General features: G+C 40.7%; 1 long non-coding RNA gene across 1 annotated transcript; it reads right to left on the reverse strand.

Annotated features, from left to right (window-relative positions):
* Window positions 1–4,232: 4,232 nt before the first annotated feature.
* Window positions 4,233–36,441, reverse strand: LOC104662361. Its single transcript, XR_747975.1, has 3 exons — window positions 36,123–36,441; window positions 35,558–35,694; window positions 4,233–8,143 (listed from the first exon to the last, which is right to left on the reverse strand). It is a non-coding gene; the product is annotated as an uncharacterized LOC104662361 (long non-coding RNA).
* Window positions 36,442–72,089: the final 35,648 nt, after the last annotated feature.

Here is a 72,089-nt window from a genome sequence, read left to right on the forward strand (position 1 = left end):
GACAAAGGGCTAATCTACAAAGAATCTACAAAGAACTCAAACAAATTTACAAGAATAAAACAAACAACCCCATCAAAAAGTGGGCAAAGGATATGAACAGACACTTCTCAAAAGAAGACATTTATGCAGCCAACAGACACATGAAAAAATGCTCATCAACACCGGCCATCAGAGAAATGCAAATCAAAACCACAATGAGATACCATCTCATACCAGTTAGAATGGCAATCATTAAAAAGTCAGGAAACAACAGGTGCTGGAGAGGATGTGGAGAAATAGGAACACTTTTACACCGTTGGTGGGACTGTAAACTAGTTCAACCATTGTGGAAGACAGTGTGGCGATTCCTCAAGGATCTAGAACGAGAAATACCATTTGACCCAGCCATCCCACTACTGGGTATATACCCAAAGGATTATAAATCATGCTGCTATAAAGACACATGCACATGTATGTTTATTGTGGCACTATTCACAATAGCAAAGACTTGTAACCAACACAAACGTCCATCAATGATAGACTGGATTAAGAAAATGTGGCACATATACACCATGGAATACTATGTAGCCATAAAAAAGGATGCGTTTATGTCCTTTGTAGGGACATAGATGAAGCTGGAAACCATAATTCTCAGCAAACTATTGCAAGGACAGAAAACCAAACACCGCATGTTCTCACTCATAGGTGGGAATTGAACAATGAGAACACCTGGACACAGGAAGGGGAACATGACATACTGGGGCCTGTCGTGGGTTCGGGGGAGGGGGGAGGGATAGCATTAGGAGATATACCTAATGTAAATGACGAGTTAATGGGTGCAGCACACCAACATGGCATATGTATACACAGTAACAAACCTGCACATTGTGCACATGTACCCTAGAACTTAAAGTGTAATAAAAAATAATAATAATAAAAGTGGTATCAGAAATAAAATAGAGAGGAAATTTCATTGAGGTGGGGTTGTGAGGATGAATTGAAAATTATTATTTCCTCATTAATGAATGCAATAGATACTGAAGAACCATATTAATTATTGCTCATTTTTATGTTATTTTGTACTTATAGAACTTACCTGCTCAATCCCTATTTCACAGGTTTGCTATGTGATATCTTCGGCTGGAAGAAGTGAAAGAATGGTGCCTTGAAAAACTAAAAGTCAAGAGTCTTAATGGAATACAGTCCATATTCTATTCCTTCCTTATGCACTTGAAGAATTATCATTCTCAGTCCTCTGATAGACTGCAACTGCTCTCTGTCCTTCTGCACCTAGCATCCCAAATGTCAACATGGACTTGAGAGAGCTGGCTGTGAGCTTGCCTTCCACTCTCTGTACCACTGGGGTGCCACAGAAAGACAGTTGGTCTTTGTCCTGTCTCCTGACACATATTTCTTAAGTTCCTTGTAATTTCCTGTGTGATAAGGGTGACAGGAGCATCTTTTGCTCAAATGAGGTGACTCTTGGTGGGTCCCTAGATAGCTTCAGGATGGGGAATAGTTGCCAGAAAGACCAAGCCTTGATTAAAAGCATGGAACTTTTAGCTCCCAACCACAACCTCCAGGGAGGGGAAAAGGGCTAGAGATTGAGTCAGTCATCAATGGCCAATGATTTAATCAATCGTGTCTACTTAATTAGACCTGCATTGCAAACTCAAAATGACCAGGTTCAGAGAGCTTTCTGGCTGACAACCACATCCGTGTGCCAGAAGGGTGGGGCACCTGAACTCCATGAAGAGAGATGCTCCTGCACTCAGGACTCCTCTAAACTTTGCCCTATGTACCACTTTATCTGGCTACTCATCTTTATCCTTTATAATAAACCAGCAGAAGTAAGTTAAGTGACTTCCTGAGTTCTGTGAGCCATCCTAGCAAACTGTCAAACCTGAGGAGAGAGTTGTGGGAACCCCCAGTCTATACAGCTGGTTGGTCAGAAGTATAGGTGACCTGGGATTTGCAACTGGTGTCTGAAGTCAGGGCAGTCTTGTGGGGCTGAGCCCTTTAACTTGTTGAATCTGTTGCTAATTCCAAGTAGATGGTGTCAGAGATCAATTGAATTATTGGACACCCAGCTGGTGTTCAGAGAATTGGATAATTCGTTGATGTGAAAAGAAACCTCTGATTTGGTGTCAGAAGCATTGTTAAGTAAAAACAGTTCACCTGCATAACTTCCCTCTTTTTGGGAATTCCCTTGCATAATTTCTGCCTTTGATAGCAGAGCTTAGTGGCTCTTTTGATCTCATCATCCAGAAGTACAAAGTTCACCTTTTAAAGGAGAATTAATTATATAAAATACTGTATTTTTAAATTATTTATGTAATTTCTCTCAAGTAAGATTTAACATGCATAGGGTAATATTAATTGATTTAATGTGGCTCATCTTTTGTTTTAAATTAAATTTCCCTAAAAATAATTTTTATGTATAAATTCCTTATAAGGTGTGTATTTTTTTATGTGCTCTCAACATTTATCGAAGACTAAATAATTCCCATTGACAAATGGTGTTTTTACTTTAAGCTGCACTTTCCTATAATGTGATTTCAACATATAGGAAAAACCAAATCATTCCATATATATTTTTCTATACACATAACCTTGATGTGTATAGAATCTAGGTGCTTGGAATTTAGGTTAACAAGATGGACGTAGCCTTTTACATCAGGATGTTTAGTATAGAGAGTGTGTTAGGAAATGACTTCCCTCTTCTGGCCTAGAAGTTCTGCTTCTCTGTACTGCAGCACTTAGTTGGTGGACAGGAATGGTCCACAGGCTCTTGGAAAATTTGTTGGTGTGTAGCAAACAAGCTCACCTCTATTGGTTCCTGGCAGGAAGGAAGGATGCAGCAGCAACTCTGCAATTGTGAGCAATAATTTCCAAGACAGATGTAAGACTGTGCTAATATTGTCAACACCCTGTTGATTAACTTTCTTTGGAAGAGCATGTATAGCAACTAATCAATAACAAGTCCAAGTTTTCTCTTCTCCTACTACTCACTCTTTGGTTGATGGAAGTTAAAAAAAAAAGAAAAAAGAAAAAACTTATGTTTATGCGATTTTTAACAACTACCAGAACAAATCCTGAGTCAATGTTTGACAATCTAAATCTCTTTAAAGTCCTCCTAGGGATTGCAAGTTGTTTATTGATCAAATCCTCGTGTTTAGTAAATGAATTCCTCTATGAAATTGGGGGAAGAAATTCCAGTCATATGAATGAGTTGGTCTTTTCTTCCAAAGCCAATAGTGAAATAATTTATAGAGAAGAATTATAAGTGAATTAGCAATTGAGACACTGGGACTTATCTTCAGAGGAGAAAATCTAAATATTTGTCCAGTTGAAAATAGTCACACTTCTGTCTGTTAAAGAAAAAAGTAAACAAGAGACACAGTATTTAAGTCCTAAGAAGAGTGGCTAGAAAATGAGGATTTAAAATTTTATCTAAGATAAAGAATGAAATAAGCACATTTTTACCTATTTCTCCTTTAAACTAGTTAACATCTGTTGAAATTACACATTTATGGACATTAACAATTTGGATAGTTGAGCAATCCTTTATTGCATTTGGTTCCTTAACTATTACTTTTAGGCAGGAGTGATACTAAAACAATCAGCAACCTACATATCACTGGCATGGCACTAACCAATCAGAACTGACATTCCCTTGTGCAGCCTTTTTTCTTTACTCTTTATTCTGTATTCTGTAGCTGCTTGATCCATAAGGAGTCTTAGTGTAGGACCTTAGGTGACCAGGATGAGGTAGGAGATCTTCAGAGGAAACTAGAGAAGGAGCAACATATAAACTAGTAAGGCAATACCAATCATCTTTGCTGAATATAAACTCTTGCTTTAAGTCCAAAGTCAGACTCCGTTATAAAAGACATCACAGGACCATCCCAGTTTTTTTTTTTTTTTTTTTTTTTTTCTGGGATACTATTTTGTCTTAAGCAATTGTGTTATTAGCATAATCCCAATGATACGTTCTTGAGTTAAAGCTGAAAGAGAAAACCTGAGGCGTAGTCTTCAGGTTAAATGTCAACGAGGAAATGGGAGGTTCTTAACAAAATAGAAAGTTTTAATGTTATGTGCTTGTCATTCCAACCTCTTCTTTTTTCATGCTCTTAAATGTTTTGGTATGTTACATTTAGTTTGGATGGTGTATTAATCAGGGTACACCAGAAGGAGAAAAAAAAAGACCAATGAGATGTGGAGAGAGAGAAATAAGATTTTTTTTAATTTGCTCATGCAATTGTGGGGACGGGCAAGTCCAAAATCTGTAGGGCAGACAGGCAGACTGGAAATTCAAGTACGAGTTGATGATGCAGTCTAGTATCTGAATCTGCAGGGTAGGCCAGCAGGTAGAAAACTCAGGCAGGGTTTCCATGTTCCAGTCTTGAGACATAATGGTGTCTTCATCTGGAAACCTCAGTCTTTCCTCTTCAACGAACAGAATAAGTACCATCCACATTATGAAGAGAGCAATCGGCTATACTTAAAGGCAATTGCTTTGAATGCTAATCACATTCACAAATACCTTCACAGTAACATCTAGACCACTGTTTGACCAAATCATTGGGCATCATAGCCTTGCCAAATTGATACATAAAATTAGCCATCACAGATAAGTATTTTTGAAACTTAGTAATAGGAAGGATGATGGAACTGCTAAGGTATGGCAAAATAAAATACCCATGACTAATCCAGTTACCTTTAAATAATACGTACTTTATGGTGGGCCCAGTGCCAAGTGCCTCTCTCTTCTACACCTTACAATAGCTTGAAGGGGTAAATATTGTTATTATTCCACTTTGTACATGACCAAACAATGATTAGGAGAGATTGCATCACTTTGCTGTATTAATTTCCTATTGTTGCTATAACAAGTTAGCACACATGTTGTGGCTTTAAAACAACACAAATTCATAATCTTACCGTTCTGGAGGTCAACAGTCAAAACTGGGTCACACTGGGCTAAACTCAAGGTGTCAGCAGGGCTGTGTTCCTTCTGGAGGCTCTAGGTCTAGAGGAGAGTCCATTTTCTTACTTTTTCCAGCATTTAAAAGCTTCTTATATTCTTTGGCTTGTCATCTCTTTTTCCATTTACAAAGTCAACAGTCTAGCAGTTTCTAACCTCGCTGATTCTGACCTCCTTTTTGGGATGACATTTGTTCCACTCAGATGATTCAGGATAATCTCCCACTTCAAGATTCTTAACATAATCATATCTGCAAAGTCCCTTTTGCCAGATAAGGCAACATATTCACAGATTTCAAGGACTGAGACACTAGCATCTTCAGGGAGCCATTACTCTGCCTGTCACACTTGCCTAGTCTCACACAGCTGATAGTAGTGAAGCCAGGATTCAAACCCAGTCCCACCTAACCCCAGAGTCAACGATCTTGACCATGGTGGCTTTTCACCTCCCACAAATACCATGCAAAAGGAATTTAAGTCATTAGGGTGACTATGTATTTGAGCATGAGCAGCGATCATCAAAAGCATTGGTCATAGAGAAGCAAGCAGGTTCACAAAGCACTGCTTAATAAATTATCCACAAGGACATGGAAATGCTTTGTTACAAAGAATGCTTAAACCTCTGGGATTTTACTTCCATGACCAACTGAAACAGTGAATTATTCAGGCTTCCAACACTAAACTAATGCTTCTCTGATCACATAGATTAGTAACAAAGCCAAATTTGGAGAAGACTGAATTTTTAAAGAGTATCCTGGAAGAAGAAAGAAAGGAGACAAACAAGGACGCTTTAATGCCAAAGTTAGGGCTACTGTCCTCACACAGAACACCCCAAAATCTCAAGGATCAGTTCGTAGACTTGACCAGCTCCAAGAAGCCACATGGATAAAATAGGGTTGGAAGGATTCAGAAGATAAAGCTTGGAAACCCCCAGCTTGAGACAGAAGGAAGAAGGATGTATTTACTTGGATAAAGAGAGTTCAAAACAAAACTCCGAAAAAATCACAAATAAAATCGCCCAAGGAAAATGAAAAATAATAAAACAATACTGTGTGAACACACTGTCTGTTCTCCTTTAACGGTCTTTTTGCTAATTTCTCAGTTTGTCAAGTTGCAAGACAACATTTAAAAAATGACCATGGAAACAGCCTGTTTGAAGGGCTGGTAGCAGAGCACAGTGGGCAAGCATGCCCAGTTTACAAGGCAGATGCACACACACACACACACAAACTTACCTTGATTTTTCAATAACTTGATTTCTACTTCCATTTTCTCCACCCTGGGAGATATTTGGCTGTTGATTTAGAGATATGATCAGCTCTGAAATACTACTATTCTCCTTATGTTTATGAGAAGGAAGATTAAACAAAAAGAAAAGAAATTTCCATCTGCCTTCTATAACACTTCCCTAGGAAAAACTGATTGCTTTATAATAGGCAGCAGTGGTTCTCAATTGTGGCTTTTTGTGCCCCAGTGGGCATTTGGCAATGTCTGGAGACATTTTTGGTTGTCAGAACAGGAGGTGGGGAGGCTGGTACTACTGGCTTCTAGTGGTAGAGGGGATGCTGCCAAGCATCCTATGATGCACAGGACAGCCCCCATAACAAAGAATTATTCAGCACAGAATGGCAATAGTAATAAAGGTTGAGGAAGCCTGACCTATAGCCTAGTGGATAAGAACAGGGCTCTGGAAGTAGATAGCCTGTATTCAAATCCTGGCTTCACTACAGATTAGTAGAACACCTTAATGTTTCCATACCTCCACTTCCTTATCTCTAAAAGAGATAACAAATACACCCACTTTAGAGGGTTCTTGTGGGCATCAAATAAGTTAGTCAAGGTAAATGCTTAGAGTACAGCCTGACAAATAACATGCATATCACAAATGATGCACATATTGTTAAATATATCTCCGTAGACTACTAACCTCACAGGCTAAAAATTGCTTACCTGTTTAGCTTCCTCAACGCACTCACTGAAGTGTGAGCATCCTAAGGACAACACTGGATCTTTATTGTTTGCTTCACCTCAGCACCAAGCACAGAGATTAAGGAGACTTAGAAGAAATGAGATGCCAAAGATTCAATCCACTGATGGTGGCCACTGTCATTGGCCGTTGCCCACATCCACTCAGCCCTTGGCACCCCACGCCCCATGGCTTGATGTTCTCTATGATCGAAGGCTTTCTCTGACCTGAAGTGCCAGGGAATCAATACCGCCAGTAAGCAGCCCTCAATCAATAACAGATGGAATTGGTGTATTAATACCCCAGTTCCCCCGGCCCTCACGAGCGTCACTGTGAGGCACGTGTTCCCCACTATCTCAGGCTTCCCTAGCAGGTGTAAGCTCCAATTGCCCAGAACAGTGCCTTGCTTGATGACATGCCCTTTCCTGATTGCCTTTGCATCCTTGTCTTATTTTCCCCTTCTTCTGCCAGTGTTTTGTGGCTTAACCTCCCATGTAAGCGACTGTACTCTGACCCTGGTCTTGGAGCTGGCACCGGAGCAACTACAACTAACACAGCACTCCAGGAGTAGGATGGACCAATTTCTCCAGGAAGATGATCTCCCTGACTAAATATTGCTGCACATTTGTGGGAGATAAAAAATCACAGTGCTTGGACTCAGGCTTCACTCCTGTCCATTTCTCATCTCTTGGGAAGCACATCCCTTTCCACAAGATGGCAGGTACGGAAACGGGAAGTAGAAGGGAAAAAAATCCATTTTCAGAGTGATGAACTAAATAATTTGCCTCCAGGTCTGAGACGGGTATTAAATGAAACTTGAGGTAATCTTCCGAGCAGAGCTTGGGGGCACCTGTGACTTTTAAGTGGAGCTACTCTGTTTCTAGGGAAATACATACTTTTAAAAATTATGCTTGAGGCTAAAAGCTTCCAACAATAAATCTCCCGGAGGCGCACTCCTCTAGGGACAAATATACCGGGAAATCTTCAAGAGGGTGCTCGGTTTATCACTTGGTGTCTCATTCCCACTGAGGAAGGAAATCCCTTTGTTTCCACTGAGAAATCAAGTCCACTGGGACCTCTTCGAAGGATCAAGAATTCTTCAGCTCCTCCCATCCCCACCCCTTAAAGACCACAGATCATTTCATTCTGAAAATAATCCTTTGGGGGTTGAAAGCAGACAGCATATTAGCAATCGATGCTGTTCCTCTTGACCTGAAGCAAAAAAAGGAAAATCAAACATACAAATAACAACAAGTACCCATCCTGCTGTGAAATAAAAATATAATCTCACATCTGTTCCTTTATCTTTCATGGAAAACCGGGTGATATTATTACTAAGAATTTGTTGAGCACTTACTATGTGTCTTAGTCTGTTTTCTATTGCCTATAAACAGAGTACATGAAACTGAGTAATTTATAAAGAAATTTATTGTTCACAGTTATGGAGGTTGAGAAATCCAAGGTCAGGGGTGTGCAGCTAGTGACAGTCTTCTTGCTGATGGGGACTACAGAGTCCTGAAATGGCCCAGGGCATAGCATGGGAAGGGGGCTGAATGTGTTAGCTCAGGTGTCTCTTGCTGTTCTTATAAAACCACCAGTCCCACTCCTATGTTAACCCATTATCCATTAATCTATGAATGGATTAATTCATTCATAAAGTCAGAGCCCTCATGACGCAATCACCTCTCAAAGGACCCAACCTCTCAGTACTGCCACATTGGAGATTAAGTTCCAACAATAGTTTCAGAGGAGACAAACATTCAAACTGTAGCACTCTGTATAAGGCATTTAAATTTATCTCACCTAAAAACTCCACAAGATAAGTAACAGTATGTCCATTTTACAGATGGAGAGTCTGAGAGGCAAAGCTTTAAAAAATTGATGCCATTAGCTCATAAATAGCAAAGCTGGGATTTTTTTTTAACCCAGGAGAGCCTGACTTTAGAATGTTACACTCAGTGATTACCTTACGTGAAACTTAAGTCAATTTAACTAATAAACATCATCTGAGGAAAGCTAATTAATTATTCTGCTAGATATCAGGCAAGAAAACAGGGAGGATATACAAACTGACAGTCATCAGAGGGAAAAGCCCAATGAATGGGGAATAATTGCTGCTAAGATTCCATAATCATCATAAACTTTATTTCTCATATGTATATGAAACGTGTGCAACTACAGTACAGTTGTTGAAGAATCTAATTTTCAGGAAAATGCAATTAAATCTAGGAGTAATAGAATTAATAGAAAAATGAGAGTTGGAGATGAATCTACCCTTACTAAAGAAAATGAGGAAAAGAGACCCATGTTCTACTGCACTGAGACCAACACTGTGACTGGAAAACCTCACAGTCTCCTGTGAAGTGAATGTGCTAAACTCTCTTCACATTCCCCATCTGTCTCACACTCAGAGCCGTGTGTCAGACTGCCCTAGCCCAATTCTGAGCTCCAACACTCACTAGCTATAGGGGCTTGGGAAGTTCCCTCATCTTTTGTGAGCCTCTGCTTCTCACTAAAATGCAGCCAGGGCTAATACCTTCATGAAAAGATTGTTGTGAAGATGAAATGAGAAATGCATGCAAAGGCATGACTCCGTGATCAGCAAGTAATAAGCACTCCGTAAATATTCCTGGGTCTCCTTCTGCCCTCACCTGAATCCTGAGAGTGCCAGGCAGTGCACACAGACGCCACTGGCCCCAAGCTCTATCCAGTGGCCTTTGAGCTTGGCTTCCTTTGCAGACCAGAGCAAAGAAGGGAAACCTTGGTTAGGTGAACTAGCCTCTGCATTGAGTTCCTGAGGGAGACTCTTACATTGGTGATTCAACCATGTGTAGGACTCCAAGTTCAGGGGAGGGCCCTCCTTCATTCCCAGCCCCCTGGGATAAGATCTTACAGGGATGAGCCTAGAAGAAAATCCAGCTGTAGGTGCATGGATTCTCATGGTGCTTTGGTATGCACTGAGCAGAAAGAAAATGCTTATAACCAGGGGTAGATGCATAAACAGGTGGGTGTTAGGAAGACTGATGAGTGACCCAGTATATGACCTCTTTCTTCAGAGGTTCATAAAAATAGCCCTTATTGACTGAAATTACTTTAAAGAAATTATTCCTAGTCCTCATCATATATCAATAAAATGTTTCATTATCTCCAGTTTACAGGTTGGATTGATCTCAAAGTTCAAGTATCTTACCATAAAGCCCTAGCTGGGAAGAGGTTGATTTGGAATACAGACTCAGACATCCTGATTCTGCACCCTGTAATCTTTTCACTCTCCCTTCTGTGTCCCTCTTGAGTGATTAGTGTTCCTATAGATACCTGGAAACAGTGGGCTGTAGACAGAGAGATGAGCTGCTCGGCTCAGACCTCCCTTCAGGAAAGGCCTTACCATCTAGCTGAGGGGCGTGGGTCAGCAGACTGTATCCCCCCTTGCTATCTGTTCTTGAATGCAGGGACTGCCACAGCTGGAAAGTGCCAACTGAACCCATGTCATGCTTTCAGAGCAGCTCCCATAGTGATAGAGCACGGCAGGGGCATAAAGGCCCAGTCATTTCTGTCCAAGGCAGAACACTCTGATGGGCAATACCAGCCCCAGAGCTCCCTAAAGGGTTGGCAGGGATCAGAGTTTCATGTCAGTTCAACATCTGCCTCTGCCCAATCTTGCTTTCTCCCCTTCTTTTTATAGGTGTTAATCCCAATAAATACCTTAAACTCCCAATTTTGCCTCCAAAGAACCCAACCCGCAGTACAAAATGAAGTACACAGTGTGGTCTACAGAGCCACCCTGATCCTAAAATCATAATCATTCCCATTCAGAGGGCCCAGGGAACTCAAGTCTTTTAAGCCACGGAAAGGTAGGCTCAGGTAGGGAAAAACAGAAGTTGAGTTTTGGAGTCAAAAGACCTCTATTGGACCCTTAGCTCATCCACTTTCTATCTCTGTGTTAAGCAATCCAAGTGACCTCACTCAACCTTATAGGAAAATTAGAACCAATATTACTTCATGGGATCAATCAATACAATGCAAATAAAAATCATAGTGCATTTTATAATGCTTATCACTGTCATCCTGACATATCCCCCTCTTTCCGTTATAGATGAACTGGCATAGTTATTTGTGGCATGGGAGAAATGCTTCTCTCTTTCCCAGTAACTCAATTCCCCTCTCACTAAAGGAGAGTAAATTCCATTCTTTTCCAAAAGTCTCCAAAATCAGCAGACCCAGCAGCAAGAAAGCAAGGAACATTGTTATTCTTGTACAGCAAAGCTGTAGCATATAATTAAATCATTAAGAGGCAAATTAACTCCTCTAGCAATACTCTTCTAAGTATTTGTGGGCAAACCCATTAGCATTGTGCCAGTAAACTCTGAAATTTCTTTGCTTGCAGACTGAGTAACTACGGCCTCAAAGGCAAGGGGTGAGGTGGGTAGTGTGGTGTACGGTGATTTGACCTACGATGGAGATATAAGGGAGTGTTAGGTTGGGAAATAGATAGGATGCTAATGGTGTGTTGTGACTGTATTTCATAAACCCTTGAAAATATAGCTGTCAAATTTCTTCTACGTAGAGCCAATAATAAATCTATTTGTTTCCCAGGAAAATCATTCAAGAGTTTTTGGTTTTCCATTCACTTAGTCTTCATCAACTGCCCCCAGTTTTGCTGAATTCACTCAGCTTGGATTATTTGGTTCTGGAGAGGACATAGCTAGACAGGGTTACTGAGTCAGTAGAATGGGCATCTTCCAGTGGGACATTTTGGAGCTGTTTATTTAGCAGGGTTTTCAGAATAATGAATATAAAGTTGGCTTTGACTCGGTAGCCAAATATATATTTATGCTATTGACTCAAATTCAAGCTGACCAATCTGGTTGGCTGTCTGCAGCCTTCAATTCTTCAAGGCTTGAGTGTTTTAGTCAATATGTTGATCATTTATATGATGACCCTGCTTAAACCATTTAATAAAATGTAAACAACATGAAAGTGTATTGGAAGTCAACATAGCTCATTATTGCTGCCTATACACTCGTCGAAATCCTGAGCAGGGCGTCTGACCGGATTGGAGGTTTCCTCCAGAGTCATGCAAAAATTTCAGCTGTGAAAAAACATTTTTATGGCATGTAAGATTAGCCCACACTAATGCAAGGTCAAAAATAATAGAATCAATAGGCAAACTCAATACTGTTAACATTTTGAGAAAATTACTACCAGAAAACAATGTCAACAACAGATTGAAATGGGTCTCCAAAGTCGTCCCATTGATTTCCTTTCACTTTGGTGACAATCTAACTCTTTCTTTTATGCAATATGGAATGTTTTAGCCTTCTTTTCCCCCAGCTCTGCTTTAAACATGAAATATTTCTGTTGTACTCTTTTTGACTGATGTCAAACATTACATGTGTCAGAAAAATGTATATGGTTGTCCATATCTAAGACAACTGAATATGAAAATTTATTCCATCATGTAGAGCCTTTCATGGGTCTTTAATTTAGGGCTCAGTTGATAAATTCAAGAGTTATTTTAATTATAGCAAGGCATCCAAATGCAAATGTAAACAGTGTCATTAATACATTATCAACTAAGTAAAAATCTAATAGAGGAAACACACAGACTTGAACATAGTTTTATATCAACTATATTGCAAGCATTGTCATCACCCTTGATGTGTGAAGGACAGCTTACTGTTTGGCAGATCCAGATTCTTTAGTACTGAGAGATCAGACAGTAGCCATGCATTAGCAAAGGAGTTAGCAACTCCCACCCCACCCAAGACTTTTCTGCCCCAGTCTTTCCATTTTAGTCAAAGGCTCTATCACCCCCAACTCCAACCACTGATTTATTCAAACCAAAACCTTAGGAATTACCATTACTTTCTCTTCTCATAGTCAATCCTCTTTCTCATAGCCAATCCATCAGCAAGTTGTGGCAATTTTAACTCCAAATTATATTCTGAATCCATTTACTGAACTCCATCTCGGGTTATGCACTGCAGTAGCCTTTTCCCTGGTCTCTTTCTTCCTATTTTCTATTGAACAGGGCATTACAATCACTTAGAAACACAAATCAAGTCCTTAAAACTCTTTCATGGTGTCATTGCCCTTAGTATAAAATCCAGACCTCCATATAATTACCTACCAGGCCCTATATAACCTGTCCTTGTCCACTCTCCTTCCCCATCCTTGGTCACTCTATTCCTAACTTCCTGAGCTCCAGCCCCACTGTTCTTTCGTGACTCAGAACATGCCAAACTCAATAATATTTCAAGGCCTTTGCCTGGGCTGTTTCTTCTTCCTGGCACATTTTTCTCCCAACTTTATTCATCACTGGTTTCTTCTCTTTGGCTAGGTCTCAGTTCTCCTGGAAGAACCTTCTCTGAACATGTCATCAAAGGGTGTCCTTAACCTCACCCTCATGCCACTTAGTAACTTTTATCATCTTCATCATTTCTAGTTAATATGAGATTCCTTAAAGAATGAAAAGTAGAACTACCATTTGATCCAACAATCCCACTAGTGGGTATCTACCCAGCGGAAAAGAAGTCATTACACGAAAAAGATACTTGCACATGCATGTTTATAGCAGCACAATTCACAATTGCAAAAATGTGGAACCAATCCAAATGCCCATCAATCAACGAGTGGATAAAGAAACTGTGGTGTATACATATACGATAGAATACTACTCAGCCATAAAAAGGAATTAATTAATGGCATTTGCAGAGACCTGGATGAGATTGAAGACTACTATTCTAAGTGAAATAACTCAGGAATGGAAAACCAAACATCGTATATTCTCACTCATAAGTAGCAGCTAAGCTATAAAGATGCAAAGGCATAAGAATAGCACAATGGACTTTGGAGACTCAGGGGGAAAGGGTGGGAAGAAGGTGAGGGATAAAAGACCACAAATTGAGTGCAGCATATACTGCCCGGGTGATGCGTGAACCAAAATCTCACAAATCACCACTAAAGGACTTACTCATATAACCAAACACCACGCGTTCCCCAGTAACCTATGGAAATAAAAAAATTAATAACAAACAAATAAATGAAATAATAAAATATGGGGTCTTTTGTGACTTTTTTCACTTAGCACAATGTTTTCAGGTATCACCCATGTTATAACACATATCAATAATTCATTTTTAAAAAAGGTTAACATTTATAACTCTGACTGCAGCGTATAAAAGAAAAGGGAGGGGGAGAGCTGAATCATTTTCTCTAGCATAAATCCCTTTGTTCTCAAGCTTGATTCACACAGACAGCCAAAATCTCTTCATTTATCCATTAAGGGCATTAGTACTCATCTTGCTAAATTTTCTTTGGAGTAATTTTTCAACCTTTCAGAGTTTCTCCCTAATTTCAGGGTTCTTGTCTACTTCCCATAACGCACCTGGGTATCAGGGAAAGGTCGATTCCTCATGGTGCCAGGAAGGTACTTCTGGCCTGTGAGCTCCCCTTTCATGATGGTTCCTTCTGTTCATGGTCTTCCGGCATTGCCCTCCACACTTACTGCAATTACTGTTACAAAGTGTGGCCTCCTTGCTCAATGGGCATTCAAGGTTGGTGTTCACCAAGATGCAATTGAGACCCACCAGTCCTTTGGGTTCTGTGTTGGCCTCTGGTGTTAATGAACCTGGATCTCACCATTGCTTCTGGGCATGAAGTCCAAGTCCTAAACTTCCTCTACCTGAACCCAGTCTTCTTCCAGGCAAAGAGTTCATACAACATTTCCATATCCCCATGAGTACAAATGGCTGCTTGTTTCCACACCACGTCGGGGTATGTGCGGTCCTGTGATGCTGCCCAGGCCAGCCAATGTTACTCTCCTTTTTCCTACCTCAGCCTCCCGAGTAGCTGGGACTACAGGCATGAGCCACCACACCCGGCTAATTTTTTGTGTTTTCAGTAGAGATGGGGTTTCACTGTGTTAGCCAGGATGGTCTCGATGTCCTGACCTCATGATCCACCCACCTCAGCCTCCCAAAGTGCTGGGATTACAGGCGTGAGCCACCGTGCCCGGCCATCACTCTCTTATTTGAAACTATGTAAGAGGTGTCCTTGTAACTAACATGATGCTTCTCTATGAGGCCTCGTTTGCCTCAGTCTTCAGACTAAAAATTGTGTTCCAGAGTTAAATTCAAGATGACCTGAAACCTAGAATCACTAGGATGCTCCTCTGAGGATTTCCTGCCTCCTCTCTCCTTACCACATTTCTGGGCTCCTCCTTCTGGCCTCTAAAAACTTTTCCTGCACCTTGTGCACATGTACCCTAGAACTTAAAGTATAATAAAAGAGAAGAAAAAAAGCTATTTATCAACATACTCTTTTTCAGTATATAAAAAAACTTTTCCCTTTTTATGTGATCAGAAATTTATTTTAATACATAACCTCACCTTTGCCACTCTAAGTTTCCTTCTGTGGTCTGCCTACCCAGCCTTGATTGTGGGATGTAAAAACCCAGTTTGGAGAATACTCAGAATAATAGTACTTTCTTGCACTGGCTTATAAAACTCATCCAAGGCTTATAAAACTATCTTCTTACTACATCTCTATTTTGAAACTCAAAGCTAAGAGTTATAATTAAGATAATTATATTTCCGTAAGTGTTGCTTGAGGATTTTTAAATATTTTTTTAAATTCTGAAGTCATCTTAAAATTGCAGAAAAGTTTCAGGTATAGAAAAATAAACATTTCCCCCCGCACTGTAAGAGTAAGTTGCTAACCTGATGTCCAAACACCTTAGTGTGTATTTTCTATAAATAAGCACATTCTTTTACACAAGCAACCATCAAAATCAGGAAACTAACATGAATCACAGGATATATTCCTATTGTCCCACTCATGTTTCTCTGATTGTCCTAGAATTGTCCTTTTTAGTCAAAGGAGCAAGTTCAAAATCAACTGCTTGCTTCTATCCTCTTCAATCTGGAACACTACCTTGGTCTTTCCTTGACTTTCATAACCCGACACTTTAGAAGATCATAAACCAGTCATTTTGTATATGTTCTCTGGCACTTCTGTGGCTGCCCACCCTTAGTGATTGTGAGATAACTGTAGCATAATCTGAAGCCATGGTTAAGAAGACAGATTCTAAAACATCCGGGGGTCACATTCTGTCTCTACCACTCCTGCATCTCTGTTACTGCAAAAATGTGATTTCCTTGTCAGTCGAATGAAAGGAATGAAAGTGATCATTGTGCTTATTTTCTGGGGCTATTATGAGAATAGTCTTCTTCCTGCACACTCAGAGCCTGGGTTATGTGGAAATTGATGACCTCTGGCTGCAGCCCTTACAAATGACCGGCAGGTGCAAGAAATATAAATATCCCTTACTCCTAATTGGGACAATTTGATGATGGCTTACACTCGGAAGTTCCCCGTGGGATAGAGGGCTAGAACCCAAGTTACCTTCCCTAGAACTTGTAGATACTGCATACTCGCTTGGCCTCCTTCTTCTCCTGGCTTTATTTCCTCATTTCCATTCTGGTATTTTCAGTAGATACTTCCTAATAAATTACTTCCACACAGATCCTTCTTTCAAGATCTGCTTCTGAGGAACACAACTTAGGACAATTTCCATCTTTTTAGAAAGCAGTTTGCCCGCCATATACAGGACAGATAGAAAATAGATCAGTACAGAAGCTGCTAGGGTCTATATATTTTTTTAAAAAGTAAATCATTCTACCCAAAAGTCAGATGTTTATCACAGCACTATTCACAAAAACAAAGACATAGAATCAACCCAGGTGCCCATCAATGGTGGATTGAATAAAGAAAAGGCGGTACATATAGACCATACTATGCAGCCATAAAAAAGAACAAAATCATTTTTTTGCAGCAACATGGAAGCAAGTGGAGGCCATTATCCTGCATGAATTAATGCAGGGACAGAAAAACAAATATTGCATGTTCTTACTTGTAAGTGGGAACTAAACCCTGGGTACTTACGAACACGACGATGGCAACAATACACACCAGGAACTACTAGAGGTGTGAGGGAGAGATGGGGGCAAGAGCTGAAAAATTAAAAATCAGGTACTATGCTCAGTATCTGGGTGATGGAATCAATGGTACCCCAAACCTCAGCGTCATGCAATATACCCACATAACAAACTACTCCATGTACCCCCTGAATCTAAAATAAAAGTTGAAATTATTTTAAAAGATGGCTTAATTTTATTGTAATTGGAGAAATGCAAAATTGAAATGAAAAACCATTTTATATCCTACACATGAGCAATAATTTTTAAAAGTCTAAATACTATCAATAGGCAAGGATGTAACAGAGGAAAATTCTCATGTAACACAGGAAAATTATGATATACTGCCAGGAGGAGTGTAAATTGGTAGAACTACTTTGGAGATCAGCTTAGCACTATCTAGTAAAGCTGATGTGAATATCCACAACCATGTAACAAACCCATGCAACAAAACTGCATGTGTACCCCTGCACATGAATCTAAAATAAAGGTTGAAGTTATATTTTTTAAAGAATAGAAGCTGCCAGAGTTGCCCAGATGTGAACCATGTGGGCAGAGAAATGAACATATACAGAATATATTTGGAGATGGAGTCTACAGGACTGGCTTCTAAATGGCACATACGGAATAAGGAGGGAAAGAGGCATATCAAGGGTGAGTCTGAGATCTATGCAAATTGTTTCACATGAGGAACTGAACAGCACTCCAGCTATGGAGAGCTGATATTCTTAGAATCTCAGTTAATAATACTAAACATCGTTGGTAACAAGGGCTGTAGACACACAATAGAATTTAATCGCCGGTACCACAGTCTCACAATGGGAAATTACAATGCCCTGAATTTAATAGGTTTCATTTTTCAAAGTGAATATTTCGCTTTTACAATCTCTCACTGCCAGCGATGCTCTTGGATTCGAACTCATTAGAGGGTTTTCTTTTATCTAGAAACAGGGCCCTTGGCTATTCATACAGACTGGTTAGCTTTGTCTGATGGCAACAAAGGCCACTTGCCTTCCTCTTCCTCCTTTGTGTTCCAATGTTTTTGATTACCTCAGACAGGCCTTCAATTGTTTTTTCCATTTTAGCATAGCAATGACAGCATAAGGAGAAAAAACAAAAAAGGTGTCAGAAGACCTGAGTTCCAGTCCACCAACCCCAGCACTTGGACGAGTCACGCATCATCTGATCCCCAGGTTCCTCAGCCGAGTTAATCATTACATTCTGCACATATTTATGAGTAGTTAGTGCTTCAGGTTCTGTTGTGTGTTAGGGATACGGTGATAAAATCGTCCTCATCCTTGACCTCACAGAGTTTACAGGATTCCCCATCCCTACCCACAAACAAAATGTTTTGTTAAATTAATGGGACAGACAAATGTACACTTACTACAATTTTTGTAATTTATTTACAGTCTTTTAAATGGCTCCACCTACCTTCTAATATGATCAATTATGTTTCAAATGCCTGTTTTGCAGATTCTGAAGAAATGATCACGTACAGTTGTGGAGGTCTATAATCCCCCATCTGGAATTTTCAGGCCAAATACATTTCAAAATTCAAGTTTTACTTAGATTTTAGGTTAATAGGTTCAGATATATTAAATCATAATCTCAAAGGAAACTGAGGCAGATCCCTATAATCAAACCCAATATTTCTGCAGTGCAACCTAGCCTCTAAAGTCACTATATACATGTGTATATAAATATATACACACACGTATATATAGTCTTTATTCATCTTGCTGTGTGGGGATATCCCATATCTCTTAGTTCAATTTTGGCCATCAAATGAATCATAAAACAAATTTAAAATAACCAGCTTTGGTCTTCAGGTGGGTTTTTTTGTTTTTTTTTTTTTTTTTTTGGATTTCAGAATTGCATGTAAGAAATTGCAGGCCTACAGCTCATAATTTTGAAATAAGCAGGACATGGGTTGAGGCTTAAAAACCAAATTCATCAAAGATATTCATTACAATTGCATTTGCTATAATGGTATTTGACCTATAGATGACCCAGCTTTATAAATAAACTTAAAGCACCTCCAGGTCCATTAATATTTCATTGATCCATAAAATACTTTCAAGTACTTATATTTATCTGCCTCATAGAAAGACCGTATCTGATGTAGAAACCACATGCACAAAGAAAAGCAGCCTCACTTTGGTGTCCGGGATCATAATTCACATGAACGTTAGGAGTCAGCTATAATATAATTTTTAAGGCCCCAGGAGGGACTAATGAAAGTTGGCATGACAGAATTGGACCATGCCATATGGTGGGTCGGCTTTTCCCATGCTCAAGATAGCAATATTAGAGTGATCTCTTTAAAATGCACATTGGAGCCAATGTCTTCCGCTTAAAACCCTCCAGTGGCTTCCCACAGCACCTGGAAGAAAGGCCAAATTCCTTCACTTGATCTGGCACCATATGACCTCATCTTTCTCCATCTCTCCTGATGTTCCAACCACCTGGCCTCCTAATTTACAAAGCTCCCACCCACCTCAACACCTTTGCCCAGCTATTCCTCCTGCCTAAAAGCACTTGAACTGGCCACACCCTTATTCCTAATGGCTTCTCTCCATCACTGAGGTTTCAACTTAAAGGTCACCCACATAAAAAGATCCCTGACCACAACTTTATCTGAAGGAAGGCACCTAGCACAGCCTTCATCAGGTTTTCTGCAGGGAAGTTGAGGCAGGACAGGTGAACAGCTTAGAACTGTCTAGTTTAAATAATTCTAGTGGGCTCTGGGACTTAAAGCTGTTTCTAGTTGCAGGGCTGGTTCCTGGCCCCAGGTTGATTTAGGGTAGGAGACATATTGGGCTGGTGTGTGAGAGTAAGCTACAGGAGAGGGCTCAGAGTATGAAATACGGAACACAGAAGAAATGGAAACAACTTTGGTCATTAATTTGGCCTTATGATTAATGAATGTCAAATAGACAAATTCAAAAGCTATGGAAACACAGACTGCTGGCACACAACACTAAACCAAATACAAGACTGTTTTAAATAAGATAGAAGTATATTTCTTTCATGCATAAAAGAAGTCCAAAAGTAACAAATCTAAGGCCAGCATGGTTGTCCAGTGGTGTCATCAGGGAACATACATCCTTGTCTTTCCACTTCCCCAGCCCAGCACAAGAGTCCCTTCTCAAGATCACTTTGCACTCATGTCCCATTGCTGTTGTAACAAATGATCACGAATTTAGTGGCTTAAAGCAACATACCTTTAGTATTGTACCATTCTGAAAGTCACAATCCAAAATGAGTCTTACAGTGCTAAGAAAAAGATGTCTAGCAAGACTGTGGTCCTTCTCAGGGCTCGAGGAGAAAATCAATTCCTCGCTTTTTCCAGCTCCTATGGGCTGCCCACACTCCTTGACTCATGGCCTGTCCCTCTATCTTCAAAGTGCATCACTCCAACCTCTGCTTCCAAAGTCTTTGACCCACTTGCTTCCTTCATCTAAGAACACTTCTGATGACAGTGGGCCCACCTGGATAATCACCCCTCTCAAGATCCTTGACTTAATCACATCTGTAATGTTCCTTTTGCCATCTAAGGTGAGGTACTCACAGGTTTTGAGAATCAGGACACGCAAGTCTTTGGGAGACCATTATTCTGTCTACCATGCACCGAATTATCCAGGGTGGCAGCTAGCACTCCAGGCATCAAATACACATTCCAGGCAGCAGAAAGAGAAAGGAGTGGAAAGTGTCACTATCTTCATCTGCTTTAAGGAGCGTTCTCTGAAGTCCTCATAGCACTGTCTCTTCTGTCTCTTTAGCTAGATTTGGTCATAATGTACATGTTCCAAAGAAATGCAAGAGAGGCAAGGAAATGCAGACTTTTATGCCAGGGGTTGTGTCCAGTTCAAAATGAAGGTTTGCTACTAAGGAAGAGGTGGAGATAAATATATGGAAGCCCCTAGCGTCAATACTACAATCTTCAACAGCAACATAGGTGTCATGATTGCAGAAACCTCTGTCTTCTGGCTGTTCTCTCCCACAGAGCTTGGACAGCCATCTGGGACCCAGCTGGCCCAGCCATAGACTGTGGATATGTGACATGAAGCCATTCCTGCTGGAAAATCTGAATCCTTTGAAGACAGGGCCTTGTCTTTCATGCTCACTTATTATTCTCAGTGCCTAAAACAGTGCCTGGTGCCCAACGGGCTTGCAGTAGCTGTTGATTGCGGAATGAGTCTAATCTCTTTCATATCTAGTATAGAGGTTCTCCACCGGAGGTAATTGTGGCTCCCAGGGGACATTTGCCAATGTCTGGAGACGTTTTCAGTTGTCACACTGAGATGAGAGGGTGACTGGCGTCTAGTGGGTAGAAGCCAGCGATGCTGCTAAACACCCCATAATGCCCAGAACAGCCCTCAACAACAGATGATGACCTAGCCTCAAATGTCAATACTGCCAAGATCGAGAAACTCCGCTGTATGATAGGGTGTCCAAATTCTTAGACCCAAAAATTCCAAATTTGTTTTAAAATGCCCACCATGAACTGCCTGCTAGGACTCCGGGTGGAAACAGCCCCATTGTCCTTATGACAGGGCCCCATTGCCCTCCTGTTCAAATGTAAATTCCATGGGTGAAGGGTAAAGTGCCTTATGACTCCACCCACACCTGCCCATCCTGTGTCATACCTTGGGGAACCTCCACAGCCATTAGTGCTGGAGAAACAGCACCCTCCTCACAGGTCACCAAACACATTTCCATATCCACAAGCCCCTTTGCTCAAGACACTCCTCTCTCCCTTTTCATCCATTTAATGTTTATATGTCGTCCAAGTACCCGTGCAAGAGCCATTTTCCTTTTGAAAACTTTTTCTGAAATATTTTTCATCTTCCCATCAGGTTGTGTCATGTTCTTGCCTAAACTCCCATAATACCCTCATCATGGCAGATCACTTTTTATTTTTATTGATGTGTGGGTTTTTTTTTTTTTTTTTTTTTGAGACAGAGTCTCCCACCGTCGCCCGGGCTGGAGTGCAATGGCATGATCTCGGCTCACTGCAACCTCTGCCTCCCAAGTAGCTGGGATTACAGGCACAGAGCACCACACCCAGCTAATTTTTTTTGTATTTTTAGTAGAGACAGGGTTTCAGTATGTTGGCCAGACTGGTCTTGAACTCCTGACCTCATAATCTGCCTGCCTCAGCCTCCCAAAGTGTTGGGATTACAGGCATGAGCCACCGTGCCCTGCTGATGTGTTCATTTCTTTCTTTTTCTTTTTCTTTTTTTTTTTTTTTTTGAGACAGAGTCTCGCTCTGTCGCCCAGGCTGGAGTGCAGTGGCGCCATCTCTGCTCACTGCAAGCTCCGCCTCCTGGGTTCACGCCATTCTCCTGCCTCAGCCTCCTGAGTAGCTGGGACTACAGGTGCCCGCCACCACGCCTGGCTAATTTTTTGTATTTTTAGTAGAGACGGGATTTCACCGTGTTAGCCAGGATGGCCTCAATCTTCTGACCTCGTGATCCACCCGCCTCGGCCTCTCAAAGTGCTGGGATTACAGGCATGAGCCACCGTGTCCGGCCCTGATGTGCTAATTTCTTAGGGCTACTATTGCAAAGGACCACAAACTGGGTGGCTTAAAACCACAGAAACAGCTGGGCGCAGTGACTCATGTGTGTAATCCCAACCCTTTAGGAGGCCCAGGTGGGCGGATCACCTGAGGTCGAGAGTTCAAGACCAGCCTGGCCAACATGGTGAAACCCGTCTCTACTAAAAATACAAAAAGTAGCCAGGCATGGTAGCAGGTGCCTGTAATCCCAGCTACTCAGGAGACAGGAGAATCGCTTGAACCTGGGAGGTGGAGGTTGCAGTAAGCCAAGATCGCGCCATTGCACTCCAGCCTGGGCAACAAGAGCGAAACTCCTTCTAAACAAACAAACAAACAAAACAAAACAAAACAAAACAAAACAAATAGAAACATTGCCTCACAGCTCTGGAGGCGAAAAGCCCCAAATTGAGTTGTCATCCAGGTAATGCCTCCTCTGAAGGCTCTAGGGGAGGATCCTTCCTTGCCTCTTGTAGCTTTTGGTAGCTCCAGGGGTTCCTTGGCTTGTGGCAACATAACTTCAGTCTCTGCCTCCACTTCACGTGGTCATCTTATCCCTGGGTCTTTCTTCTTATAAGAACACCAGTCATGTGGCATTAAGGGCCTACCTTAATTAGTTACCTCACCTTCACTAATTATATCTACAACTATCCTACTTCCAAATAAATTTACGTTCTAAGTTATTGGGTGTTAGGACTTCAGCATATCTTTTTGGGGGACAAAATTCAACCCATAACAACTAGCATAATAAGAATTAAATATGTTGGTCTTTGAAAAGGATATGAGAAAAAGTCAAACAAACAGGTTTAAGTTAAAGAGGAGAACGTATTGGACATACCAAGGAGGTAAATGTAGCTTCAGGCATAGCTGGATCCAGGAGCTCAAATAGCAATCAAAGGGCTTGATATCTGTCAGTCTCTAAATTCCACTTTGCACTGTGCTCAGCTTCATGTTCAGTAAGATTTCTCTATGTGGTAACTCCCAGAAATTGTGGGTTTACATACTCGTATACTTAGAGTCCCTATCAAGTGCAAGTACAGCAGATAAGAACTTTTCTCCTGGTTTTTGCCAAGTGTATGATTGAATATTATAGCAATACTTGGGGTCAGGTGGCTAGCTGAACCTATTGCTGTGCTAATTGGCTCAGCCTGGTCCCATGTCCACACCTGGGGTTGGGAATAGACACAGGGTCAGCACTCTCTGTTACTCAAAGCCTGGGAACAAGGAAGAATTATATCGAGGAAAATCGGAGAGAGGAATGGATATATGGCTGGAAAATCAGCAAATACTTAACACAGATAGTTTTTTGTCCCCTTTTTCCTGGGAGATGCAAGCAGGCTAATGTCAAAAGTGACATCCATCTTGTTTGATTCTGTGAGAAATAACACCAGACAGAGTATTTGGCACATAGCAGTTGGTCAATAAATGTTTCTCAAATTGAACTGGGATTTTCTTTTATCTGATATTTTTCTGGCCCTCTCTGGGCATCTCTTCCTTTCTTTTGATCTAAGTGTCATGCATTTCTCCTCAAGTGCCTCCCTTTTGTCTCATCAGTGAAAGTTGTAAACTATTCTAAATATAACTTGTCTTTTCTTCTTCTTTCCCAAAAGTATGATCTTACCATTGGTTGACAAAGAATTACTATGTAAAGCTACATATGTGACTGTTATGGCTGTGATGACAATGTGTTTGAATGCCACCTTTCTCCCCAGGTTCCCACCAGAGTCCTCAGAAGATGTGTGATTTATAAGAAAGAATATTATGCACAGAAAAATCCCAACCATTCATTTTCTGCCATTCTCATGTCATGCGGTGAACAGATGTTGGTCAAAGAATAAGTCAACAGCAATTGGGTTCACCAGCTTTCACCAACGGATCATAAAAGAGTTCATGATTTTAATCAAAGTTTGTCATCCACCCAGAACTTAATAAATGAATTTCCACCAAAAGGAAATTTAAGCTTCTGAAAGTTATCCAGCCCAACAGTAACAGGGTGAACTGTGGGTCCAGAAAGAAAATAAAAATCAATCATGACAATTATCCTACTAAATTATCTTAAACTGCAGTGTATCAAAAATGCTCAGGTAAATGTCGACTGTCATACCAACAAGCAGTGCTGTTCCCATCACTGACCTTTTTATTGTTAAAATGCATGTCAATATGCAAAACAGAAGTGTTCCATATCAGAACTGAATGCACTATCCATTTTGAGAATTTCCCAAAATAATCTGCAGGAAATGGAATTCAAGAGACAATTCGGTTTGTCTAAAGACATGTACAAACAACCTTTAAAAATTGTCTTGCCTGAAGAGTCACATCTTCAGTTTGTCAGCTCCCGTTTCAATGGATTCAGACCTGAGCTTGCTTCAAAATAAGATGCAGTGGAGTGAGATGTCCTGATGGCAAAACATCCTGAAATATCTCATTTATACACAGGTCACTTCTCTGCCAACTTCCATCATCTAGAGTATACCTGAAAACCCAGTGAAAAGCAAGAGAAATGGTCCTTTGAACAGCCCATATAGATGTGGTCAAACTCAAGCACTTTGCTAATGAAAGAGCTACAGTCAGAACCTATGGACTCTGAACTCTTCTTAAAAATCTAACGATCTCGCTGTAACAGTGAAGGGCCTATCAGAAATCAGATGGCTCATTTAGACTGGGATAATTCAAAGGCAGTTCAGTAAAGGCACTATTTAGAGAGGGGTTCGGTGTAGAAAATTCAAAGGAGCTGTTACCATCCTGAGGTCTGAAGGGAAAGAGGAGGGTGTTGTTCCCAGAATGAGGAACAAGGAAGAGCTCTGTGAAAAAAGGCTACCTGAAGAGGAATGATGACCATGGAGGAAATGACCAGCCAAGGCAACCCCAGAAAAAGTGAGTCTAGAAAACATATATCCCAGCATCCTCTCTTCCCTCTTATTTCTTGCCAGCTTGCCCAGCTGAAAGGCAGTGTGAGCTAGGGAGCCAGTTGATGCAGCCCCTAAAGTTCAGCTTTGCAGCCAGAGAGCAGGGTAGGACAGGGTGGCAAGTGGCCCTGCTGGGGCAAATAGACCATGACATATATACTTGGTTGATCACTGTGGGTTTTTCAACCCACAGTACATGTAGGGAAACTAGAAGCAACTGCTGCTAAATGCAGTACATGGTCATGCCCAGAAGGGAACATCTAACAACAGCAAAGAAGAAATCAATTTTTCCTGCAGATACTGATATTCTAATATGTGAACAGGAACTTTGGAAAGTTTCATTCAAAGATACAGATTCTCTCCCCAAAGGAATTCAAATAGAAATCATACGGAATGGGACAATTTAGGATCGGGCCCCAATTCTCCATGGTGCCAGAGGACATCCCTGTAGTACAGATACCTTAGTAATTTAATAGCAAGTAGTCCAGAAAAGCTTTTTAAAATCCATAAACTTATCTTAAGCAGGTAGAGACATTTGGGAATTTTTTTATAGGGCTTTTTCCCCATAGTAGTTAAGATTTATTTGCCAATTTATGAAACACACAGTAGTAGTAACTAACATGGTATTGAGTTCTTACTATGTACTAGGCACTTTACACACAAGTCATCTCATCCTCACTCCAGCCTTATAAGCAAGCATGATTATCTCATTCCTATTTTATACATGGCAGTTAAGTAATTTGCCCAGGGTCCCACAGCTGGTAAGACACAGTGCCAGGATTAAATCCAGGCAGTCTGGCTCCAGAGTCTGTCCTCCTTACTGGACACACAGCCTCTCTAGTTCACATTTACAGCCCCTGCTATGTGTAAGCACAATTTAAAGCAGATGAGAACAAAAAGAAGAAAGAAGAAGGAAACCAAAGAAAAGAAAAGAAAAGAAAAGAGAGAGAGAGAGAGAGAGAAAGAAAGAAAGAAAGAGAGAGAGAGAGAGAGAGAGAGAGAGAGAGAAAGAGAAAGAGAAAGAGAAAGAGAAAGAGAAAGGAAAGGAAAGGAAAGGAAAGGAAAGGAAAGGAAAGGAAAGGAAAGGAAAGGAAAGGAAAGGAAAGGAAAGGAAAGGAAAGGAAAGGAAAGGAAAGGAAAGGAAAGGAAAGGAAAGGAAAGGAAAGGAAAGGAAAGGAAAGGAAAGGAAAGGAAAGGAAAGGAAAGGAAAGGAAAGGAAAGGAAAGGAAAGGAAAGGAAAGGAAAGGAAAGGAAAGGAAAGGAAAGGAAAGGAAAGGAAAGGAAAGGAAAGGAAAGGAAAGGAAAGGAAAGGAAAGGAAAGGAAAGGAAAGGAAAGGAAAGAAAGGAAAGGAAAGGAAAGGAAAGGAAAGGAAAGGAAAGGAAAGGAAAGGAAAGGAAAGGAAAGGAAAGGAAAGGAAAGGAAAGGAGAAAAGAAAAGACATCCATGGCACCGAAATGAGTCTATAGTGCAGAAAAAGTACATGGAAATGCATGGTATATTATTTTTCTATTGCCATGTAACAAATTACCACCAATTTAGCAGCCTAACATAATGAGCTCTTCCCATTCATGAGCTCTCAGTTCAGTTGACCAGAAGCCCAAGCATGGCATGGCTGGGTTCCCTTCTCGGGATCTAACAAGACTGAAATCAAGGTGTCGGTTAAACAGCATTCATATCTGGAGGGTCTGGGGAAGGATCCATTTCCAAGCTCATACAAGTTATCAACAGAATTCAGTTCCTTACAGTTGTAGGACTGAAGTCCCCATTTTCTTGCTGGCTCACAACTCACAGAGGCCACCCACACTCCTTGCCATGTGACCCCGTCCATCTTCACAGCCAGCATTGGAGAATCTCCCTCATGCCAAACCACACTCATTCTTTGACTCTCTCTCTACAGGAAGAGCATGGTCTCCTGCAAGGGCTCACCTGATTAGGCCAGGCGCACCCAGACTAATCTGCTTATCCTAATGTCAACTAATTATGCATCATGATTATAATGGTAAAATCCCTTTTTCCATGGGCCTGGTATCTCGTCATAGTCACAGGTTCCTCCCACACTTAAGGGAAGGGGATTACACAAGGGTGAGGGTCAGTGAAAGTCATCTTAGAATTCTGCCACCAACACCTGGCAACGGTGGCATGAGGCATTGATGTGAGATGGTCACAAAGCAGTGTGGAGCTGACCCAAATGACCTTCTAATAAATTATATATATAACATATTACAGTGCTATGTAATTATAATAATATATATTACATAGTATATGACATTTATATTATACTATATAATAATATTTATATACTATACAAAAAATATTTTATATGTATATATTATATATAATATATACTTATGTATTGTATTAGTCCATTCTCATGCTGCTATAAGGACATACCAGAGACTGGGTAATTTATAAAGAAAAAGAGGTTTAATGGACTTACAGTCTCACGTGGCTGGAGAGGCCTCACAATCATGGCAGAAGGCAAAGGAGGCGCAAAGTCACATCTTACATGGTGGCAGGAAAGAAAGCGTGTGCAGGGGAACTGCCCTTTATAAAACCGTGAGATCTCATGAGGCTTATTCAATATCACTAGAACAGCATGGGAAAAAACCCACCCCCATGATTCAATTACTGCCCACTGGGTCCCTCCCACTACATATGGGGATTATGGGAGCTACAATTCAAGATGAGATTCGGGTGGGGACACAGCCAAACCTGGAGAAACTTGAGTTGCAAGTTTTCCATAGTGGTTAAAATTTATTTGTCAAAACTTATATATAAGTTTTATATTATATATAATATAAATGCCTATTTTATTATATACAATATAAATATCTATATAACATATAGATATATGTATTAGAGAGACAGAAAGTCATTAATTAACCTTGGAAACCTGGAGTCAGACTATGGGGATACTCCTTGGGCTCAGTCTCTATTGTTCAAGTTGTTTAATTCCTCCAAACTTTGGAGAAATTTCCTGCTCTGCTGTCCAATAAGTGACAGTATATTTCTCATAAGGTTGCTATGAGGAGTAACAATTAAATCCATGTGGCTTCCTAGCACAGCACCTGGCAAGGAGTAGGCACTGGGTACTGTTAGCTATTAGAATTAATAATAGCATTGCTGTTAATATCTTTATTGCTATTCATATTTGAGTGAAATAAGCCTAGACTGAGGTCATAGCATAGCTGAGAAAATTTCCATTGCTTGTGTGGTTTAACATGGATTCTGGGAGCAATAACCCTGGTCACTGATGCATCAACTCTGGAATAAATGCCAGTGGCCGCTGGCAGGAAAGGAACAAGAGCATCCCATATTCCAGCTCCATTTACTAGATGGCTTATTGCTTTTATAGATCCTTCAGACAAGGGCACAAAGGCTTCCAGAGAGAAAAGCCTGAGATACTCTAGTATGTATATGGACAGGAACATTTGTAAGATTCTTCAAAGCATATGGTCTCCAACCAAAGCAGACAAGCAATTGGAAACAGAAAGTTCTCCTCGCCTATTTACGCTATAACAAGCTTCTCTTTTGCATTCACTTTAATTTAAACAACGTTGTATGTCAGGCTACTTCCTGCAAGTTGCAACTCATTTCAGCTCCTTTTGCATCATCACTCAAGAGAAGGCACTCACGGAGGCAAGCTGTGGGGGTTGTTTCATTATTGGGGACTGTGTCCTTTCCAGAAGCATCACCTTCTTCAACTGGTGAGGAGTGTTTTCTGACTTTTTCTAGAGCAGTGTCCTCCAAAGTGGAAAATAAGCAAAAAAAGACATTAGACCTTCTATTTATACTTACTTCAAACTAAAAATAAAAAAGAAATTAAAGTGTGTTATATTTTAATAAGCAGCTTGACACTTGCCTCACTCCCTCTGCGTCGGTTACATATGGTATTGCAGAAATTCTAAGAGAAGGTGAGAATTCCACAACTCAGAGGAACTGGGGATGGGGGACACAATGGCATTCTTTTTTTGTTTTTTTAATTATACTTTTAGTTCTGGGATACATGTGCAGAACGTGCAGGTTTGTTACATAGGTATACACGTGCCATGGTGGTTTGCTGCACCCACCAACCCATCATCTACATTAGGTATTTCTCCTAATGCTATGCTCCCCTAGCCCCCCACTGCTCCCCCCAGCAGGCCCTGGTGTGTGATGTCACCCTCCTGTGTTCATGTGTTCTCACTGTTCAGCTCCCACTTATGAGTGAGAATGTGCAGTGTTTGGTTTTCTGTTCTTGTGTTAGTTTGCTGAGAATGATGGTTTCCAGTTTCATCCACATCCCTGCAAAGGACATGAACTCATCCTTTTTATGGCTGCATAGTATTCCATGGTGTATATGTACCACATTTTCTTTATCCAGTCTATCATAGATGGGCATTTGGTTTGGTTCCAAGTCTTTGCTATTGTGAATAGTGCTGCAATAAACGTACATGTGCATGTGTCTTTATAGCAGAATGCAAATCAATAAACGTAATCCAAACAGAACCAATGACAGAAACCACATGATTATCTCAATAGATGCAGAAAAGACCTTCAATAAAATTCAACACCCCTTCATGCTAAAAACGCTCAATATTGATAGAACATATCTCAAAATAATGGGAGTTATTTTTGACAAAACCCACAGCCAATATCACACCGAATGGGCAAAAGCTGGAAGCATTCCCTTTGAAAACCAGCACAAGACAAGGATGCCCTCTCTCTCCACTCCAATTTAACATAGTATTGGAAGTTCTGGCCAGGCCAATCAGACAAGAGAAAGAAATAAAGGGTATTCACATAGGAAGAGAGGAAGTCAGATTGTCTCTGCAGATGTCAATGGCGTTCTTACTGCCTCTAGCCTCTAGCCTACTGAGGTTTCTTGCAATTTACACATGCCTGGTAGTGTGGATTCACAGACTGCATTACCTCCTCTTAACTATAGCAGCTCTCACAAAAAAAGGACTAGTGGCTTAAAGATTCCTACAAAGTAATCTGAATTGAAGGAAATATTAACAATGCAAGCATCTGCATGCAAAGAGAAAATGGCTGTAACTTCTCCCACCACTCATAGGAGCTTTTTATCAGTTATATTGTGATGTAAAAAAAAAGATGATGAGCAACTCGGATCTGTCAAAACAAACAGAAAAGGAAGTTATCAAGCAGATTATGTAACATACAGATTTACATTTAAAACCATGATCCGATATTTTCTGTACTAGAATATAGGTTCCAGAACATCAGGGATCTTGTGTTTTTTCAAGCTTTTTACTCATATTCTTAGCTTGGCACATAGGAGGCACTGCATAAATACTATTAATAAATAACTTAATCTGTAATGACGAGGCTTACATTTTTCAGAGATAGCCTCAATCATCTCTCCCCTTCCATAGGCTGGCTTACAATGTGATCTTGCTATTCCCTCATCAAGAAGTATAGTATAGGCCTGGCGCGGTGGCTCATGCCTGGAATCCCAGCACTTTGGGAGGCTGAGGTGGGCAGATCACCAGGCCAACACAGTGAAACTCCATCTCTACTAAAAATACAAAAATTAGCAAATTAGCTGGGCGTGGTGGCAGGCGCCTGTAATCCCAGCTACTTGAGAGGCTGAGGCAGGAGAATTTCTTGAACCTGGGAGTCAGAGGTTGCAGTGAGCCAAGATCACACCACTGCACTCTGGCCTGGCGACAGAGTGAGACTCCGTCAAAAAAAAAAAAAAAAAAAAAAAAGAAGGAGGAGAAGTATAGTCTAATTCCCAGCCCTTGAGCCAAGGCAGGCTTATGACAGCTTTGATGGATAGATTATGGCAGAGGGAATGCTACGTGACTTCTAAGGCTGTCAGGAAAAGCCACACAGCTTTCCCCTCCGGTTTCTCCTGAGACGCTTATTCTGGAGGGAGCAAGATCTGCTATTCAAGAAGTCCAGCTACACTGAGACCATCGTGGTGAAAGGGGCACATGAACACTCTGACCAACAGCCCCAGTGAAGGTCCCAAAGCTGCCAGCCATGGCAATGGCACAACTTGGACATCCTTCAAATGACTGTAGCCTCAGCTTCATCCAATATCAGACTGTACTACACAAGGACCTGCAAGTGAGAACCAGTCAGCTGAGCCCTTTCCTAACTCCTGACCCAGAAATCATGAGCAAAACAAACTTGTGAGTTTAAATCACTAAATTTGGGGATCATTTGTTACATGTTACTAGATAACTAAAACGATAAACCTCCTCCCAAATATATGCTATGGCTTAATATTTTTTATTTATTTTATTTTCTTTCTTTATTTTTTTGAGACAGAATCTCACTCTGTTGCCAGGCTGGAGTGCAGTGGCACGATCTCGGGTCTGTAACCTCCACCTCACAGGTTCAGGCAATTCTCCTGCCTCAGCATCCCAAGTAGCTGGGATTACAGGCACTCCCCACCAGGCCCAGCTAATTTTTGTATTTTTAGTAGAGACAGGGTTTCACCATGTTAGCCAGGATGGTCTTGATCTCCTGACCTCATGATCCACCTACCTCAGCCTCCCAAAGTGCTGGAATTACAGGTATGAGCCACCACGCCTGGCCTATTTTTTATTTTTTTTGAGATGGAGTTTTGCTCTGTCGCCCAGGCTGGAGTGCAATGGCACCATCTTGGCTCACTGCAACCTCCTCCTCCCAGGTTCAAGAAATTCTCATGCCTCAGCTTCCAAGTAGCTGGGATTACAGGCACCCACTACCAACCCTGGCTAATTTTTTGTATTTTTAGTAGAGACAGGGTTTCACCATGTTGACCAGGCTGTTCTTGAACTCCCAACCTCAGGTGATTCGTCCGCCTCGGCCTCCCAAAGTGCTGGGATTACAGGTGTGAGCCACCGTGCCCGGCCATGGCTTAAGATATTTTTTAATAATACTATAAAGCCATCGCAAGTCATGAAACATGTAAAACTAAGCATGCAGTTCATTTCTAATACTAATTTTATTTAGTGAGAGCAATGATATTTTGGTACTATTCACAAATAGAATAATTAGATTACAAGTAATTTCAGTTTTATCTTATCAATTTGCAATAGACCTAATGTTTGTGTCCACCCAAAATCCACATATTGAAATTCTAATCCCCAAAGTGATAATAGGTTGGTGCTTGCGGCTTTTGCCATTACTTTTAATGGTAATGCCGATGGCACAACTAGCACATTCTTCAGATGACTGCAGTCTCATCTACAGCCAATTGGTTTTAATGGCAAAACCACAAATACTTTTGCACCAACCTAATATTAGGAGGTGGGGCCTTTAGTGGGCAATCGGGTCATGAGAGTGGGATCCTCATGAATCCTATTCCCTCATCAAGAATTGTAGTCTGGCTGGATGCAGTGGCTCACGCCTGTAATCCCAGCACTTTGGGAGGCCGAGGCGGGCAGATCACCTGAGGTCAGGAGTTCAAGACCAGACTGGCCAACATGATGAAACTGTCTCTACTAAAAATACAAAAAGTAGCCAGGCATGGTGGCAGGCACCTGTAATCCCAGCTACTTGGGAGGCTGAGGCAGGAGAATCACTTGAACCCGGGAGGCGGAGGTTGCAGTGAGCTGAGATCATGCCACTGCACTCCAGCCTGGGCAAGAAGAGCAAAACTCTGTCTTAAAAAAAAAAAGAAAAAAAAAAGTGTAGTCTAATTCCCCAGCCCTTAAGGCAAGGCAGGCTTATAACTGCTTTGATGGATTGATCCTATTCATGAGGATTCCACTCTCGTGACCCAGTTACCCACTAAAGACCCCTTTTGTCATGTGAGGATACAATGGAAAGTCAGTAACCTGCAGCCTGGAAGAGGACCCTCACCAGAACCTAACAATGCTGGCACCCTGATTTTGGACTGCCAGCCTCTAGAACAATGAGAAATATATGTTTGTCGTTTAAACCATCCAGTCCATGGTATTTTTGCTACAGTGGCTCAAACTGAGACACCATTTAAAATTATAACTGCTTATGTATGCTTTCTGGTGGACATAAGATATCAATACTTCAGTGCAAGTATATAATTTATAAATAAGTACACAAATATTGGGAATGCATGTTTAAAATATTTCAAACTGAAATGTAAGATTAAATTGCTAGATTGGAAAATGAAGAAAATAAATCAAACCTCTCCCAGCATCCTGCACAACATTTCAGGAGGTTCTTGGACTTTTGTCATCCAGACCTGGCCTCACTTTAATGAATCCCATCTTGGGTATCTAGCAGGCAATGTGCACAGTGCTTGTGTGCCGTCTATGCTGTAGTTGCCAGACCTCTTGGATTCATCCCTGTTCTGCTTCTCACTCCCTCTGCACATGTAGGCAAATTACTCTAACCTTCTCCTCCACCCTTTTTCTTGAGACAAGATGGAGTACAGTGATGTGATCACAGCTCATTGCAGGCTCGACTTCCCAAGCTCCAGTGATTCTCCCACCTCAGCCTCACAAGTAGCTGAGACTACAGGTGTGCGCCATCACACTCAGCTAATTTATTTTATTTTATTGCTATTATTATTATCATTATTATTAGAGAGAGGGGTCTCACTAGGTTTCCCAGGCTGGCCTCAAACTCCTGGGCTTAAGTGATCCTCCCACCTTAGCCCCACAAAGTGCCGGGATTAGGGGCGTAAGCCATCACACCTATCCTCTAACTTTTCTGAGCCTCAGTTTCCTAATCTGTAAAAGCTGACTTATAAGACTAGATAGCTCATAGGGTTATTGTGAAGATCAAAGGAAAAACTTTCAGTAAAGAACCTGTTCAGCATTGTATGTGTATAGCAGACTCAGCACAGGTAGTCAACACTCAATAAACATCATCTGCATCTTCATCCTCATTATTACAAGGGGCAACCTCCGAAAGAACACAGGAAAGGCAGGAAAGGCATGTAAAATGGGGCCATAGAGCAGATTCTGAGTGACAGTCCTAAGGACTCAAATGAGGAAGATGCTCAGTCTTATAAAGAGAAAAAAGAATAAAAATCATGAAACTACCACAGTATCATGTGCCAAAAAATTCTGAGATAGCAGTGATTTGGAGAAATATACTGGTGAGAATATGAAGTTCTGTAAACTTTCTGGAAAGTAATCATCTGTGTTCATTTAAATTAAAATTATACATACCCTTTGACCCAGAAATCATACCTTTGGAAATATAACCCAAAGCAACAGTGTACAAGAATATGTTAAAAAATGATGTGTGTATGTGTGTTTATGTATATAGGCATAGTCACATACATGCATATACATGCATGCATTTGTGTCTGGTTACAATACCATAGAAAAATGACTACAAGGTTATGCACTAAGCTGTTAAAATTAGTTACTTTAAGAGAGATGGAGATGGAGAGGAATAGACCAAAAAAATTCCTTATGCACTAAATTGCTACCCTTGCTATAAATCACAGGTATTTATTTATTTTTAAATAAAGAAACTAGAGAACTTGGAACTTCACTGTTTATCTTAGATAAAGCCACATGTAAAGCACATCCTTCCTTCTCTTGAAGAGGAGTTTCTGGTCTTTAAAAGATGAAGTTCCAAATGGCGGATCCTCGTACTTTTGACCACTAAGGATGGATGGTGCAAGTGTAGGAGAAAAGGAGATGGGAGAGAGAGGAAAATCAGGCAAAAAGTCAAAATCTTGGAATTTTGCACTTCACAGTCATGTAAAATAAACCAAACAGGCAAAAAGCAATTATTAGAATTTTTCTTACTTAAAGTGTCTCCTATTATACTTCCCAAATTATAAACATATTTGTCATTGGCCAAGTACATATATTCTAGTATGTAAAAAAAGAAAATACACCATTTAGATAGACTCAGGATATTTTTTAAGTACCTACCAACTGTCAGTCACCCTCCAGTTGCTTTCAAATATCAATTTCATCTCCAGAACATTCCAGTGGTTGAGTCAGCAAGCACTTCCAATCATTGGCACTTTAGTTTGAAATACCATCATGAGCCACTCCAGTTTCTGAGGGAGATTGTTCTGGAGTACAGGGGATTTGGCCTAAAGGAGATGTTTTATTTGGGATTGTTTTGGCAGCAGGTGTCAACATCTAATTTAATCTGATTTTAGCAAAAAAAAGGGCCTTTATTGTCTTACCTATTGTGGAATTTTTTGCAATAAGCCTACCTCCCAGGGCCAGATCTGGCCATTCCAAGATTTCATCAGGATTCTTTCTCTTAATTTTCATCTCTGCTTACCTCAATGCGGGCTTTATTATCTGGGTGACTCTCCCTTCACAGTAACAGCATCCAACATGCATTCTATGCACTTTGTGGCCCTAGTGAAAAGATGTCTTCTTGTTCCCCATAAAGTCCATTCAATTACCTTGTCACATCTGGGAGCTGGCCTGCTGATTCAAAGTCTGTGTTTGGAATCCCCTGATGAATCCTATACTCTTTAGAGTTCGAGAACCTTGGGATCTGAGCTCTGTTTAAAAAAAAAAAAAAAAAGGATACCCCTGCTATACCTGCCCACAAACCTATAGACTTGAGAAGGACAAAAAGGTGGGGCTTATGAACATGGGCTCTGACAACAAACCAGGGCCATCTCCCTCCTTCCCTACCTGCCACCCATTAGCTTGTGATGTGTGGAAGTGATTTAACTTTCCTGCGTTTCATTTTCTCATCGGGAAAATGCAGCTTATTGCCAACTACATGAACTTCTGGCCAGCATTAGTGTTTTCTTCAAGAGTTCCATAAAGGAGCAGCCAAGAGGGTGGGGAATGGAACCCCATGTTTAGGAGGAGTTTGCTCTCCTGCTTACCAATGAGGTGAATTTGCTCTGAAATTGTTTCCTCGCCTGGGAAGAAGTAAAGTTAATGAGAGCACCTGCCTTCTACAATTTTCTGTAGGATTAACATCACAGGTGTTCTGCACTGTGCCGGCAGATAGCAAGCACTCAACATATGGCAGGTTCTGGGGCTCTCACTCGGATACAAGTCTCGTGAGCTCAAGGCTTTGTGTCTGTCTTAGCTGAGCTGTAACTTAGAACAGTGCTTGGCATATAATGGATGTCCAACAGATACTTGTCAGAGAAACTGTTGAATGCTTGTCATCAGTTCAGTATCACCTCAACTCAGCCTTCTCTTCTACAACTTCTCCTACTTCCCAAATTTTCGGATTCAGATGTTATATTCAGTGCATAGTTATCAAGCACCTATTTTGTTGCAGGCACTCATCTACATTCTGAGAACGGAGCTGTGACTAAGACATGCAAAGCAGTTACTCTTGGGAGTTCATATTCTTCTAGAGAGAGGGAGGGGGGTTGTATATTTGGTGAGGATAAGGTCTAAGAAAGAAATAAAGTGCAGTGATGACAAGGAGTTGAGGGGTGGGAAGTCAAAAATATGTGATCTGGGAAGCTTCGGACAAGATGGCTTTTGAGCTCACTCCCAAAAGATGCAAGGAGCCAGCCATGAAAAGGGCTAGTAGGAGGGAATTCGAGGTGGAGGTCCTGAGGTGGCATTATGGATTGAATTGTGTCCCCAAAGAGATATGCTGAAGTGATAACTAGTACCTGTAAATATGGCCTTATTTGGAAAGAGAGCCTTAGCACATACAGTGAAGTTGAGTTCTACTCAATTCAGGTGGGCCCTAATCCAATGACTAATGTCTTCATAAGAAGATGAGGAGATGTAGAAACACACAGGGAGGCAGAGATGGGGACAAAGCACCCACAAGCCAAGGAATGCCAGGAATTGCCAACAACGTCAGGAACTCAGAGAAGGAAATGGAATACTCCCCTAGAGCCTTCGGAGGGGATGCGGCCATGCAGACACCTTGATTCAGACTCCAAGCCTCCAGAACTATGGGAGAATAGATTTCTGCTGTTTTTCACCACCTGGTTTGTGGGGCTTTGTTATGGCAACTCCCAGAAACTAATTCAAGTGGAAATAAGCTTGACATGTTCAAGGGACAGAAAGGAAGATTGTTGACAGTGGACTGCAGGGGAGAGAGTCAAGAAATAAGGGCAGAGAGTTAGGAAGAGGTGAACTCAGCAGAACCTGGTGGGCCATGGTGTAAACACCACCTGCTGCTCAGCCTGCAAGGGAAGCCAGGGGAGGAGCTCACTGGGGGAAGGACATGATTTACATTTTTCAGAATCACTTGGGCACCTATACGATGGGGACACATAGCAAAACAGAGGGACCAGTTAGCCTGGAGACAGTCATTGCTAAGGACATGGGATGGCTTTTATTACCCTGTCAGTAGCATCCTTTAGATACTGAAAGGAAGGACCATCGACTGAGTTAAGTGAGTCTGGAAGCACCTTTCAACCCAGGAGTTGCTCAAGGAAGAAGGGTGGATGCTCATTTTGTGTGTGTGCCTCCAGATCTTTCACCTCAAACCACAATCTGCCATCTTTCTTCCATTCTAAATTCACTAATGTTCCAGAAGTGAAGCACATCTTTTCTGCGGAAGTGGATAGGTGCATACATCTGCACATAGGCATTTGCACATGGCTGTAAATTAACGGCTCATACTTAAGGAAGAAGCAAGTACCACAAATACATTCCTGCTGTGTATGGTCAGCCTGTGTTTTCTCTTTCTTTTCCTAAGCATGAAAATGCTGCATTTTGTATTTTTCCCTCACTGTGATCATTCTGTTTTTGTGACTGTGTATCAGTTACCCTGGCAACGTGGTAGACTTGAATTTGATTGGCCAGGTTGTCAGGTTCATTGTGAGAGCCAGGGGCCCATTTTTGAGCGCTAGACCTGTGCATGTTTACCGCAGCCACACAGACAAGCTTGGTCAGGAAAACCTGATTGAGGAGAACTTCTGCATCCCCTCTGTCTGCCAGAGGGACCCTTCCAGCACCTGCTGTGTGAATGTCTCTTGCATTGCTTTTGAAAAGATGCAAGAGCTCATCTCTATCTTTGAAATGTCTGTCAGAAAATGTGCTTAGCATTGGTATGTTCAGACCATGGTGCAGAATATATTTATTTATAATGAGAAATTAATTCTCAAAGAAGCTTAGGGAGAATGGTCTAATTGCTGGACCATGGGATTAGAACCTGTTACACAGATTTAATTCAGACTTGCTGTGCATTATTGAGTAAGTCACAAACTCAGCCAAATGCTTCGTTTTCTGTAAATAAATTCCATTCATAAAGAAAGAGCTTCATCTTAAGAATGAAGTTCTAAGAGCACTGAAGTTTTAAACTGGGATAATGTTGTAGTCTCGTTCTTCCAACAATATTGAATCATTTATTTAATCAATTTATCAGATACCTGGTTTACTGATTAAAGTCAGCTTCTATTCATTTACCAATTACCTAGGAAAAAAACAAACTCCCACCTAATAAAGAAAATCTTTATTAGCCAATGAATAAATAAATCCAAAAAAAGTAAAGTTAGATACAGACCAATGCCTTAAAAAGTAATAACTGTGTTTTTCTTATTTGCTCAAATTCCTAAGTAGCCGTACCTGGCTCACTTCTTGCAATCCTTTTGTTTTCAAAGAAAGCATATCATCGATGCCTGGATCTATCACACTCTCTGTATTTGAACATATTATATCTAACTGTGCTATATAACCAGAATAGTCTTAATATAGATGTAAAAGTCATTGGCAAGCAGTCATTTTTCACCTGGGTTAAGTGTTACAGTATGTTCAGCTCCAGTAAAGCTAACATTTAGGATGTCCAATTCAAAGAAGAAGAAGAAAAAAAGTCTGAAGGGAAAAGAGACAAGAAGCACATTCCAAATATCCTTCCAAAAAAGATGATTGCACAGTAATAATTAATTCCTCTGCTAAAGTTACTAGGGAAAAACGTGAACCATCTAAAACTCAGACCTCCCCCAACCTCCCCATTCAGGAAAAAAAAAATGCCTTGTTACTTATGCACAGGGCGACAAGAGAATCAGAGAATAATAGGAAACTAACTCCTTCAGGGTTGAGCTGATAAACCAAATTAATATTAGCTTTTGAACATCACATGCTTTCTGAAAGACCTGGTGTGGTTGGATTTTGTTACTGAAACTTGTTTGCAAGACTATCAGTAGTGCATTCAGATTAAGCGTTGTTTCTAAATCTGCTAATTTGCTTGCACATGGCACAATGACACAGCCTTAGATTTGTCTAAGGAGTGTTAACTTGTTAAGCATAAATATTTTAAATATACCACAATTTTTATAACTCTTTTTTTTTTTAGTCTGCCTTTATTGTCTAACACTTTGGGAATCCTCCAAAATGGAAGTGGCAGCACTCTTGACCCTTGAGAGGCCTGCTTGCTCTCAGATTTGTGTGCAAGGAAGGTTCTTCCAGAAATAACCCTCTTTTTTTTTTTTTTTTTTTTGAGATGGAGTCGCGCTCTGTCGCCCTGGCTGGAGTGCAGTGGCGCAATCTCAGCTCACTGCAAGCTCCACCTCCCGGGTCCACGCCATTCTCCTGCTTTAGTCTCCCAAGTAGTTGGGACTACAGGTGCCCGCCAACACGCCCGTCTAATTTTTTGTATTTTTAGTTTCACCGTGTTAGACAGGATGGTCTCGATCTCTTGACCTCGTGATCTGCCCGCCTTGGCCTCCCAAAGTGCGGGGATTACAGGCATGAGCCCCTGCATCCGGCCCTGGAAATAACCCTCTCTTGACCAGGAGGCACTTGGTCAGAGGCTTCTGCGGTGAGCCCTGGTTTGAGGCTGCTGGTTCCTGCTGGTCTTGTGCCCTACCTGCTTGGAAGCCACCCTCTCCGGCCTCTCCCTTCCTAGAACTCTGAGCCACAGACAAGTGCCCAGAACATTACCCTGCGATTTTCAAAGAACACGGAGAAGAATAAGAAAATGAAAAAACGCAAATAGAAGTCTGTGGAGATGGAATTAATTAACAGGAAAAAATAATACGAAGGCCAAGGAGGGGAGAGAGGGTGAGAAACAACAAAAACTCATTTAGAGCCAACAGAGATCATCTGAGGGAAAGCAAAGAATGGAACCCAAATGGAAGATTCTGTGAAGTCTAGGGAGAAGACTTGGGGATGTGCACAGAGATAAAAGGATGCAGCGATTAATAAAACAGAGGGGAAAATGAAAATGCAACACAAAGCCCTCCGGTTCTACATACAAGCCAAGGTACATATGCCAGTAAAAGCAGGGAAATGGGGAACAAAGGATGTCATAGCAACCTCAACGAGCCCTGTTGTGCTACCGTTTGCAGCACTCATGGACATCCATCAGGAAGCCTCCAGTACCCAAACCAGGTACTCACGAGGGGAGGGCTGTGGCCCCCAGCCAGGGGAATCTGAGCCCCTGCAAAGCACTCTTGTCTCACTTTCTTCCTTCCTCCCTCCCAAAAATCCAAACCAGTTCTGCGCCAAGCCTCTTTCTTCTTTTTCCCGCAGCTGTTTTCCTGAAATGCAGGAAAACAAACCTGGACCAAGCATCCTGATGCTTTCATACCCCCCAAATTATGCTTCCCAAGTTGTTTCAACCCTGAGTAATGTGGTAGCATTCCCTTGTGCTCTCGAAAAACTCCCTGCTCCTTTAAAACAAAGACAATGATAATTACAAAAGAAAAACGAATAAATGTGTTTTGCTTGCTGTTGCAAAATCAGGCATCCCACCGTTCGAATTCATTTGGGGATGTGGACATCCAATGGGATATATAGCTCATTTACCTGTGCCTAATTCAAAGAGAAATGCTCATTTCCTTCCACCTCTATCTTCTACTTAAATTATAGGTCTCTTCTTTATTAATAGACCATCACTTCTTTCTACTTTCTTGTGGTTTGAGTGGGGGAAATACTGGGACATTTGGAACGAAACAGGAAAGATGAATGTTTCACCATCAAGACTTGGAACGCAGTGGAAAATAAAAGAGAACTTTTACAGGAACCTAATGGAGATATTGACATGTGTGTCTGGAAATCTAAACTTAGTAAAGTGTAAGGCAAGAACAGGCTTTCTCACTTTATTTCTGTATCTGGAAAGTTTCAGCGGCTGGTACCATATGAATATTTATTAATGCATTGTGAATCAGAACCTGTGATTATTACTCAAACTATCTTTTTACCTTGCAAGCTTCAACTCAGAAGAATAAAAACACATCTGCTTTTGCTCTTCCCATATTTTATTCAATGTTTTAACAGCTTTGCTGTAAATATCTCATCCATTACGATTTAGTTGTGACTATATCGGCTTCACGTCTCCTGTTTTATTACTGTCATCACAGTGAAACAACACACTGTTAATTCTGTTAACTAACAAGTTCATTGTTCGAGCTAGTCAGCCATCTCTCGTTTGTTGGGTCCACATGTTAAAAGAGAATTGGTTATAAATCAAAGAAGGGCCTGAGTGGGGCGTGTTCCCTTTGTTCAGATGAGTGGGTCTTTATTTGAGATTGTCATTTAATATGCCGTCATGGAAGAAATGACTAAATCTGAAGATAGGGCCAAATTCAATTGTATTAGATGAAGAGGCTGCACAACCCTCCAGGAATTCAGCTCTAAAATATGCAAGCGTACATAGAGCTTCAGATTCTCTGCATGAAACCTGTACTTCTTTTATAGCTCCCATTCAATTTAGACCTTGTAAACCTACCTTCTTCTGGATCTTTCCAGAGGAAACTTGGTAATATTTTTCCCTCTCAATGTGAAAACTGACTCAGTCAGTGTGGTCTGATGGTTAAGAATGTGGACTTTCAAATTCAGCATCCTGGTTTGCTTTCCACTCTGCCATTTAGGAGTTGTAGGACTTGAATGATTTAGTTAGCATCCTGATCTGTAAAATGGGAAAGCAACAACACCTACCATGTTAGGTAGTTGTGACAATTAAATGAGAAAATGTCTATAAACTTCTGTATCAGTCAGGACTCAGTATAGGAAATCAGAATCATGCCAGATATTTCAACCATATAATGAGTTATTCAGGTATTAGGTGTGTACCAGTTACCTATTACCATGATAGCATTGGGAAACACATGCCTGAACACATGCACACACATACAGTGGCTGACAACGAGCATGTATTTAAATCACAGACCTGCAGGTCAGAGATCTGGGCTGGGCTGGGCTGGGCTGGGCAGTTCTTCTGGCGATGCTAGGTTCACTCTATGCCTCACTGGCTGTTGGCTGGTACACCGAGCAAATGTCTAATTCTCCATCAGGATAACCTGGGTATTTTTTTTTTTTTTTTTTTTTGGCAGAGACAGAAGAGCAAAAGGACCTCTCCTTGTGTGATGTTGGCTAACATCCCACTGGCCAAAACAGGTTATATGTCAGGTCCATAGGCAAAGGTTGACATAGATAGAATGCCCACTTTTATGAAATAAACAAATGAAAAAAAGAATGAGTTCTGAGGGCATTTGAAATGGGTACCATAGATCTTGGTCTGTATCAGAAAGAGAAGGGAAGGGAAGGGAAGGGAAGGGAAGGGAAGGGAAGGGAAGGGAAGGGAAGGGAAGGGAAGGGAAGGGAAGGGAAGGGAAGGGAAGGGAAGGGAAAGGAAGGGAAGGGAAGGGAAGGGAAAGGAAGAAAGGAGGAAACCTCATTTTAAGAAGGTCATTTGAGTCTACTAATTTCAAAACACAAATGAGCTGAATTTATTAGGAACAAATTCTGGTTCATTAGAACTAATTTTTCTAAGACACATTCCTTAAGGAAAACATACCTTAGTTGTGATTCTAAATCTGTCTCCTGAGAAATCTTGGATGCCTGCTGATCATTTTGAATTCCTTGCTACCCTCAACTTTCTGGCTGCATGTAAGAAATCATTTTAAATGAATTGAATAAAATTCACAGGTGTTACATGCCAGCAAATGATGAACTCACAGGAAATATGACTCAAATCCACTTTTTTCATTTTGTTTTTTTCTCATAATAAATAGAAATGAACAAATGTGGCTTTAATGACATCTTGGAGTGAGAGCTTTTATTGATATATTATCAGTTGGAAATGTGTAACACTTTGGTAAATAAACTCCATTCTGCATATTTATAACCAGATTGAAAAAGGTGTATTTGTTATTTCCTGTGACATTTTCTAATGATAGTGAAGTTTTATATATGAAGATATACACGTACCATCATAAAAATGAACAATATTTCAGCTTACAAAATGTTTCTTTGATTGAAGATGTTTTTGTACTTACTTAGTTTCCAATTACTTTTTTAACCTGTGCTCACACACTTAAAAATACCTTCTCCTCCTTCCTGTAAAGCTGTAAACAGATGCTCCAAATTGTGTCAGTTGAGACAAAATTTGGAGCATCTGTTTTAGGGTGACAAGTCCTTCTTTGGGCAGTTGAAGTTCTGATCATTAGCTAATTACAGTTTGTATCAGGTCAAAGTCTGGGTTACAAAAAAAGTGGAAACTGGCTTAAGAAAAAAAGGGAATCCAGTGACTCACATCCGCTGGCTTCAGACACAGTGTGATGAAGGTATTTAAATGATGCCCTAGAACCTGGTATCTCCCTGTCTCTCAGCTATGCTTTCTGATTTGTGTTAGCTTTCTTTTAAGACAGGTTACCTCCACAAAGTCACAAGACAACAACAGCTGTAGAACAACTTCTTTGTTTCATAGATGGAAGAAAATAGTCTCTCTCTTTCTTTCCCCCCACCCGCCCTCCACCTCCTCTCTTGCTTTCTTTTTTTCCTTCCCTCCCCTCTCCCCCTACCAGTTGAAAAGTCAAGGATATCAGCCTACCTACCATTGGCTCAATTGCTCACATGCACATACCTGGACAAACGTTTGTAACCAGGAGTGTCTCAGTTATCTATTGCTATATAACCAATTACACCCTCCCTCCTTCTTCTGCCAAACTTAGCAGCTTAAGATAACATGCACTTATTACCTCACAGTTTCTATGGGCCAGAGATCCAAATACGGCTTCACTAGGTCCTCCAGCTCAGAGTCTTTTGTAAGTTCCAATTGTGGTGTCAACCAGCACTCCAGTCATTTCAAGTTTCAACAGGATCCTCTCCCAAACCCACTCAGTGGTTACTGGCAGGATTCAATTCATTGTGGACTGTTGGACTGAGAGCCTCAGGTCCTCACTGGCTGTTCAGCAGAGACCATGCTCAGCTTTTTGCCATGTGGCCTCTCTGTAGGGAAGTTCACAACAAGGCAGTTGGCTTCATCAGAGCAAGCAAACGAGAGAGATGGAAGTCACAGTCTCTGATAACCTAATCCTGGAAGGGATATCGCATCATTTCTGTCATATTTTAGTCATGATGAGTGTATTAGTCCATTTTCATGCTGCTGATAAAGACATACCTGAGACCGAGCAATTGACAAAGAAAGAGGTTTAATTGGACTTACAGTTCCATGTGGCTGGGGAAGCCTCATGATCAAGGCAGAAGGCAAGGAAGAGCAAGCCACGTCTTCCATGGATGGCAGCAGGCAAAGAAAGAGAGCTTGGGCAGGGGAATTTCTCTTTTTAAAATCATCAGATCTCAGGAGACTTATTCACTATCACGAGAACAACACGGGAAAGACTTGCCCCATGATTCAGTTACCTCCCACTGGGTCCCTCCCACAACATGTGGGAATTCAAGATGAGAATTGGGTGGGGACACAGCCAAACCATATCAATTAGTAAGTCCATCCACACTCAAAAAGCAGGGATTACACAACAGCGTGAATACCAGGAGGTGGGGACCCCATGGGAGCCATTTCCAAAGCTGCTTACTACCAATGGATAATGACATATGCTGGTTGGTTTAACTGAATCTTAGCCCGCCACTAGAGCTGGGGGAAAATCCACCACAACATTTTCTAAACTACGAGTGAAGGTGACCATCACAAATGGGAATCTGCATATGGTTAGAAAGTTTGCATGTGGTTTGAATATGGCTGAGTGGACAACATTTATGATCATTACTCACAACAGTCCGATGATACAGTATCATCGTAAGTGTGGAGAATAATACATTAAGTCACATTCCTGATTTTGACACTGTTTCATCTGTTTCATGAGTCACCAAGACAACATATTCAGAGGCAGTGAGTTAAAACTACAGAAATGATGGTCGCATGATAAAATTGACCTTAACATACTTGAATGTAGATTTAAACAGCACAGACTCATGTCCCACTGACTCTATATTTTCTGCATAGAGTGTCCGATGTCGAGATTTCTCAACATTTGAGACCGAAAACATGTGTACTATTTTTCAGAACTTGAAAATAATAAGTGTTTATTTTCATTTGTGGTGAGGAGAAAGGAAAAAGAGTATTTCAACCAACAGACTGCAGTCATTTTTCTATTCTAGGGGTAATTGACTAATCCATATCCATGTTGATAGCTCTTTGCTTAGGAAACCTTGATGGCTTATTTGGATGAGAAAGGTGAGTTCAGAGACTGATGCTGCAAAGATAGTTGAATGGGTCTGTATAAGAAAGAAGGAGCTGGGGGCCATGGCTCATTTCTGTAATCTCAGCATTTTGGGAGGCTGAGACAGGAGGATTGCTCGAGCGCAGGAATTCAAGAGCAGCCTGGGCAACATAAGGAGACCCCCATCTCTACAAAAATAAATTTGCCAGGTGTAGTGTTGTGCACCTGTAGTCCCAGCTACCAAGGAAGCTGAGTCAGGAGGAGCCCTTGAGCCTAGGAGGTTGAGGCTGCAGTGAGCAGTGATCCCACCACTGCACTGCAGCCTGGGAGACAGAGTGAGACACTGTCTCAAAAAAGAAAGAAAAGAAAAGAGAAGCAAAGAAAAAAAGAAAGAGGGAAAGAAAAAGAAGAGAGAAAGAAGGAAAGAGAGAGAGAGAAGGGAAGAGAAATAGAGGAATAAAGGGAGGGAGGGAAGGAGGAAAGGAGGGAGGAAGGAAGGAAGGAAGAAAGAAAGGAAAAGGAAGGAGAAGGAAGGAAGGGAGGGAGGGAGGGAGGGAGGAAGGAAGGAAGGAAGGAAAGGAGAGGAAGGAAGGATGGAAGGAAGAAAGATGAAGGAAGGAAGGAAGGCAGGCAGGCAGAGAGGGAGGGAGGGAGGGGAGGGGAGAGGAGAGGAGAGGAAGGAAGGAAAGGAGGGGAGAGGAAGGAAGGAAAGGAGGGGAGAGGAAGGAAGGATGGAAGGAAGAAAGATGGAATGAAGGAAGGAAAGAAGAAAGGAAGGAAGACAAGGGAGGAAGGAAGGAAGGAGAGGAAGGAAGGAAAGAGAGGAAGGAAGGATGGAAGGAAGAAAGATGGAAGGAAGAAAGAAGGAAGGAAGGAAGGAAGGAAGGAAGGAAGGAAGGAAGGAAGGAAGGAAGGGAAGGGAAGGGAAAGAAGGAAGTTTTCAGATGTTCAACATGGAGGGAGAAAAAGAACCCTTAGCTTGAAAGAGGGCCCAGAGAATATTTTTGAGCTTTAAAAGAAAAGATAATCCCAGAATACTGAAGTTAGGGACCCCTGACGTTGGAGTTAAATGGCAGTGACCGATTCTGTCTGTTACCTGTTTAATAACCATTCTCTTTTATCTCATATATAATAAACAACGACTTTATTTTCAGAGTATAAAAACATTCCGTGAAACATTCCCTTTCAAAGGTTCCCTTTTGGTGATACATAACCATGTGAGACAACACGGCCATGAAATAAACTGATTCTGCCAGTGGCTCCTTGGAACACATTTGCTTTCCTGATAAAGAGCACAGACGCAGTTGCAGAAGTACCTGTGCCTTTTTTTTTTTTTTTTTTTAATTTCTTAAATGCAGATGTAAGAACTGGTACTGAAGCAGTCATCTTGTGACCATAAGGAGAAAGCCAAGAGTATCAGAACCAGTGGCCTAGCCATTGCACAGTCATCTAAACACACCTCTAGACTTGTTATTATATATAAAAAAAAAAAAAACCTGATCTTGTTATTTGCAATTCAACATAATCCTAATTATGTAATATTGATCAAATTGATACAAATAAGAAATAAATTACTTGGGAATAAAACTTCCAGTAGTTTGTCAAGCTTCTCCAATCTTCTGATTTCTTTATGTACTTTATTTTCCCATTGCATTTTTCCCCAATAAATATTCATCTTCAGTACTCAAGAGTCTTCGTTATGTAAGAGGGAAGTTTCTCTGAAGATAAAATCACAACAGCCCTTATCCCCCAGCAGTTTCTTTCCTCGGTTATGCCATCTATTGTCAGGGCATATCAACAAAACACAACAAATGGTCGGATGTGGCTGTCCTTGGTCATGATCTCTTTCATTCTTGAATACCTACTCATCACTTACAGGTCTGCCTTAGTTTACTGTGCAGAAGCCACTTGTCATGTAACATCCAAATCTGGTCATTTAGAACTTAACTTCCCTCCATCTCTTCATACTGAGATGCAGTGATGGGAGATTTCCATTTCTTCTCTCAAATGTTGTTTACACACACATTTCAGGCATAAACTTTGTGGGAAACAAAAATGAATGAGGAATGAAATTGCTCTCAACAGCATCTTGTAGACATAAACTTTCAAGAAAAACAAAAAGAAAACCTCAAAGGTCTTGTAGAAGAGATAAGTCATCCACCCAACCACCTAAAATATAAAGTGAAAAAGTAGCAACGGTCATACCAGAGGCAGAAATTAAGGCAATGGGCATTCACAAGGAGAAAAGTCGTATTTCTGCAGTATGAGAGAGAAGATCACATTTTAAATGGACCTTTAGAGAGGGAAACAATTACACGGGTGAAGTCAGGGTGGGAGGAGCTAATGAATGGAGAGAGCATTGCAGATGCTGCAGGGAGCCATCGAAGGTGGTGGAGCAGAGCCATGGTCATCTGCATGTAAGCTTCCAGAGTAATTTTAGAAAGTAAACTTTTTTTTTTTTTTTTTGAGACAGAGTCTCGCTCTGTCGCCCAGGCTGGAGTGCAATGGCTGGATCTCAGCTCACTGCAAGCTCCACCTCCCGGGTTTAGGCCATTCTCCTGCCTCAGCCTCCCGAGTAGCTGGGACTACAGGCACCTGCCACCACGCCCAGCTAGATTTTTGTATTTTTTAGTAGAGATGGGGTTTCACCGTGTTAGCCAGGATGGTCTCGACCTCCTGACCTCGTGATCCGCCCGTCTTGGCCTCCCAAAGTGCTGGGATTACAGGCTTGAGCCACCGCGCTTGGCCTAGAAAGTAAACTTTTTAAAATTTATACTTGCTACTCTCCAGTGTGAAGATCAAACAAGATGCAAAACGACGAAACACCATACCTTTTGTAGATACCAAACTTCTCACTATGTAATGGTTCAGGGAAGAACCCACCTTTTGAAAAGGTGGAATAGAATAGCTCAAACCAAAGCACTTTTTAATGCTCCACAAACTCAGGGTGGTTCATAATTACAGAAGTATTTCCCACACATCTATACGCCAGTTTGTTGAGACATCTTAAATTCCTTCGAAATACATGTGGACTATAAATCAATATATAACACAGCAAATAAACTATGGTTCTTTTGTCTTTAAAAACCATTTGCTAATCACATTTAGTGTAAATAAAACTCTACTGTTCACGGAGGATGTGATTGCTGTCTCTCTAAAGGGGTAGTAGCTACACAGGTCCGGCTTCTTGCTGACATGTGGAAACATCCGGAGTCAACAGATCTCCTGATTTTTTTTTTCAAGGAAATAGGAAATTCAGATTTGTATGTAAACTGTGCTAACTACTGGCTCCATTTATATATATGTGTGTGTGTATATACACACACACACACACACACACACACACACACACACACATATACACACATAAAAATATGCCAGCCAGGCCAAATTTGCCTGCAGGTTAGATTTATTCGATCCATTGGCTGAGACTTTGGACCTAATGGCTGTACTTCCGAAGTCGACCCTATGAAAAGAATGCAAAATACCAAAGGAAAAACTGTAAAAAAGTGAAAACCTGTAACGACTCAGTTTAATTTACTTCAAAAGTTAAGTTATTATGTATCCATTCAATGGATTATTATGCAGATTAGTAAAACCTATATATTAACATCAAAATATATATATAAAAGAAAACAGCAAAACTATGAAGATAGTAAAAAGATCAGTGGTTACCAGGAGCTGGGGTGAAAGAGAGATTAATAAATTCAAAGAGCACAGAAGATTATTAGGGCAGTATGATTCTATGTGACAGGATAATGGTGGATACACGTTATGATACATTTGTTAGAAACCCATAGAGTGTACATCACTAAAAATAAACCCTAATGTAAACTGTGGACTTTGGGTGATGATGTGTCAATGTAGATTCATTGACTGTAACAAATGTACCACTCTAGTGCATGATGTTGCTGGTAGGGGAGTCTGTGCTTATGTGGGGATATGAGGTATAATGGGAGCTCTCTGTACTTACCACTCCATTTTGCTGTGAAGTCAAAACTCCTCTAAAAAGTAAAGTCTATTTTTAAAAAGGAAATAAAATTCTTTAAGCAGCATGATCACAAGTATGTAAAACCAATAGATATAAAATTATACCAATCAAAATGACTATTGGAAAGATATACATTTTTATACTCACAAGTGCCTTTGGGATGGGGTTACATGTAAATTTTTTTCTCTTGCTCTATTTTCCAAGTGTTCTTCAATGAGAAAATTAGATCACCGTCCTCACTTTGCAGAGCAGTGTGGGACCATAAAAACGATTGTGCAGGCTGCAACTGTGCAAAACCATCCGATTGCTAATAATCAGTGGTAAAAATTGCAGTTGTTCTGTGACCTTTAAAAATGTTTGTCAAAACATTAAAAAATCACTTATTCTCACTTATAAGTAGGGAAATATAAAAATAGTAAAACTAATACTTTAGTACACCACAATTTTAAAATTAGAAACATTGAAAATTGAAGATTTTTTCTTTATTAAAAACTTACCAAGAGTAGTTCGAACAGTGCTTGCCTTCTTCTCATTGTAGAACTTATGAGACAAAACAAGCATCTTCTCCACATCTTCGTGAACTGTTATGCTTAATTCAAAGTTTGAATCAGCTTCCAAACCTTGAGTGTGAAGCTTTCAATGTTGTCAGTTATCTCTGAGAATCCCTTTAATGTGAAGTTTTTGCCAGCATCCTTTCCTCTGGGACATCTTCATCCTTTTTGTCACAACCACTTTCCTTACTTATTTTGATAAGCTCGTCTCCGTGAAGTTCCTCCAGCTGCACAGTAGAGCCTCCAACCACAGCAGCATCAATATTCCTACGATTAACTATTTCTTTAATTACTCCATTTAGGTTCAATGCAAGTTTCACTTCCAGCACTACCACTTTTTATTTCTTTAATGCACTTTTATCTTTGTTGCTAATCCTCTCTTAGGATTATTCACTTCTATTTTATTGTTTTGTTTTGTTTTGTTTGTTTTGTTTTTGAGACAGAGTCTCACTCTGTCGCTAGGCCGGAGTGCAGTGGCACAATCTCAGCTCACTGCAACCTCCGTTTCCCAAGTTCAAGCAATTCTCCTGCCTCAGCCTCCTGAGTAGCTGGAACTATAGGCGTGCGCCACCACGCCCAGCTAATTTTTGTATTTTTGGTAGAGACGGGGTTTCACAATGTTGGCCAGGATGATCTCAGTCTCTTGACCTCGTGATCCGCCCACCTCAGCCTCCTAAAGTGCTGGGACTACAGGCGTGAGCCACCGCGCCCGGCCAGGATTACTCACTTTTATAAAATGTCACATGGTTTAATAATTGGGAGACAAGGAGACAACACAACTTCACACTTTGCTGTCTGTGTATGAACTGAATACGGATGCATAGTGACCAGTCATTGACTTCGAAGAAGTGACATGATCAGTCACAGATCATGATGTGCATGTGTTATTTATGTAGTGATTTATGAACTAAAGAGCTAGCAGAGAAATTCGTGCTTCATGCAATTACAGGTAATATACTATGGTAACTAAAAATTGACCCATATTGTTGGGGAACTGGAGTTATTTAATTAAAACATGGTAACTGAAATTTGTGCCTACTGGAAGCAAGGACCTCTGGTATTTCAATATTGGAAAAATAAACTTCATCATAAAATATCCTTGCTCCTTTTATTGGTCATGGGCAGTCTCAAAGACTAAAGATAGACTTCTGAAGAAGACATGCTGCTGGCTGAGTTCAGTTGATTTATGGCCCTGGAGACCTCATGGAGCATTTCATAATGCTGTTTTGTTCTGACTCCCTGTGAATAGGTACATCTGGAGACATATATATTTATGGAAAATGCTAAATATTCTTTCTCCCCTACCTTATGTCTAAGTAGGTCATGATAGCAATATTTTGAGTAGTCATTACATTGTAGCCAATGTATTTCCAAGAACATATTGAATGTAGCTGTAGGACGCCCATGGGTGGTGACAGTGAATGCCTCCTACTTCAAAGTCCTTTAAATACGATTGTTCTCTGGGAAACCACAGCATCATGGATAAAAGCAGAAAAATGCAAAGTCAACTTAGAAATAAAATTTTAAAAGTCAACTGATGTCCTTGGTAGATGCAAAATGGATAAAATTTAATAATTTTAAATGTTTTTCTTTTTTTTTTTTTTTTACCATAATAGGGAATTAGCAACATAGCAGTGGAAAGAAAAAATTTTAGTAGGAAAATCACCTATAAGAAATATCATTTTAAGTGGTGATCTTAGTGTGTTCAGGCTGCTATAACGAACTATCAGAGATTGGGTGACTGATAAACTACAAATGTTTATTTCTTACAGTTCTAGAGGCTGGAAAGTCCCAGATCAAGGTTCAGACAGATTTGGTGCCTGGTGAGGGCTTGCATTTCTTTTGTAGATGATCATCTCCTCACATGTCCTTATATGGTGAAAGGGGAAAGGAAGCTCCGGATTTTTTTTTTTTTTTTTTTTTTTTTTTTGAGACAGGGTCTCCTCTGTTGCCCCAAGCTGAAGTGCAGTGGTGCGACTTCAGCTCACGGCAACCTCCACCTCCTGGGTTCAAGCAATTCTCCCACTTCAGCCTCTAGTAGCTGGAATCGCAGGCACACACCACTACACCCGGCTAATTTTTTTCTTTTTGTGTATTTTTGGTAGAAATGGGGCTTCACCATGTTGGCCAGGCTGGTCTCAAACTGCTGGGCTCAAGTGATCTGCCCACCTCAGCCTCCCAAAGTACCAGGATTACAGGCATGAGCCACCATGCCCAGCCTGGATCTCTTTTTCAAAGGCACTAGTGTCATTCAGGAAAGCTCTGCTCTCATGACCTCACCTACCAAGTCTCCACCTCCTAATCCCATCACTTGGGGCTTAGGATGTCAACATATGAACCTTGGAGAGACATAAATATTCAGTTTATAGCAACTGTGAAAATTTAGAAGATGTGCTGTCAAAGCTAACAATAAAACAAGCATGCCCATCACTGTTACTTTACGATACTGTTCTGAAGATTCCAGCCAATACATTAAAAAAAAAGAAAAGCTAATTAGAGGTCTAAGGATTTGAAAGGAAACAAATATATCATCATTTGCAGCTGAAAAGATTATCAATAAGGAAAATAGAGTCAACAAATGACTGCAACCAAAGGGAATGTTTACCAAAGTTGATACACATGAGATGGGTGTTTAAAAAATGTCCTAGATGCTAGACATCATCAATTATAATATGTAAAGAAGCATCAATGTGATTCCTAAACCATCAAAGCTGGAGGTAACCAGATTGAAGGTATTAACACAGATAAGCAAATATGTAAATTTGTAGGGGACTAGGTGAGCCACGAATTCAGGGACAGTGAGAATCACAGAGGACAATATCAGCAACACCCAGGCAAACAGTCCTGTGACATGGATAGGTCAACACTAGAACTGTTAGTACCTGAAGCCATTCTACTTCCTAATCTTATATAAATAAATCACCTAAGGTCACCCCATTTCTTAAGATTTTTATTAAATTTGCTTTGTGCCCTTTAACAGTCCTTGGAAGTTCAAGGTTGCCAAATGATTTATCAAGTTTAATCAATGATGGTTCATAGTCTGGTCAGAATTTTTAAGCCCACTAGCAGAGAATCCCACCTTTGCAGAAAGGCAGCCTAATCCAGGGCACAAAACCTCTCCTTTCCTGAAAGTCAAGAGCAAGCTGTTCATGGATTCCCAATGTATTTCTGGTTGCAAATCTTTTTCAGATAATTTGACTGTTTGAACCATATCCCCCTTCCCCCCCAAAAAAGAAATGCACATTGATGGAAATATTGCATTTATTTCCAGGGGGCTCAAAGACCTCCTGAATCCTATCCAAGCGATCCTCAGTTAGAGAATCCTTGCTCTGAAGTATACGGCACATCTGTTTCTAGATGCATCAGGGCTCACCATAGTGGTTGAAAATAAAGAAGCCCTTCCCATTTGGCTGCCTGGGATTGGATCTCAGCTTAGTCCTTAATCAGCTGTGTGACTTTAGTTACATAATTTAACTTATTTGGGCCACGGTTTTATCATTTGCGATGGGGATCATAATAGTTCCTACCTTATAGGGTAATTATGAGGAGCAAATAAGGCAAAGAAGGGAAAACTGTTGGCACGGTGCCTGCCACATGACAAATGCCAAATACATTTGAGTTATTACAGTTTTATTATTAACTATCCCTATGACTGCATTGTGTTTGAGTTCTATTTTAGCTTTTTAAGATAAATACACTTTCTAATGTATACCAGAGTTTTTCAACTTTGGCATTATTGGCATTTGAATATTTCTTTGTTGTCGGGCTGTCGTGGGTTTGGAGTATTGTTCTGCAGCATCCCTGGCCTCTCCCCACCAGATGCCAGAAGGACCCCCACCGGTTGTCTCCAGACATTTACAGATGTCCCTTAGTGGGCATAATCACCCCTCCTTGACTGAGAATCAGTGCCCTAGACTGATCATACGGATGTCTTGAAGGATTTTTATGGCAGAGAGAAAAGTAATCATAATATTTAAAATATTAGCATTGCTGATGAAAGCTCCTTGAGGCCAAGAATGTTTACTCAACACGGAGAATGACAGGCTCAGAGTGAGGAAGAGGAAGTGATCAGGAGTGCCGATGGAGAATCACAAGGCTCAGGACACATATAAAGGTGACAGATGTGGAACATAGCGGTTGTGAAAGATACAGAGGGAAAAAGACATTTTGGCAGTGGAAGAAATAAATTGGAAACTCAGAGGGGGAAATGACTCAGTCTACAGAATACATAACATGAGTAACACCTGGGAAGGGTCAACAGAGGTTGACTGTGAAAAACAGGGAGAGGAAATGAGGGGAACGGTCCTGTGATTCCATGTGAGGTCAATACCACTGATTCAGGTTAAAACTGCCGGAGAGAACGATTTGATGTGGAATTAAAGGGTAGAGCCAGGGGATAAGAAAGAGAAGCTTAGAAACATTGGATTCAGATCAAGGCTGAAGTTAGGCTGAAACCAGAGTACCAACCTTTTAAGAGACTCACACAGTATACTCATTCCTGCAACAAATAAAATTGATAGCTGATGTATATTTAGTCAATATACTACAGCAAATTCGTTCTACACTCTGAGTAAATAAGCTTGTTGGGGCAGGCTTAAGGTCTTAAAACACACACACACACAAACACACACACAGAGAGAGAGAGAGAGAGGCTCAAAGAAGTTAAAAAAGGCAGCCCTGGTCTTAAAGTGCATGGTATGCAAATGAGACACATGACCTTCCCCTGAGCAATTTTGAACACTTCCCATGTGTCTGGTTAAATTATTCACCTGTCTTATCTCAGTTCATCTCACAAAATCTTCTGGGATAGTAACAATAACGATCCCCATTTTACAGATGAGAAAATCAGAGATTTGAAAGGTTAAATGCTTGCCCCAAGGCTGCACAGCTACAGAGTAAGGATTAAAACCCAGTGGGCAGTCTTGAAGACTTGCTCTCTTGACTCCTGTGCTGCCTTCTCTCAACGCTTCTGCTGCCTGGGAGGGTTGGAGTGCTGAACTCACTTCATCTCACTGTGCTCAAGCCAGGACCAAACAGACTAAAAACACTTGAATAATGTGGCTCTCCTCTGCCTTGCATTTATTTTTATTGCATAAATATAATCACTTTGCAAGTGAATGATGTGTTAGCATGTTAGTTGTGTCACTGAAGGTGACAGTGGGTGGAAAGAGAGGGGGGATAATCTAAGTGCGGGAGAAGTGTTGTGGTTTTCTGCCTCATTGGTTTACCTCACAAGGATTTAAACCAAACTATAAAAGAATATTTATTGAATAAGTACTTTGTGTTGCATTATATGCTAGGTATTCCCATGTAAATTATTTTACTTACACTGACATTAAAAAAAAAAAATCTTCCAAAATTGGCCTCATTATCCTCATTGTTCAAAGAGAAAACCATGGTAACTCAGTCATCAGGAGAGGGAGCTAATACTCAAACCAGGCTAGATCTGACCCCAAATCTAAGGATTTTTTTAATCAGACTGAAACAAACATGTTAAACCCAAGGATCTTATGTTCTGACATGTTTTCTTTGTCTCCAAAATTTTTGCCACGTGTGACCAATTAGCACAGTTGGCTAGAACATGGTGCTAATAAGGCCACAGTCAGGGGTTCAATTCCTTTATGGGCTGAAACTTGATGCTTCCTTCCCACAGACACAGACCATCTAGACCACATCTGGGCCCCTCCCAAGAGCATCATATTGGTCATAAGTGCAGTTGAGAAAGTCTTGCTAAATCACAGTAACTCCATCTGCACTACTGGAACAATTCAAACATATGCCATACTGATGGTGTGACTATAGACATAAATAAAAACCAATATTGTTATTAGTTAAATAAATTAGTAATTTTTGCTGACTCTGTAAATTTTAAATGTATTCTTTGTGGCCCAGTAGAGCCATGACTTTATTTTTAAAAGTTCATGCATGTAGAGATCCTAAAATTTCAATATGTTGAATGACATGTGCAATAATACCTCAATTACTGAAACTCATCAGGAAATGAGTTATTTTGTATATGCAAGTTATGTTCGGATAATGGAAGTGTCTGCTTAGTACCAAGACATGTTCATATTAGAAATTCTGATGAAAATATTTCTAAACAAAATTCACATTTTTATGCCTCTCAAATGGGAGAGATGACACATAATTTACCTTAGGATATTTGTTATTTTGTTACTTACCAAAAAACACAGTTTAAACAAACTGATTTTTTTGAAAACATTGGGAAATAAAGGTATGGGCAAAGATATACAAAACAGAAAATCAATGTTAACATCAGACGAGACAGAATTTAGAGTTAAAGTAATAAAAGGATAAGGAGGAATATAATGTAACAGTATACTTTCCAAAGAAGACACTATAATCATAAACCTATATGCACCAAACAATATAACACTTTCATTGAATTCCAACTATTTTGGCCTTTTTATATTCCTTAAATGAGCCAAAATAGTTCCAGACTCAGGCCTTTGTGGCTATAGTCTCCTCTGCCTGAGACGCACGTCCTCTAAGTTTGCTTTCTCATCTCATTTGGTTCTCCGCCTAAACATCTCTTCCCCACTCACCACAATTAAAACTGAATATTCTATCTGATTTGTCACCTATGATCCTAAAACCTGGAGTTGTTCAATAACTGACTCTCTATATACAGGAGATCTTACTGATATGGGAAACATTAAAGATACCCAGGGCCCTGAATCCACCTACCCTAAATTTTATTAGGTTCTTAAGTAGTGATTACCAGCATCAGAATCCTCTAAGCAAACGTACTCTTTATTCAAGAGCTTAGACCCAAAACCCCACAGGAAAATCAGCCCACAGCTTCTCTCAATCCCTTTCCTCAATAGCCAATCCTAATCTAGACCATTAATTTCTTACCATCATAAAAGTGAGAAGAATCACAGAGAAATACATGCAATGGAAAAGATACTAATTATTTCTGTATTTGTCGCCTGTGGCTGCTGTAACGATTTCCCACATACTTTTGTGTCTTAAACTAAAATAAATTTATTCTCCCATAGTTCTGGAGAAAAAGGCTGCCATGAAGGTGTTGGCAGGGCCGCATTCCCTCCAGTGGCCTCAGGTGAGCACATATTCCCTACCTGCTGCAGTTCCAGAGTTTGTGAGCAGATAACAAATCTCTGCCTCCATCTTCACATTGCCTTCTCGTGTGTGTGTGTGTGTGTGTGTGTGTGTGTGTGTGTGTGAAGTGTGTGTGTGTGTGTGTGTGTGAAGTGTGTGTGTGTGTGTGTGTGTGAAATTCCCTCTATCACTCTCTCATAAAGACACTTATGATGGCATTTAGGGCACACCTGGGTAATTGAGGGTTATCTCCCCATCTCATGATTCTTAATCACATCTACAAAGACTCTTTTTCCAAATAAGATAACATTTACAGGTCCCACATATAAGGATCTGGTATCTTTGGGTCAACCGCCTTAGTCTTCTCAGGCTGCCACAAAAATAATAATAATAATAATAACAATCACTGTGAAGCTTACACAACATAAATGTTTTCTCTGAAGGCTGGAAAGCTGAAGATCAAGGCTCCAAAAGGAGTCTGTTTCTGGTGAGGGTTCCCTTCCAGATGGTCACCTTCTTGCTCTGTCTTCACAGGGTGGAGAGGGGTGGATCTTTGGTGTCTCCTTGTCTTCTCATATGGGCACCAGCCCTATCACATTAGAGACCCACACTTACAACCTTTTTTAAACTTTATTATCTCCTGGATGAGGCAGGGGGAGTTTATGACAAGGCTGACTTTGGACATACTGAGTTTGGGGATGTCTCTGAGGTTTCCCAGAGCTGATGTCAAGGTGATTTAATATGAGTCTAACACTCAAAGGAGCTTGTCGGAAAGGTCTACTCTAGTGATCAAAGTGTGTGAGTCATCCAGAGGATACTGGTCTGCAGCTCCTGGAGCTTACACAATTTGGAAACTCTAATTAAGCACAATAACACAAGAACATAACATTCAGTACAGAAGTGTACATTTATTTAGAGTTAAAATAAAATCTCAACAAATTACAAGTACTAAAAACTGAAAATACCACTAGCATCACAAGATTCAGAAAAATAACATAACAGTTTGTATGATTTAACTGCCTGATGTAACTCCATAATAGATCTCTCTTCCACATTTTAGGCCATCTACAATTTGATAATCTTTTCTTATGATAATTCTTTTTTATATTTTTCATAAGAAAGAGTAATGAAATTCAGACCTTCCTCTAACATGGTTAATTAAAATTGCTTTCATATTATTGATAATTGGTATACATAGAACATGTAACTTCATAGACAGATGTACTTGCCTTCCTACTGCTGCCACAGGTTCATGCCCTACAATTCAGGAATTCTGATACATTTACTCTGGCTTATTTTTTAAAAAACAGAAAAATATGTGATGCTTTTATAATGGTATACACTGTGCTATCAAATGTATTTCAGACAGGAAAGAAATCCTTTTTTAACTTTTAAGTTCAGGGGTACATGTGCAGCTTTCTTATGTAGGTAAATTCATATCACGGGGGTTTATTGTACAGATTATTTCATCACTCAGGTATTAAGTCTTGTATCCATTAGTTATTTTTCCCGATCCTCTCCCTCCTCCCACTCTTCACACTCTGGTAGGCCCCAGTGTCTGCTGTTCCCTTGCATGTGTCCATGTGTTCTCACAGGGAAGAAATTCTATTTTGCCATGGTGCCAATGGGAAATTCATCCATCACTTCAGTTTACACATTTGGCGAATGGAAAAACTTCCCACAAACTAGCTTCTGGCTCCATATATTTTATTTGTTATTTATTTATTTATTTTGAGACTGAGTCTCCCTCTGTCGCCCAGGTTGGAGTGCAGTGACATAATCTCAGCTCACTGCAACCTCTCCATTCTGAGTTCAAGCGATTCGCCTGTGTCAGCCTCCCGAGCAGCTGGGATTACAGGTGCCCACCACCACACCCAGTTAATTTTTGTATTTATGTTAGAAATAGGGTTTCACCATATTGGCCAGGCTGGTCTCGAGCTCCTGACCTCAGGTGATCCACCCATCTCGGCCTTCCCAAAGTGCTGGGATTACAGGTGTGAGCCACCGTGCCCAGCCTGGCTCCCTATATTTTTAAATTTGTGTCTCCTCCACTACCCACTTACACTGAGTGTTAAGTGCCTAGAAAACACACGTAGCCCTACAAGAGCTTCTAGCCTTCACCTTTGTATCACCATCTGCTGGGAGAGATGGCAAAGTGAGCATTAAGAATATTCTGGAAGTCATTCCTATACCAGTAAAGTGAGCAGTAACTTTATTGTACACAAAGTCACCTAAAACCACATGTGTGTGTTCCACTCGAGACAAACCAAATAAATTCTAGGGCATCCCCTTAGACATGTCCAAAAGCTTCCTGTAGCCACCTACATTTGCAAATTGGGCAAAATTATATGACCCTGTGAATATATTGCTATGGCCCCTCCCAGAGCTTTAGAAGGGCTGATGCCTGTGGGTGAGATCCTAATGTTTTATGAGCATCACAGGAAATTCATCTCCCATTTTGGGTGTGTATTAGATACCTCTAGAGCAGGCCTTCTCTTCTGGCACTATTGACATTTGGATTTGGGGTGGGATAATTCTTTGCATGAAGGACTGTCTTGTGTATTGTAGGATGTTTAGCATCATCCCTGGCCTCCACCCACTGGATGCCACCAGTACCCCACCCTTACCTCAGTCAAAGGTCTTTGGACATTGCCAGATATCCCCTGAGGACAACACCACTGCTGTTGAAAACTACTGATCTAGAAACAGAGTTCAGAGAGAGAACAACACGTTTACTTAGTGAAGGTTTATCGAATGCCTACTATGTTTAAAGCCCTAAGGAAGGTCACTTTGCACTTCGTACAAGGAAGGTCACTTTGTGGAAGGTCACAGTGCTGTTGGGAAAGCACATGATAAATAATGAATTTCGGTACAATGCAGTAGGTACCATAACAAAGCTATCCAAGACAAATCCAAGACACAACTCTTTCCTACTTCATAAGGCTATTGTGGGGATCAAAACAATGGAGACTGTAAAGCGTGAGATGACTGCATCTAGACAACAAAGGTGTTTCTTTATGTTGGTTCGTATAAGCTGACGTGAGAAAATTGCAGGGAATACTCCAATTAGCCACAAGAGTCACTATTTGCAAATGTTGGCCAAGAATGACTGAGAAAGCGTGTTAATCATGACAAGGTAGAAAAGCCATCTCCTTTTCTCTTTATTCTGACAGCTATTTCTTTCTACCATGGTAGTCACACTTATATTTGAAATCCACAAATACATAGATTGACTCATTCCTAGGAGAGACGGACAATTTCATTTATAGAAGATTGCCCACAAGGGTTCATTCCAGCTAAATGGAACAGAGAAGAGAGAGGTTAAATCAGTGAGAATTCAGCTCGTGAACAGCACTGTATATAATTGAAGAAAAAAAAAAACTACCCACCTAATTTGACACAAATCATTCCTCCAGAACTCTTGAGATAACCCTGGTATTTTTCTTACCCTATTGTGTTTTCCCCACAATCAATTATTAAACCTATTGACAACAAAATAAAAGAATTCGAGGGTATATTGAAAATCAGCGCCTATTTCACACAGGGTGTTGTCTCAAATATCAAATGTATTTGTTCATGGAAAGCCTTGGAACAGACGATGTGTTCCCTTTGCTGAGCTGTTTGCATTTCTGTAAAATTAGTAATTGGAGAGGGAATGCCGCTAATTCCCATTTCTCCATTTGAAAAGCTACTGCAGGGTCCTTTATGAAATTGAACACTATGTAACTGTGCTCGGCAGAAATGAGTTAACCCATTAGTTCTCCTCTGATTGCATTTAATCACAGGAGCTCCTTACAAGCATTTTCCTTTAATCTTTTTTCTTTATCATCACTCTTTATTTTGCTGATCTTACCCTAATTTGGCCACTCAGAACTTCTTCTAGAGAGTACTTTGTGGCCCTCACGTGGATTAACTAATCAATTATTACAATAATCTCCACTTATATAGTGCTTGATCATTAAAAACTCATTTTGAAATAGGCGAGGGGTGGCTTAACATTGTGGTGTTAAAGCAGTGATTCCTCCAAATGTATTAGTAATAAAATGTGTGCTGGGGCACTGCACCCAGGATTGCAGGCCGTTGCTGTTGAGAGTAAGGTTAAATTACTTAAATTTTTAAGAATCAGAAAAATAATAATGCAGGTATCTCATGGATATAGCAAAAATCATTGAAGAAGGCGTGGAATAAGTGATATTTCAGAGATCCTAGCTAAGAGGATGGGCTTCAGGGCTGAGACAGCCTAGACTGAGATATGTCTTTCTCACCTACCAGGGCTCATGTTATCTTTGACAAGTTACTGATCTTTAAACCACAGGTTATCATCTTTGAGTGGGGTTAATCCCACTTATAGTGTTGTCATGAGATTAAGCCAGATCATCCATTTACAGTCGGTCCAACCTTATGCCTGATATATAAACATGCAGGACATTTCAGGATAAGGAAAAGAAGTGATTACTCTGCCATACACTATCACTGTACACAGGCACACATACACACACAGGCACGCACGCTTCATGCATAAACAAACTGAACAAAGAGGCCAACTTTATAAAATATGGTTACTTTACTCATCAATTGACTAGTTATTAATTGAGAAAAAGCTTGACTCAATTCAGTCAAAAGAGATCCATGTCATTAATTAGTTGGTTAGTTAACTGATGAGTTGTTTATGTAACTGGCTAATTAGTTACTTAGTGTAAGGCTTGTTTCTGTGAGTTCTCTGGTTCAGGATCTAAAATCCTCAACATTATTGATGTTTGGGGCCAGCTAATTCTCTGTCATGGGCTTTTCCTGAGCATTGTAGGATGTTTAGCAGCAACTCTGACCTCAACGCACCTAGTGCCAGTAGCACCCTCCTTCCCTAGTTTTGACAACCACAAATGTGTCCAAACATTGCCATGCATCCTCTGGGTTGAGAATCACTACTTGGGTCCAACGTGCCAAATGTTTACACTAACAGTCATATAATTTCCTCCCATCTGCTAATTATTTTTAAATCTCATTTCCCTCCAACCCTGAATTTAATGACCAAACTGAGTATGAAATTTTGAGCCTGGCTAATAATTTTTTAAAATAGAATTGCCAGTTGTTCCTCATTATAATTGTTATTTTAAAATTACTACCTTGATTTCAAAATATTTGGTCTGGGAGGGGTCCCAATTGTGCTGACAATTGAAAAATTATAAATTAGTCTGCCATCAAATCTCCTATGCTTTAGTTTCGGAAATGATACATAAAACTGAAAATTTTTTAATGGGGGTAAATCAGTGGAGAATGTAATTCTCCAGAATTCTGCACGTCTGTTTGGAGGAGGTTGTGGTGAATTCTAGCAGTGTCTACAAAAACATTTGTAGTAGAAACTAGCCCACACCAGTTTAGGGTGCACGCACACTCGGGAGTAGGGTTTCCAGGGTTTAAAGAGTATTAGGCCAGGGACAGAATGGAAAACAGAGCAGCAGGATGGTGAGGGTAATGGGAGGTTCAGGGTGAGAAACAGCGACATTTTGGGGAAAATGACTTTTAGGAATATTTGGGTATGGCACACCGTGTCATTTTGGCTGCTAGATTAGCTCCCTCAGGGAAATCTGCAATAAGGATTTTCATAATCCCTCATGGTTTGTAGTCACATTTATGCTCTGTTTTGTTTTGACTTGATCTGTGAATGGTGATCAGGGCCGCAGGGCCTCCCTGTTCTATCGGGGTCACAGCAGAATCTAGAATTCTAAGATCTGTAACAGTGGGGACCTGTAGTGGATTTACCATGAAGCTAATGAAGCTTAGGTTTCAGAACCCTCACTTGGAAGACCTCCTCCCTGGCTCTGAATCTAACTGCGTGTATGTAATTTAATGTTCTTTTCCTAAAGAGGACCCCCCAAATAAAGGTCTAAGTCGCCTTGAAGTTTGGCTTTTCCCTTAGTGAATACCAAGTCTCTTCAGTTCTCCTCTGTATCCTCAGAATCTCCCACAGTGCCAGGAATATAATAGACACAAAATTATGTTTGCTGAGTGACTGAGTGACCAAATCAGTGAACAAAGAAAGGCAATAGTGATTTAACCACTTCAGGAAAGCATGGGAGGCCATAATGAACTAGAGGCCATAATTTATCACCTACTGATTTAGATCAACAGTAAAAGTCATTGAAGTTCGAAAGAGAGAGTGATCACTCCAGGTGTGACGAAATGGAAAGACATTACAAGCCAATTGCAGACTCAGAGTTTAATGACAACACGATGAGCCACGGCAGCTGGCAAAATCACTGACTCAGAGCTTGTTAGTGATTCTGAGCTTGAACTCCAACTCCATTGCTTACCAGATGGAAACCACCCAGTTACTCATTCCAAAATTAGGGCAAACATGGCACCTCAGCACAGGACACTGGTGGGGATTAGAGAGATGCCACCTGCAGAGCATGCAATGTGGAGCCAAGCACATTGTAGGTACCAGTAAACGTTAGCTAATATTATTACTGAGTGGTATCTCTGTGCCACATATTGTGCTAAATGTTTTCCAAGCCTTAGAAAGAAAAGTGTCCATAAGTAATGGAGAAAAGTCAACATTTATTGAGCATCACTGTAATTCATCAGTGTTCAAGGTACTTCACTATGTTCCCCATTTAATAGTCACGCAACTCAGTAAGTTTGGTGTTATTATTTCAGTTTTCTAAGTGTAAACTCGAACTGAGAGAAGTTACATGCAAAGATATTAAGTGAGAGCGCAGAGATGAACCACAGACTATCAGATGTCAACACCAATATTTCTATTGATTGGCTTGTTTTGATTCCATCTTGAGAGCTAAGAGCTCAGGTTTGGGGGTAGGTGTAAGAGTTCAAATCTTGAGTCAGCCTTTCTTTGACCTCTGCAACGTATTTGAGTTGCAGTTGCAGTTTCTGTATCTGCGAAACAAAGAAGACAACAGCACTTATAGGGCCACAGAGAGGATTAAATGAGATGACACATGTGAACTACCTGACTCGGGGTCTGGTACATGATACATGTTCAATGCATCTTGAGGTCACTATTGGCCAAAATTACAAACAAGTAGAAAGTTCTATATTGACTCACCTTCAAAGCCCAACTTAATGAGTGTAATGTCTTCAAGGAGTGCCCTAAGAAAAATGTATATATTTCTTTTTTTTTATTATTATACTTTAAGTTCTAGGGTACATGTGCATAACGTGCAGGTTTGTTACATATGTATACTTGTGCCATGTTGGTGTGCTGCACCCATCAATTCGTCAGCACCCATCAACTCATCATTTACATCAGTTATAACTCCCAGTGCAATCCCTCCCCCTCCCCCCTCCCCATGATAGGCCCTGGTGTGTGATGTTCCCCTTCCCGAGTCCAAGTGATCTCATTGTTCAGTTCCCACCTATGAGTGAGAACATTTGGTGTTTGGTTTTCTGTTCTTGCGATAGTTTGCTGAGAATGATGGCTTCCAGCTGCATCCATGTCCCTACAAAGGACACAAACTCATCCTTTTTTATGGCTGCATAGTGTTCCATGGTGTATATGCGCCACATTTTCTTAATCCAGTCTGTCACTGATGGACATTTGGGTTGATTCCAAGTCTTTGCTATTGTGAACAGTGCCGCAATAAACATACGTGTGCATGTGTCTTTATAGCAGCATGATTTATAATCCTTTGGGTATATACCCAGTAATGGGATGGCTGGGTCATATGGTACTTCTAGTTCTAGATCCTTGAGGAATCGCCATACTGTTTTCCAAAATGGTTGAACTAGTTTACAATCCCACCAACAGTGTAAAAGTGTTCCTATTTCTCCACATCCTCTCCAGCACCTGTTGTTTCCTGACTTTTTAATGATTGCCATTCTAACTGGTGTGAGATGGTATCTCATTGTGGTTTTGATTTGCATTTCTCTGATGGTCAGCGATGATGAGCATTTTTTCATGTGTCTGTTGGCTGTATGAATGTCTTCTTTTGAGAAATGTCTGTTCATATCCTTTGCCCACTTTTTGATGGGGTTGTTTGTTTTATTCTTGTAAATTTGTTTGAGTTATTTGTAGGTTCTGTATATTAGCCCTTTGTCAGATGAGTAGATTGCAAACATTTTCTCCCATTCTGTAGGGTGCCTGTTCACTTTGATGGTAGTTTCTTTTGCTGTGCAGAAGCTCTTTAGTTTAATGAGATCCCATTTGTCAATTTTGGTGTTTGTTGCCGTTGCTTTTGGTGTTTTAGACATGAAGTCCTTGCCCATGCCTATGTCCTGAATGCTATTACCTAGGTTTTCTTCTAGGGTTTTTATGGTATTAGGTCTAACATTTAAGTCTCTAATCCATCTTGAATTAATTTTTGTATAAGGAGTAAGGGAAGGATCCAGTTTCAGCTTTCTACTTATGGCTAGCCAGTTTTCCCAGCACCATTTATTAAATAGGGAATCCTTTCCCCATTTCTTGTTTTTCTCAGGTTTGTAAAAGATCAGATGGCTGTAGATGGGTGGTATTATTTCTGAGGACTCTGTTCTGTTCCATTGGTCTATATCTCTGTTTTGGTACCAGTACCATGCTGTTTTGGTTACTGTAGCCTTGTAGTATAGTTTGAAGTCAGGTAGTGTGATGCCTCTAGCTTTGTTCTTTTGACTTAGGACTGTCTTGGCAATGCGGGGTCTTTTTTGGTTCCATATGAACTTTAAAGCAGTTTTTTCCAATTCTGTGAAAAAACTCATTGGTAGCTTGATGGGATGGCATTGAATCTATAAATTACCTTGGGCAGTATGGCCATTTTCACAATATTGATTCTTCCTATCCATGAGCATGGTATGTTCTTCCATTTGTTTGTGTCCTCTTTGATTTCACTGAGCAGTGGTTTGTAGTTCTCCTTGAAGAGGTCCTTTACATCCCTTGTAAGCTGGATTCCTAGGTATTTTATTCTCTTTGAAGCAATTGTGAATGGAAGTTCATTCATGATTTGGCTTTCTGTTTGTCTGTTACTGGTGTATAAGAATGCTTGTGATTTTTGTACATTAATTTGTATCCTGAGACTTTGCTGAAGTTTCTTATCAGCTTAAGGAGATTTTGGGCTGAGACAATGGGGTTTTCTAAATATACAATCATGTCATCTGCAAACAGGGACAATTTGACTTCTTCTTTTCCTAACTGAGTACCCTTGATTTCTTTCTCTTGCCTGATTGCCCTAGCCAGAACTTCCAACACTATGTTGAATAGGAGTGGTGAGAGACGGCATCCCTGTCTTGTGCCAGTTTTCAAAGGGAATTTTTCCAGTTTTTGCCCATTCAGCATGATATTGGCTGTGGGTTTGTCATAAATAGCTCTTATTATGTTGAGATATGTTCCATCAATATCGAATTTATTGAGCGTTTTTAGCGTGAAGAGCTGTTGAATTTTGTCACAGGCCTTTTCTGCATCTATTGAGATAATCATGTGGTTTTTGTCTTTGGTTCTGTTTATATGCTGTATTACGTTTATCGATTTGTGTATGTTGAACCAGCCTTGCATCCCAGGGATGAAGCCCACTTGATCATGGTGGATAAGCTTTTTGATGTGCTGCTGGATCCGGTTTGCCAGTATTTTATTAAGGAGTTTTGCATCGATGTTCATCAGGGATATTGGACTAAAATTCTCTTTTTTTGTTGTGTCTCTGCCAGGCTTTGGTATCAAGATGATGTTGGCTTCATAAAATGAGTTAGGGAGGATTCCCTCTTTTTCTATTGATTGGAATAGTTTCAGAAGGAATGGTATCAGCTCCTCCTTGTAACTCTGGTAGAATTCAGCTGTGAATCCATCTGGTCCTGGACTTTTTTTGGTTGGTAGGCTATTAATTATTGCCTCAATTTCAGAGCCTGCTATTGGTCTATTCAGGGATTCAGCTTCTTCCTGGTTTAGTCCTGGGAGAGTGTAAGTGTCCAGGAAATTATCCATTTCTTCTAGATTTTCTAGTTGATTTGCGTAGAGGTGTTTATAGTATTCTCTGATGGTAGTTTGTATTTCTGTGGGGTCGGTGGTGATATCCCCTTTATCATTTTTTATTGCGTCTATTTGATTCTTCTCTTTTCTTCTTTATTATTCTTGCTAGTGGTCTATCAATTTTGTTGATCTTTTCAAAAAACCAACTCCTGGATTCATTGATTTTTTTGGAGGGTTTTTTGTGTCTCTATCTCCTTCTGTTCTGCTCTGATCTTAGTTATTTCTTGCCTTCTGCTAGCTTTTGAACGTGTTTGCTCTTGCTTCTCTAGTTCTTTTAATTGTGATGTTAGAGTGTCAATTTTAGATCTTTCCAGCTTTCTCTTGTGGGCATTTAGTGCTATAAATTTCCCTCTACACGCTGCTTTAAATGTGTCCCAGAGATTCTGGTATGTTGTATCTTTGTTCTCATTGGTTTCAAAGAACATCTTTATTTCTGCTTTCATTTCGTTATGTACCCAGTAGTCATTCAGGAGCAGGTTATTCAGTTTCCATGTAGTTGAGCAGTTTTGATTGAGTTTCTTAGTCCTGCATTCTAGTTTGATTGCACTGTGGTCTGAGAGACAGTTTGTTATAATTTCTGTTCTTGTACATTTGCTGAGGAGTGCTTTACTTCCAATTATGTGGTCAATTTTGGAATAAGTGTGATGTGGTGCTGAGAAGAATGTATATTCTGTTGATTTGCAGTGGAGAGTTCTGTAGATGTCTATTAGGTCTGCTTGCTGCAGAGATGAGTTCAATTCCTGGATATCCTTGTTGACTTTCTGTCTCGTTGATCTGTCTAATGTTGACAGTGGGGTGTTGAAGTCTCCCATTATTATTGTATGGGAGTCTAAGTCTCTTTGTAAGTCTCTAAGGACTTGCTTTATGAATCTGGGTGCTCCTGTATTGGGTGCATATATATGTAGGATAGTTAGCTCTTCCTGTTGAATTGATCCCTTTACCATTATGTAATGGCCTTCTTTGTCTCTTTTGATCTTTGATGGTTTAAAGTCTGTTTTATCAGAGACTAGGATTGCAACCCTGCTTTTTTTTTTGCTCTCCATTTGCTTGGTAGATCTTCCTCCATCCCTTGATTTTGAGCCTATGTATGTCTCTGCATGTGAGATGGGTCTCCTGAATACAGCAAACTAATGGGTTCTGACTCTTTATCCTGTTTGCCAGTCTGTGTCTTTTAATTGGACCATTTAGTCCATCTACATTTAAGGTTAATGTTGTTATGTGTGAACTTGATCCTGCCATTATGATATTATCTGGTTATTTTGCTCGTTAGTTGATGCAGTTTCTTCCTAGCCTCAATGGTCTTTACATTTTGGCATGTTTTTGCAATGGCTGGTACTGGTTGTTCCTTTCCATGTTTAGTGCTTCCTTCAGGGTCTCTTGTAAGGCAGGCCTGGTGGTGACAAAATCTCTAAGCATTTGCTTATCTGTAAAGGATTTTATTTCTCCTTCACTGATGAAACTTAGTTTGACTGGATATGAAATTCTGGGTTTAAAATTCTTTTCTTTAAGAATGTTGAATATTGGCCCCCACTCTCTTCTGTCTTGTAGAGTTTCTGCCGAGAGATCTGCTGTTAGTCTGATGGGCTTCCCTTTGTGGGTAACCCGACCTTTCTCTCTGGCTGCCCTTAAGATTTTTTCCTTCATTTCAACTTTGGTGAATCTGGCAATTATGTGTCTTGGAGTTGCTCTTCTCAAGTAGTATCTTTGTGGCGTTCTCTGTATTTCCTGAATTTGAATGTTGGCCTGCCCTACTAGGTTGGGGAAGTTCTCCTGGATGATATCCTGACGAGTGTTTTCCAACTTGGTTCCATTTTCCCCCTCACTTTCAGGCACCCCAATGAGACGTAGATTTGGTCTTTTTACATAATCCCATACTTCTTGCAGGCTTTGTTCATTTCTTTTTCTTCTTTTTTCTTTAGATTTCTCTTCTCACTTCGTTTTATTCATTTGATCCTCAATCGCTGATACTCTTTCTTCCAGTTGATCGAGTCGGTTACTGAAGCTTGTGCATTTGTCACGTATTTCTCGTGTCATGGTTTTCATCTCTGTCAGTTCGTTTATGGCCTTTTCTGCATTAATTATTCTAGTTATCAATTCTTCCACTCTTTTTTCAAGATTTTTAGTTTCTTTGCACTGGGTATGTAATTCCTCCTTTAGCTCTGAGAAGTTTGATGGACTGAAGCCTTCTTCTCTCATCTCGTCAAAGTCATTCTCTGTCCAGCTTTGATCCGTTGCTGGTGATGAGCTGTGTTCCTTTGCAGGGGGAGATGCACTCTTATTTTTTGAATTTCCAGCTTTTCTGCCCTGCTTTTTCCCCATCTTTGTGGTTTTATCTGCCTCTGGTCTTTGATGATGGTGACGTACTGATGGGGTCTTGGTGTGGGTGTCCTTCCTGTTTGTTAGTTTTCCTTCTAACAGTCAGAACCCTCAGCTGTAAGTCTGTTGGAGATTGCTTGAGGTCCACTCCAGACCCTGTTTGCCTGGGTATCAGCAGCAGAGGCTGCCGAAGATAGAATATTGCTGAACAGCGAGTGTACCTGTCTGATTCTTGCTTTGGAAGCTTCCTCTCAGGGGTGTACTCCACCATGTGAGGTGTGAGGTGTCAGTCTGCCCCTAGTGGGGGATATCTCCCAGTTAGGCTACTCAGGGGTAAGGGACCCACTTGAGCAGGCAGTCTGTCCGTTCTCAGATCTCAACCTCCATGTTGGGAGATCCACTGCTCTCTTCAAAGCTGTCAGACAGAGTCGTTTGCATCTGCAGAGGTTTCTGCTGCTTTGTTGTTGTTGTTGTTGTTGTTGTTCATTAGCTGTGCCCTGTCCCCAGAGGTGGAGTCTACAGAGACAGGCAGGGCTCCTTGAGCTGCTGTGAGCTCCACCCAGTTCGAGCTTCCCAGAGGCTTTGTTTACCTACTTAAGCCTCAGCAATGGCGGGCGCCCCTCCCCTAGTCTCACTGCTGCCTTGCAGTTAGATCGCAGACTGCTGTGCTAGCAATGAGGGAGGCTCCGTGGGTGGGCATGGGACCCTCCCGGCCAGGTGTGGGATATAATCTCCTGGTGTGCCCGTTTGCTAAGACCCTTGGTACAGCGCAGTATTGGGGTGGGAGTTACCTGATTTTCCAAATGTTGTGTGTCTCAGTTCCCCTGGCTAGGAAAAGGGATTCCCTTCCCCCTTGCACTTCCCAGGTGAGGTAATGCCTCGCCTTGCTTCAGCTCTCGCTGGTCGGGCTGCAGCAGCTGACCAGCACCGATTGTCTGGCACTCCCTAGTGAGATGAACCCAGTACCTCAGTTGAAAATGTAGAAATCACCTGTCTTCTGTGTCACTCACGCTGGGAGCTGGAGACTGGAGCTGTTCCTATTCGGCCATCTTGCTCTGCCCCCCACAAAAAATGTATATATTTCAAATTCAAATTATGCCCACCCAATTAACTGAAAATGTCTGCTTCCATCACACATTAGCATGATTTACTGAGAACATTCTCATGGAGAAATTGGGAAAAGTAAGAGAAGTGGATCTCAGGAAAGAAGTGAATTTCATGAAGGTTGGAGGGAGATGCAATTCCTGTGCCACAGAGTCACGTGACCCTAGATCTTTGAGGAGAAAATTGTGGTTTTTGGCATAGGCAGCTCAGGATCATGTGGAGGACAGAAAGCTCTCTGGAATAGCAACAGTGACCTCTAAGATGGCAGCCAAATCTTTGGTTTTAAAAGTTATTAATCTTCACATGAAATTCCTAGTCAGTGGCAGGGGGAATATTAGTATTATTTAATTTCATTCAAATTACACTACAAAAAAACAATTAAGGTGAATAATTATGAAAGTGAGGTCAACTCAATTTTCTATAATAATGTTTTTTTTGTTCCCAGGCTCATTATTGCTAATTCCTTTCATAATCTTTGCCATCTAACCTCATTTGTTTCATTTATAAGTGGCAAGAAACGCACATCACAAAACAGCAATGAAATCAAGACAGCAGCATGTCACTTTGGTGATCTCTGGAGAAAGTAATTATTGTCTCTAGTTAACATTTTAGGGAAAAGCTCATCTGCATATTCCCAATGTAGGTATTATATTTGTCAAAGTAAAATTTTCCTTTTTTGATTTTTTTTAGTCATACAGGCTAGCTGGAGAAAGTAGAGGCTTGCCTAAACCTGAGGCTTTATTCTGATGTTCTGAATACTTATAAACCAAATGAAAAAGCACTCAAGTAGGTTTTAAATGGGCTTTTAGTGGAACACAAAACACATACACACACTCGTTTTTAAACATTCAAAATCATCTTGCTTAAGCAGCTTCAAAAAAAGAAAGATTTTTCATGTTCATTACCAAGGCTCTCATATTTGGGATCCTCAGAATTTAATTTGATGCCATTCCTGCACTTTAAACCTGTACTGTTTAGGTTTATGAAGATTCTCGAAAATGTACCTAACAAAGGCATGCCCTACTTTAAAAGCATTGTGTCTTAGACACAGCAATTTTACTTCTAGAAACTTACCACAAAGCAGGATGGGTGAACTTTTGGATGACTGACAACCCTGTCCTTCAGGTGCTTGAATACTTTGATTATCACCCTTTTGCTGATCACTAAAGAAACACTCAAGAACACTCAAGGAAACACTCAAGAACATTCAAACATAGCTCTGTGCCCTCAGACCCTACAAATAGGTATGTATTAATTTAGCAAACACATAAATACATAGTGGCTCATGCCTATAATCCCAGCACTTTGGGAGGCTGAGGAAGAAGAATTGCTTGAGCCTGGGAGTTCCAGACCAGCTTGCACAACATAATGAGACCATGTCTCTACAAAAAACTTAAAAAATCAGCCAGGTGTAGTGGGGTATACCTGTAGTCCCAGCTACTTGGGAGGCTGATGTGGGAGGATCACCTGAG

The sequence above is a fragment of the Rhinopithecus roxellana genome, chromosome 13 (assembly GCF_007565055.1).
Source record: "Rhinopithecus roxellana isolate Shanxi Qingling chromosome 13, ASM756505v1, whole genome shotgun sequence".
Lineage (NCBI taxonomy): Eukaryota > Metazoa > Chordata > Mammalia > Primates > Cercopithecidae > Rhinopithecus > Rhinopithecus roxellana.